The sequence below is a fragment of the Mytilus californianus genome, unplaced genomic scaffold (assembly GCF_021869535.1).
Source record: "Mytilus californianus isolate M0D057914Y unplaced genomic scaffold, xbMytCali1.0.p SCAF_9, whole genome shotgun sequence".
NCBI classification, from domain to species: Eukaryota; Metazoa; Mollusca; class Bivalvia; order Mytilida; family Mytilidae; genus Mytilus; species Mytilus californianus.
The window spans coordinates 49,873,677-49,945,765 of NW_026262745.1; the positions used below are offsets into that span (position 1 = coordinate 49,873,677).

A 72,089-nucleotide genomic window follows, 5' to 3' on the forward strand; every position below is an offset into this window, starting at 1 on the left:
ATTTTCAAAATCGCACCATATGGAAAAGATTGAATACTATAAGATCAAACTATTAAAAACAAAACAAAAAGAATTGAAATTTAATCAACATACATTCCTGCTAATGAATCATTTCCGAAATTTTGAAAATATAATATCAATAAAAATAAACATCAAGTATTTACTGATGGACATTTTATTTATTAAATCAATCTCTTCTTCAAGTCTATATATTTCCATTAAATGAATATATTGCTATACAAAATATAAGCAGATACTTATAAAACCGTACTAAAACGAAATTGAATAATTAACGAAGTATTTAAATGATTATTGTAAAATATTTACGACGTTTTTTTGTGAGATGCAAGGATTTAAAATCGTTGTGAACTATTTTTTTCATTCACTAAAATTTATATTTAACTAACTTATGTGTACGCATCCCTGATAATTTGTGCTCATATGTTGCATAGAATTTTCATAATGTATTCACTGTAACCAGACATGTCGGACATAATATTACATTATACATTATATTCTATTAATAATGACAAATTAAGTCATAGTTTAAACTTAATAATGTTAATGAATATTTTCTTGGTCTTTAAGTGTATGTATATTTAAATATTTTGACAGAAATATCGTTTTGTCTATTTATAATTATGCTTTTCGACCTAAGATAAATATTTATAACAGAAATATCGTTTTGTTAATTTTCTTCAAGCTTGCTTTTACATAATGTCACGTGGTAAACGTTTAGAAATAATCAGTTTATTCTGAGACATTAGTTTACCATTCCCAGGTTTATTGTCACAATGCTCAATACACAATAGCACGTTGTATTAAATACTACACACACAACGTGCCCAGGGACCGTCTCAAAGCATGAATTATATATCTGTGTTATCATTATACTTGATATTTAATAAACATTCTGATTATTTCGTATTATTAAAAAAGTATACGATCTGCCAAAAGGCAAATAGGTGTCAATATCTAAATGATGTTTTACTGCAATCTAGTTTTTATTTTTTTTAATATTACGATCTGCAGATGAACTTCGAATGTTGAACTTTACAATGTCACGTGGTAGCCTATCTATAGAGGGACCGTATCAAAGACATAAACAACTACCTGTATAAATGATCGAAAACTTTTCGAGACGTTCCGAGAATCTTGTTTCCGAGGATATGGAATGGCCCAAGAAGCTTCCAAAACTCGCCAATATATAGACGTGAACCCCCTCAGGGGGTTCACGCAATAACCAGATGACTGTGAAAATTTGTTGAAACTAGTTAAATCTTTATGAATGGACACCTATAAAAACAAGTTGCTTTCTTTAAAAAAAAGAAAAGCAATACGTGAACCTAAGACCGCTGACTGCCGGGTCACCAAAAGTTTGTTGCTGAATTTGTGTTTGCTTTTGAATTGAAATAATTGACTGTGATTAGAAAAAGTCAGTTGAAAGTGCATATTTACATCTACTATTTGAATATACATTTTAAAGCTGGACTATTTCATTTAGTACTTGGGAATGTACATAATTTCCCTGATGATAACCCTTTTGCAAATCCCAATTTCTACAAACCAATCGCAATATAAACTTATGCATTCAGTTTGCTTTATAATCTGGAATTCTGCATGCATTTATTTTATCTATCATATCTTTATATTTTGCTTCCTGCATGGACCTTCATGTTCTCAACTCGCTATTGAAGCTCTCTGTACTCATGGTCGACGTTAATTGTATAGATATATCTAAAGTCCAATTTCCTTGTGCAATGAAACCTGTGGCATGCAACTGATTGGGACATCTTATAAAGAGTCTATATTTGGTCTAATAAAACATCTCAAATTTTAAGGATTTCCTGATTTTACTTAAATCAATTCAAATATTCTACAGGGAAACTTGGTTTTGCCGAAGAATATATCTTATTCAGAAATTCTATGAATACCTGTACATACCCTCAAAATAACCAATTAATATAAAAAGGTATGTAGATATAAAAAGATACCAGAATTAAAATGATGTTCGCCAGACGCCAGACTACAAAAAGCATCAGTGACACTCAAACGAAAAAAGTTAAAAGGCCAAATAAATTACAAAGTTAAGGAATCTATTCCTTGGGTAGACAATCCTTAGCTTTTCAAAATGTTCAAAGTTTATTATAGGACAGTGACTCAAAAAAGAAACAAAAGAGAAACAGCTAGAGGTCAGAATACCGTAAGTAATGATGACCGTGCATGAAAGTCACATGTCAATCTCTTACAGCCGTGTCCTAAATGTAGATAAGAAAAACGAAAATGCGCATTCACGAGTGAAATTAGTATTATTTGAATTTTTGAGAACGCAAACCGATAGTGTGCGTTTGATAATGTGAATGAATCAAGACGTGTAGGATAGTTGGGCAACACAGTGAATACAATTTTCAAAACCGTACCATAGTACAAATATGTAGATGTTATAAGGTTAAACTATTAAAACAAACAAACAAAAATAGAATTGAAATTTTATAATAAACATAGTTTACGTTCCTGTTAGTAATTTTTTTCCGAAAATTTTTATATACATGTAGTATCAATAAACACAACGTCATGTCTTTACAGACGGACATTTTTTTTATCAAATGAATCTATTTTTAAATTCTACAATTCCACTATATGAATAGATTACTATACAAAATATAAGCAAAGCCATAAATCCATACTAAAACAGTACAAAACAATTAACATTATGATAGTACTTAATTAAATTGTGTTATGATTATTGTAAATTATTATTACGTTTTTTTGTGAGCTGCAAGGATTTAAAATCTTTGTAAATTGAAAACACACAAGTATTTTTATTCACGACCGTTTAAAATTTAAATATTTAATTAATTTATCTTACTTTCCGTTTTATGGATATATTACAATACAAAAAAAATAAATAACAATTACTTATAAAACCTTACTAAAACGGTAGGAAATAATTAACGTAGAAATATAATTATTATTGTTTATCAACATTTTTTTTTGTATGATGCAAGGATTTATTCAGATCTAATTATTATGCATGTTTCATTTACAAATGAATATTTGAAAATACCAAAGCAGAGTATCTTGTCATATAAATACTTATTTCTTAATTGCAACTCTGAAAATATTCTGACTTCAATTTAATATTTAGTTTCTACAGAAACATAAATACAGCAGGCATGGGGCGAATTACATTACAATGTAATGCATTATATTACAATTACTTTGACCAAACCATGCATTATATTACAATTACAATTACATGCATTTATCAAAGTAATGCATTATATTACAGTTACTTTTGCAAAGTAATGCCTTGAATTACACATTACATTTGAAAATTTTATTAGTGAATAGAAAAATTAAACATTTTGAAAAACAACTAGAAGTCACAAAAGATTCAAGCATATGCAGTAACTGTTCCATGAATTGAATATAAGTATACATATAAAAAGTCTATTTAATTTGACTTTACAATTTTTAATTATTTTAACTTAATGTTGACTTTACTTTTATAAATATATTTTTTGTTGTTTTTTTTTAATTTTAAACGAAATATTTAATTACTGTGAATTACTTCCCTAATTCTAAAATAAAATAGACCTTAATTAATGAACAATTGTCTAAATGGTGAAAATATTGATTGTTAAACAAACTAATTAGTGTTTTATAACAAAGTTTAATTATCTTTTATTTAAGCAAATCAAAGATATTCTTTGATCTTATGACAACAATACAGCTATGCTTTTCATATATATATCAATCTTTTTATGCAGGAAAATGTAAGAAATAAGATGAAATAAAGAATATATTCTAATGATTAATATATTCTTAGTTAATCAAGAAATCTTAAATTTGGTTTAGTTAAAACTCAAACAATATGTTAAAGATGTAATATGTGAAAAAAGTAATGACATGTAATGCCATGTAATGCATGAAATTACACAACTTTTTGCTAAAGTAATGCATTATATTACAATTACATGTAATGCACAAATTGCTGCATTACACATTACATGCAATTACTTGGAAAAATGTAATGTATTACCATGCATTACAATTACAAATTTGCATTACCCCATGCCTGAAATACAGTATATAATTTGTATATATTTCTTTGATTTCTATTGAATTAATTAAATTGAATACTTTTGATAATAATATTATCTTTATGTTTTCCGATCTAATATACACATTCAAACCAGAATGTTCTCTCCTTAGTCTATTATGAAAATACACACATGGTTAAATCTTCAGACATAATTAGTATACATGTTATCATGACAATGCACAATACCACGTTATAATTGACCTAGATACACACAGTGTACAGGGGTCATCTTAAAACAAATATAATTGCGTTGTCATAATACTTGTTTAGAAAATTTCACACCAAAGCGCTTAGAAACATTCACATTATTAAAAACACATAAGTTTTGTGAAAAGGCAAAAAGGTTCTTATATTTAAACGATTTATTGACTGCATCCTAGCCTTATTGTTTACTTTCCAATTTACTTTGATGGTGTAATGTCACTTAGTAGCCAAGCCATAGAGGGACCGTATCAAAGACATAGATAACTACCTGTATAAATGATCAAAAACTTTCGAGACGTTCCGAGAATTTTATTCCGACTTCCGGCCGAGAGATATCGAGTGGCGCATAGACACATCCAAAACTCGCCAATATATAAGCGTGAACCCCTCAGGGGGTTCACGCAATAATATTTAGAAAAGTTACTTCTTTAAGTAATATTTAAAATAGCCTCGTTTTCAACATTACTTGTATAGGTAATTTTAAAAGTTACTTCGATAACATTAGTGCGATATTCAGATGCAGTTCAACAAGTTCTAAAAGCATACCAAATTGGTTTAAAATCCGAAATATCATCAATTACTTAACTTCACCAGAAAGTACAAAAATTTACCTATTGGAATTTGAAACTTCCAGGTCAATTGTTAAAATAAAATTCTAAATTTTTTTACCGATGTTATGTTTTAGTTTCCCGGAAATAAATGAAATGACATTAAAAGCACTACTTCCTTGAAAAATCAAAGATCGTATTGAGGTAATTGACTGTTATAAGTGATATATATTGATGTTTCCGGAAATATGCTATTCTGTGTACTTATCTAACTGTCATAAAATTAAATGTTTTAAGTCATTCATTTATTTATTCAGGTTAAATTGAAACTACACAAGTGTTTTTCAAGTGTTTACGTGTAAACCTTTTCATAATGATTGGATTCAATTAATATTGATAAAATGCCAGTAAGTTATGAAGTGCTATCTCATTAACGTATTCCCCAAATCTAAGGTAACTGATCAAATACATGCCATTGGCATAAAACTTTTAAAAATATAAGTTATTTTGTCAGTGATCTGTTAATATTAAAATTTATATGAACAATGAAACATACATGGTCGTTTGTTTGTTTTTAGAAGGTTATAACACCATGTATAATTTTACACTCCAAAAAAATAAAATTAGCAAGGATGTCTGGAGACATATAAAGGTAAAAACGGTAAAAAAATAACTAATTAAAAATGAATTTTGGCTGAAAAAAAATAAACAGTCTCTCAGTCAAAGTTAACTTTGTAATGTGTTGGTAATTTTTTAAATTGCTTTTGGTCATATATATAATTTTTTTTTTTGCAGTACCTTGGATAACTCACGATTCAGAAATTGGTAAGTGTGTTTGCAGCCGAACCTAAGAACATATTTCTTTATTTCTTTTTAAATGTTACCTAAACAGCAAAAACAGGGGTGGTGGGGGTGGGGGGTGAAGGTTTTTTTTCAAAGCAAGATATATGAGTTTTAAAATGCTAAAGAAATCGGTATTCAATTAAAATTGCAACTTTGTGATGGACTAAGTTAATTTCTCAGCTGGCACTTGAATAGGCTAATACTAACGTTTAACAATGTTTACCAAAACAACAGTATCGATATTTTTACCCATTTAAGTTCCTCCAATACAGTAGTCGCATGCATGTAAAAATTGCAACTTTTGGTGCTGAAGAAAATTAACAAGCAGAATATAACATATCAAAAGCTGCACCAAAATGCAAGCTATTATCAGGGAAAGATCCAGATTTTTTGAAGGGGACGTAACTACATAAAATGGAAGCGATACTACTGGCCGAGTGGAGCGAGGTGAATTTGTTTTAAACGATTTAATGCTATGATAAAATGAAATATAAATGATATATATTTTCCAATCAAAGCGGGGACGTACGCCTTCTACGCCTCCTACGGGAATCCGCCGCTGAGTATTGTATCATTAAAGAGCGCCGAGATTCTGCAGCGAAATTTACAAGCCATACATCAGATATTCAACTTTTGTCCTTGTAAATTTCCCTGCGGAATCTCGGCGCTCTTTTTAAACGCTTGGGCTTGAATTTTCTGAAATTAATTTATGAGTTTTGAATGTCCCTTTGGTATTTTCCGTCTGTTTTTAAACAATCGTGTTTTATAAAGCTGAGCTATATATTGTGAATGGTTTGATAACTCTAACAAATGTGCAATAAAATAGAGACATTACGTCCAGTTAAGAATAGCTACTTTATGGTAATAAACAGTATACTTTATATAATAAACGAACTATAACTATTATCCAGACAAAAACTCAAAGGCTTTTGCAGAGCTTGATACAAATTTTACATATGTCTTTAGTTAAATTTGAATTAAGAACCACATGGTGACAGAGATTTAGGTGTGATATTTCCGGTGGCGGCGATTGCGGAAGCGTAAACAAGACTGTATTTTAGTTTGTGATAAACGGGCCACACAGGCAATACATATACCTGTTTACAGTTTATTATGTTGTATGACTTGCTGTTTCATTGACGTATACCTAACATCTCCTTTATACATGTACAGTCATCTGTCTAAATCTTATTTTTCAGGGTTTCAGAATACAGAAAGATTTATTTTTCTTTATACATGTAAAGTCATCTGTCAATATTATTTTCCAGGGTTTCAGAAAAAAGAAAGATTTATTTATATTGGAAGTACGGGTCTTCTTGTAATTGTTGTTTTCACTTTGATAACTTACATCTGTTACAAAAAGACAAGAAAAAAGACAACATTAGACAATGCAAAACCAAAAGATGGCGACAAGGACAATCTTCAGGAAAAGCATGTCGTTCACATGATAAAAGATGAAAAGAACACTGGTGAAAATGATTATGAAGAAATTGATGACAGTTTGCTATGCGATATAAAATTTCCTACAAATGAAGAAAACGATTTTGATTCTGTCGAAGATGATGACAACAGTACTTCAATCAGAGAGGATGTTAACGAAGGTTACCTGAACCCGTATCAACCAATTATATCAACGGAGGTAGATATTCATCACTATGACTCAAAGATGGACAATTCAACTATTTCAGATGAAAATAAAAGGTTTTCATGTTATCTCCATCCATACCAAGCACAGGTGACGAATCCTACTGAGACTAAACATGAGTATACTGAAATAGAAAATTTGCATACCGGAATTACTGTGATTCAGAAAAAAGGAGAACAGGAAACCCGTGATGAATAAGTTGACTAGAGTTTGAGAAATATAAATGATTGATTTTATTAACGATTACGTGTACAGAAAGTAAATTAGGAATGTTTTTGAGTCGCATGATGTTTTTATCAATACAAATAAAGTGTTTTGGTGGAAATTTGATATTATCTTTTTGTTATATATAAATCATACAGTATGTCATGTCCGACTATATCAAATCAAATCATCCATATTGATTCTCCGGTCAATGCCACACTGTACAATTTATCTGTCTGCATGTTTGTTGCCGTTGTATGGTAATGCGAGAAAGCGACAAACTGCAAACAAGCTGAGCTGTTGTGGTGACAATTGAACGCTCTATCCTGCATATTTGAGAGTAAATTATTTTTTCCAAAAGAAGGATGAAAACTTCTAGAAATAAATACAAAAATGCTAAAAAATGTCAGCATATCTTCATTTTTAGATCATATCATTATCATCTCGAAATGAATGAAGGTCTAACCTATCAAGATATTTTGCTAAAAGAAGCTTTCTGTAAATTTAAGATGTAAATGCGGGTCAAATATCTTTTTGGGTAAGGCCATGGCTCATAATTAATTTTACCAAAACAAAATGTACATATCACAGACGTTCCCGTAACATTTGGCATCAGAAAAGAAAACATCGAACGCCTCAGTGCAAAAAAAAGTAGTATGTGGTGGTCCGACAGTCCTATGGTCCGACAGACCTTTAATCCAACAACCCTATATTCCGACAGTCCTTTTATCCAACAATCCTATAGTCGGACAGTCCAAACATCCGACAGCCTGTTGATCCGACAGTCCTATAGTCCAAGTCGCGGTCACTTTCTCTCAAAAATATACCTTTTAACATTTGTATATAGCCATATATTTTTTTCTATAATTGTTTTGTACCCTGCGTTTCGTGAAAGTGGGTAATAATGAATTCGACCTCATATACCGTCTGCATGTCTGTCCATCTTCCCATCTGCCCGTCTTGATTTGATTTCTACAGCAACATTTAAGATACTGTAAAATCTCCTGTCAAGTGTAGCAGTATGACAAAAATCAATTCAAAAAGAAAAGAACTGGTATAAATCTGAATAATCGCACAGATTGATAGAATATCAAGTTGAAGCAATTTCTTGTATCAATTTTCAAATTGAACCAATCCGTATATTGCTTGTATTTTTGATTGTCAGTCAAGATATTCTTCATACATAATAAATGTCAACAGCCAGATAGGTTATGTACTCTATGCCATCTGAGATGAACATTTAATTATATTAATATTAACAGCAATTAATATTAACAGCATTTTGCAATAAATAACCTGTAGTCTCCGGTCGGCAATCAAGCAAATGCTTGAGACTTCATCTTTTAATCATAAAAACTCTGACAAAATTCTATAAAGTTTTGACAAAATAATTGATGTTTAACAAACTTTAACCCTAGACTGTATCTACTTGTTTACTGTAAAAAAAAAGTCCAATTATCAGATAATACATTTGAATAAATATTTTAAAAACATTTGCTCTTGTTACAATCTTTGGTCATAGACAAGCTTCTGTCCAAGTTTCATAAAATTTCATGAATGTTTGACAAAGTTATTGTTGACTGAAAAACTTTAACCTTAGACTGAATCTGAATGATAACTGTGAAAAAAATAAGTCCATTTATCAGTAAAATACGGAAAATGAAAATGAAAATGTTGACGACGCCCGCCGCCGCCGACTGACTTTAGGATCGCTATGTCTCGCTTTTGCGACATAAATGTCTCAGGCGCGACAAAAATCATTCGTAACACTGAGGTATTACACAAGGCATAAACAGTCTGTCAGATTTGTCATTTTTAGGAAATTTTGTTTCATCAATGTATTTCAACCAACTACATTATTGATTTTTCCTTTGAACTGGTCTGAATTGTGGCCATTTGGCGAGTCTTAAGCAGACGAATCGCGCAATTGGTTTACTGATTTAAAAGCTTGGTACATTTGTTATCTACATGGATTAACAAACATGTACAATATAAGTCAAAGTAATTCCTGTAGCACAATCAATATTGAACCTGTATGGGCGCGACCCTTTCAGTGTTCTAGTTGCTTGGCAATTTAAGATTTGCGAGTCACTTGCTACAAAGTATTATGCTAATGTGTTAAGATAAAATGAATAACATCAAGTGTTTACGTTTTGTTTGTCTATTTACTAAAGTCAATTTTAATTCAAAACGGAAACAAAAGAACTCAATTTCACCAACAAGATAAGACTAATGTACATTTTGTCTTTAATCTGTTGAACAGGATATAACATTGTATACAGAATTTAATTTCTTGTTATGCTAAAATGGAAAGTTTCGTAAATAATATTTTGTAAGTTTCAAGAGCAATTCCGTTCTTTTCAGCAGTTCTCAGTGAAAAAATCGCAGCTCTTTAAACGTTGAAAAAATGCTTAAATTCTCCCAGGTAGACAATTTTTATCTCGGTCTAATACTTTTTATGACATACTTACTACTAAATATTACTGGTTTAAAGTAAAAGAGTCTTGTTTTCTGGTAGCAAGTTTGCTATAAAAATCACTTGTTTTCCTGAACCATATACTTGAGGATATATTGCAGCTAAATATTCGAAACTGAACTTCGCAGTGAGCCATAAAACAGTAATTTTGCTGATGAAAAAACGAAAATTGACAAACGCCCTCAGTAATGATGAATTTATGACATATATATAAATGATTCATCAAATTAGACTCATTTTTGTTATTTAACACAATAAAGCCGGAACAAGCGTAGCTGTTGTTTTTCCAAAATCTAGGCATTTCTTTTGCGCCTATGTGATATTTTTTATAATTTATTATTTGAGAAAATGTTTTTAGTAGACGAAAAAGTAATGTATTTGCAAAAATCTTAGATACCCCCATTCCATGTATTCTTCGACTTTTTATTTGTTTGTTTTATAATTCATTAGTATGTATTACGAAGTAGTACTATGTACTAAAGAACGTAAATGCTCAAATATTTCTCTGTATAAATCCTTATTAGATTTTCCAGATACATGTAAAGATTGTTTATTTATTATTTATTATATATAAATTTTTTAAAAAGATATAATAAAACGATTAATATGACCTTACACAGGTTCACAAAGAAGTGACTCTTTGATAACAACAACGATGTCACGTCCACATATACAATATCCGGTACTACAACACAGTACTTGTTCGCCTAAGTGCAATGATAAGCATTTTAAACAAGTACATGCACACAATGATTGCATTGTGGAATAAAGAAAAATACTATTTGTGCGAGTTTAAAAACAACACACTGTAAAGCAACCTATCAATTTATTTCTCTGTTTCTAAGCAATAAAAATAGATACATTTTTCAATTATTGTTTTTCATCCGTATATTTAATTTTTGATTATTTTTTTTCTTTTGCAGTCTCAACTGTTGCTAGTGTGATTATAGGATTAAACACACTTTTTCTAGAGGTTATTGGTGTGTAAACTGGGGCAATTAACTCATAAACTGAATAAAAGTATGTAAAGTTTGTGAGTAAGCGGCCCAGTTTACACATCAATAACCTCTAGAAAAATTGTGTTTAATCCTTATAATTCTTAAGCCAAACGTTTTTTAATCAACAATGTTTTGTTTATTGGCTACTATTTAACATTAAATGCACAATTGAATGTCGTAACTAAGGAGTTAGCCGCCATACTGACTGTGTGACATTCATAACTGTTCGATTAATGCTATAGAATCTAAAATAAAATAACACCTACCTCAAAAACTTCATTTTAATGAGATATTATCTGAATTTGAAGTACAAGTAACGGAATAATGGCCTTCTATTACTTTAAGGGTCCCTATACTTTAGAGTTAGGGTTCATTCATGGTTATGGTTAAGTATAGGGATGTTCTAGGTTAGGGTTAGGTTTTAGGGTTAGAGCTAATATTAGGTTAAGGTATGGGTTAGGGTAAGGTTTAGGGTTAAGGATAGTTAAGTATAGCTCTATATGGGTTGGGACCCATAAAGTAAAAGAAGGCCGGAATAATCATCAATTTGAGAGTTTTCATTCGTATGACGCCATGGTTTGCTTTAAAACATAATTTCTTTTTGTTATGCGTTAAAAAAAGTCATATATTTGTTTTTTAATCTCAATTTGCTTAGAACTCCTGGATCCCATGCATGAGTATCGCGCATGAACAGATCACAGTGAAGGTTACAAAATAAGTTTCGACAACATGGTTTATCGAAGTATAAACCAAAGCAAAAGCTTCTAACGGACCAATCCGACTTGAGTATCTGTAAATATGCAAATCATATAAGAATTATATCATAATGAGTCGTAAAGTTTATAGGACAGTAAAATAAACGTGACATACATCAAAAAGGAAGTCTAGGTCGAATAATGTCACTTGTACATGCGGTATGATCCTATTACTGGTAAAATAGCAGTGCAATTTAGAATTAATTATCTCTATTGAAAACAAGATATTCTTCTTACTACAAAAAACGTATGAACTTATTAACACATTATTTAAAAAAAGTTAAGCGGTCCTCAGAATTGAAATTCAGACTTAGATATTTTAATGTTTAAGTTAATTCAATAGTGAATGAAGATTGATGAAAGACCTCATAGGTTGAATGGGTTACACAATGTCTCAATTTTCACATGCTGCAAATCGGTGTTTTGCTTGGATTTAAATACGGAAAAATGAAAATAAACTTTTTCAAAATATTGCTCTGGATACTGTGTGTTTGGTCATAAACAAACTTCTGTACAATTTTCATAAAATTCCTTAAAAAGTTTGACAAAGTTCTTGATGTCTTAAAAACTTTTATCACAGACTGAACCTGACTGTTGACGATGCTGACGTCGACGCGGCCGCTGACGGAATTCAGGATCGATATGTCTCGCTTTCGCGACATTAATGTCGCAAGCTCTACAAAAATCATTCGTACAATGAGGTTGTCGGACCCTAAGCTTAGATAGCCTTTGTCAGATTTATCATTTTTTGGAGATTTTGATTTTTTTATATATTTCAACTACTATATTGATTTTGCCTTCGAAGTGGTTTGATTTGTGGCCGCTAGCGAGTCTTAAGCAGACAAAACGCACAGGAGGCGTACTGATTTTAAAACTTGGTACCTTTTTGTAATTAAAAAGTAAGATTATACAACCAAGGGGTCATTATTATCGTTTGTTCAAAAGATACAGGCATATTGAATGCTGTGATCAGTCCTAAAACCAGACTGGCCACCTACATGTTCCTTGGTTGAGTACGAATAAATGCCCCTTTGACTCAAACCCTTTTCCCTGTTCCCCGTTCCGCGAGTTGCCGAGATTTTTGTATTACGAAAATCAAATCAACAATAAGTACCTTTTTTAGTCTTGAACTTAATGACTTGATATACTAGTAATCTTTCTGTATCTGTGGCCGCTGGCAAGTCTAAAGCAGACGAAACGCGCACGAGGCTAACTGATTCTAAAGCTTGGTAACTTTTGGTAATTAAAAGGTAAGATTATAGGACCAAGGGGGTCATCATTATCGTTTATTCAAAAGAGACAGCCAAATTAAATACTGTGGTCAGTCCTAAAATCAGACTGACCACCTACATGTATCTTGGCGAGTACACATAAATGCCCCCCTTGACTCAAACCATTCTCTCTATTCACGGTTCCGAGAGTTGCCGAGTTTTTTGTATAATCAAATTAATAATAAGAAACTTTTGTTCAGTCTTGATATAATCTTTCTGTATTTTTAAGAAAATAATTATGGAATTTTCTTGAATCATCTTCGTATTTGTTTGTTGGTTTTAAAGGTCAGTGATACTGCATTCAATACACTTGATACGCATGTCATGTGAATACTTCGTTTTTAATTGCTTTAATGGGATAACATATTAGACCACTTAATTGATAAGAATCATTCAGCTATTTTTACGACAGAAAGTTTTCGAATATGATCTTATTTAAACTTGTAGCTGAAGTACATTTTCAGACGTCGGTGCAAGAAAGATGGGCTGGATTTTATTATATATTCTCTGTTATTGTTTTACCAGACTATTAACAGGTAATGTTATGATTTAAATGTTTTATATACGAATTTAGTAAAGTATCTGTTAAACGTGTCAGTAATCAATGCGAAGGAGTAGCATTAAAGTCTATTATGGCCCAGGAAAATTAAGTTTTTAAGAACAATTCAAAACAATCTCATGATATGAAAAAATTCTAAAATCAAGAAATCCAAATGAATCAGACGAGATTTACAATGTTATAACGTCATGATTGTGTGCAAATATGCGCATTATTCACGATAAGTGATGAAAATGCTGATTATCTTTTTTTTCCATTCTAAACTACTGTAAACTCAGAAATTATTGCATGCATTTATTATTGCGATTTTGTCATTTTAGACTAAAATGCAATTTTAATTTTTGCGATATTGAGAAAAATCCTGTTTAATTCATATAAAAAATATCAAAATGCGAGTTTAAATTAATGCGATTATAACCCTGTCGCATTTTTCGCAATAATAAAAACATCGCAATTATTTCTGAATTTACAGTATTGCTAGTGTCCTGTTATTATGAGCCGTAGACTTTAAAGGACTTAGAAATAAGTATGACACACATGAAAAAGGAAGTCTAAGTCGAATATGGTCAATTTATGTGCATGCGATATGATCCTGTTACTGGTGAAATAGTAGTGTAATTCAAAAAAAAATATCTGTATTGAAAACGAGCTATTTTGCTTACTACAGGAAAGGTATGAACTAAAAAACATACTATTAAAAAAGTTATGCGGTCCTCAGAAGTGTATTTCAGACTTAACTTATTTGATATTTAAGTTCATTCAATAGTGAAAGTAGGTTGATGAAAAATCCAAGGGTTAAGTGGGATACACATCTTTTCTCAATTTTCACATGATGCAAATTGTTACTGTGCTTTTGCGCCAATTAGCATTTTATTTGCGCCAATAAAATCTTTCATTTGCGCCGCAAACCATTTTTTTTTTCATTTGCACCAAAATTATATATTTCATTTGCGCCAACAATAAAATTGAATGGTATAAATCAAAGATCCATATTGAAAAAAATACATTAAATTATAATGTTTCAAAATAGTTTTGATTGCAAAATATAACATATTCATTATAAATCACATTCATCAATAAGCCAAAATGAAAACATTAAACCCTGCAAAGTTTTTTAAATGCTGATATTGTACTTTCTGTTGGTCGAAATAGTGGTTGATTATATCATTCAATGTTTTAAAATGGTTTTGCCTGTCCACGATTCTGGCTATGCAACATTTTTGGGCACAACCATACGATTTGTATCCGTTTTTCATAAATGTAAAATTGAGAATGGAAATGGGGAATGTGTCAAAGAGGCAACAACCCGACCATAGAACAGACAACAGCAGAAGGTCACCAACAGTTCTTCAATGCAGCGAGAAATTCCCGCACCCGGAGGCGTCCTTCAGCTGGCTCCTAAACAAATATATATACTAGTTCAGTGATAATGAACGCCATACTGAACTCCAAATTGTACACAAGAAACTAAAATTAAAAATAAAACAAGACTAACAAAGGCTAGAGGCTCCTGACTTGGGACAGGCGCAAAAATGCGGCGGGGTTAAACATGTTTATGAGATCTCAACCCTCCCCCTATACCTCTAGCCAATGTATACAATGGATAAGCGTTTATCCATTGTGTCTTTTATTCAAACAATTGTTGAAACGTCTTTTCTAAATTCAGTTCTTTTAATAATTAAATGCAATATTATCATTGAGTTCAAATAATCACCTAATTATCTTGAATGATAAAAAAATCAATAAATAATTAGAAGTATATAGGTAGTAGATTTTAGTCATGAAATGATATTTGAAACAAAATCGTATGCACTTTCAGTATATTCTACTGAAAATATTTCATTTACTTATCACTAGTCTGAATATTATCTTTTATTAACAAAATATATGATACATAAACGAATTTTTGGTGTATTGAAATAGATGAAATCACCCTATATTCATAAAAAATTAACAAACTGATTACTATCATTTTCTTTTTGTATTCTTCATTTAGCCAACAATAAACAAAAAATAAACGGGGAAATCCGTTATAATTGCAAAATATTTCAACATTAACACACCAAATAAAAAAAAGAACAACAAAGAGAAAACAGAGATTCGATCCTATCTGACAAATCTCTACTTCTTACTTTGAATGAGGGTCGGTTTAATACAAAACTTTACGACAAAAGAGATGATCTCAATTTCCCAATGGCGACCTTTCCATTTCTATGTAGCAACATTCCAGCAGCGCCTGCATACAATATATATATATCTCCCAGTTGATACGATATTTCATGGCTTGTTTTTTTTCTATCATGATATAGGGTTGCTGCATACAAGGAAGCTATTAAACCAAGAGTTCAAAGTGGTGAAGTTGAAATCATCCCTTCGAAAATTTTACGGACGCCATCACGATTTGGTTTCTGTTCCAATTGTCGTGACTACAATCCATTCCCCTTTTCTCCGAATGTAAACTACCGAATTAGACTTGTCACCGGGTTTGCACTTATATGAGCAACACGACGAGTGCCAGATGTGGTACACGATCGGCTTACCCTTCTTGAGCACTCATGAACACCCCCGTTATTGGTGGGGTTCGTGTTTCTCAGTCTTCAGTTTTCTGTGTTATGTTTTGTGCACTGTTGTTTGTCTGTTTGTCTGTTTTTAGCCATGACGTTTTTAGTTTATTTTCAACTTCTGAACTTGAATGTCCCTTTGGTATCGTTCGCCTCTTCTTGACCTTACAATTCCTTCATCTTAACCTCGCGGCAACCAACTTATACAATAGGTCATCTTTTGCATCATATTTATCAGTAATCAAAGCTGGGCTTCAAAGTTATTGCGAAACTGCATAGAAGTGGCGTGAATCAGATGTGGATTCTAAAAAAATCCAAAGATCTTTTAGAGAACATACAATCTAAGACTCTTTCATCTTGCAATAGTATTAGAACATTTGACTTTTTTATACTTTACACAAGTATTCCCAATTTCAAACTAAAAGACAAATTGAAAGAGTTGGTCCTGCTTTGTTTCATAAAAAAGAATGGCCAACGTAGATACAAATATTTTGTCTTAGGGAGGGATAATTCCTACTTTGTAAAAAATCAATCTGATTCCAACAAAAAATTCTCCGAAACTGACATTATCAAGATGCTTGATTTCTTGATTGACAACATATTTGTTACGTTTGGAGGACGTATTTTTCAAAAAATAATCGGCATTCCCATGGGAAAAAACTGTGCCCCTCATCTTGCCGACTTGTTCCTTAATTCATATGAGGCTGACTTCAATCAGGAACTTCCTTTTACTTTACTTTACGCTATATAGATGATGTTCTCTCACTAAATAATTCAATTTCGCTTCTCTTTTACATATGTACATAAAGGTGCAAGTCCTGTGTGTATCATATCTTAAGATTAATGTAGTGATACCTGGATATATATATAAATTAAAACATCTTAATTACAACCCATTGGTAGCCTAGAGGTATCTTCGATGTGTTTTACATCAGTCAAAGATTAAAGACTTCAAGGAGTAGGTTGGATTCCCAGAGGAAGCAAATGAAAATTAAAAAAAAAGTAAGTGTTTAAGTGAACAGAAATCAGTAAATTAGCTAATTCAAACTTAATAAAATTAAGCACACAAAGGAAACAATTGAATATAATTTAGTGTGTTCATTTCAGCAACAGATTAAGAAATGGTTGATTTTAGGAAAATAATCCACGGTGAAAGAATAGGCTGACGTCACGGCAATGGTTTAATTACATTAAATATCTTATATGTGAGGTGTTAAATTATGACAGACGTGTAAGTCGAAAATAAACTTACAACGCAATGGCTAAAAATGAAACGTCACACACATGCTTAACCCAGTCATATTCTTTGCCAGTCCCGAATCAGGATACGGTGTGGCTTTTTCTCTTTGTCATTGTTAAAGATCGTACGGTGACCTATACTTACTTATATCCACTTATTTGAAATCAAGTCGATAGTTGTCTCATTGTCAATCATACCACATCTCCTTAATTTAATATATATAAACACTGTGCCTATAAATAATTGAAATTAGATGATGTAATTTTGACTCATCATACGTTATAAATGTGACAGACAGACAGACAGAGAATTAATAATATGGGGTACCGTCGACTAGTTGATGTGGTCTTATTAAAGAACCTGATCAAATGGCATTGAACCATCAAAGATCTCTCAATCCCCATTCCCCCACCCACATAGTAAAAAGAAAAACCCGAATAATTCATTCAAAGCCAGCCTTTTATTTTACAATTCCATATAAGTAAACATAAATCTTTACTTTTTGCTGATATAAATGGTTCGTAACTTCACTTGAAATAAGATATTTACAAGCGAAAACTTTTTTTTCAAATAGTTTCCCTTTATAATTTTGATCAATTACGATCGAATTTAAAATACATGTTCTTCCAATTTCCATGAAAAAAGCAAGATGTTTCTATCGCTTAATTAAAAAAATTATGATTTACAGATGCATCAAAAGTTAGGCTTGTGGATGGGAGATCCCTTCACGAAAATGGCGTTGATATCATTGATGGACGCTTGGAGGTGTATAACCAACACGAATGGGGCAATGTCTGCGATGATGAGTTCTCAGATTTGTCAGCTAGAGTGGTTTGTCGAATGTTGGGGTTTGAAAGGTAAATATAAATATTATCTCTATTGTATTCTTATATATATTTGAAACATAATTTGATTAATTCTGTGCAGTTCGTTGTCTAAGTGAAACATTTTTGATGTTTAAATATTTTCGAGAGCAGCAGTTAATCATAGCAAAACTGCCTCTTACAAACCAGATATAAAATATATGTAAAAACCGTCTGGAAAATTTATTCCTTTTTTAATAATAACCGGGATGCAAAATAAATTCGCTTGTTCCAATAATTCCCAATGTCCATATATGTGACCAGACATGATATTTTCAGGCTAATGGAAGTACCAGGGTCAAAATGAGTTTTTTTTGCATTTTTATGAAGTATACATACATTCAAAACACCCCAGCAAATTGTTTTGCTAGATTCTTCAAAATAACAGAATTATGGTCATTTTTGTTAGTTTTGATTTAATCAAAAATTTTGATTTATTTTTCAATTTGTTACATGTATGTTCATCTGTTTGTTGTATTTTTGTTGTATTTTTTTTCGGGGGGGTGGGATTAAGGTCTTTATTTCAGTAATCAAAATGTTATTGTAGCTTTGATAACTAAATAACCGAAGAATTTTAATTCGGTTGTCATAGCAACAATGTACTGGAATCTGCAATCAAAGTAATAATAACTTGAAACTTTCTTTCGTAAGGAAAACTACATCAATGCTAAGAAAGTGAATAACAAGATATATAATAACCCATCAAGGAGCTTTGTATTATTTAATATGTTTTCTTATTATCATCTATTGTCTTATTGGTGAATACATTTTGTATATGTATCCTGACAAAGTGATCAAATAAAAGATCTGTTAATGCAGAGTAAGTTGAAAAATCAAACAGCATGATCAACAATATTAGGACATGTAGGTGAACGGGATGTAAGAAAACTTTAAACAACACATACATGTTGTTTATGTAGTTCTTAGACAGTCACAGATAAAATTAAAAAACTAGGAATAAACATGGGGTTAGACACTATTAGGGTCCTAATTGGCAGGTATATCTTGCTTGATTTACATGTACCGGTATATGTCCATACATATGTTCATTCATATTTTCCCTTATAATGTGAAACAATGAGAATTAATCCAAAAACTTAGTGTTCATGCTGCAATCTGATTCGGGAAAGTTATAATTTTTCGGTACTTAATTTTTCTAAATAATATCCAGGAATGGTGATATAATTTAAACCATTTTGTATAATCGAAAACATGATTCAGGAGAAAGTGATTTACGCAATTAAATCTAAAAGATAAATTGTGTTAATTTAGAACGCGATTATAGATCGGACTTTTACTTAGATTATTATGTTTTTGTAAAAGATCTACTTGTTTTGTATATCTTGATATAAAATTAAAATTTTCTCAAGTCACTAAAAAAGGAAATTTTGTTACCGCATGATACAATTAGACATTCAATAACAGGTGCCCCGATTTCGTTACGTGACTTTACATCGACGTTTTCTCATTATGACGTTTACCGCCATAAGCCTGGAAATGTAATGGCGGGTCACATATAGCTGATTGTCATATATTCTATCGAGCAATGTGAATTTCTCCTCATTAAACATATACTAGACTCTTTTTGGTCAACATGTTCTCCACTTATATGAACTGTGATTAGTTCTTGTATAATCAATTTTTCTCAGGATATAAATGCAGTGTTAATTTACAACTATTGGTTTTACCGAAAAATACTCAAAAGGACTTGAAAGTAACTGCGAATGAGAGTTGGTTATTGAACTAAGACCGTACGGTTGCCTATAATTGCTTACATCCACTTCATTTGAACTTTGTTGATCTCCTTATTTTTATAACATTGGTGAATGTTGACAGAATAGAAAAGAATATTACATTCGACCATTGGACGAACTTTTGAGTGCATTTGATATTCTATTCACTCAAATCTTTGCAATATCTTTTATTGTTTGGCAAACGTTTTAAAATGAAATTTGAATTTCATGTTGAAGTTGAAATTATTACAAAATAATATTACCTACTCTCATTTGCGTTCTATTATCAATAGTTAATTGAAATACAATGATTTAGACTATTTTGCACTTTTTGCAGTACATAAGATCGTGAGTTTCTAAGACTGCTTTTAATGTTCTTATACTAAATCCATTAGAGGTGGATAGATTGATATTGATGTCTGGGAAACATGTTCTAATTATTTTCAAGTGGAATATTTATCTAGCTTTCAGTAAATGCGATAATTTTTAGATTGATACTTTTTGTCTATCAAAATTCATGGGCTTTGAAATTGTGAAGTGGTTGATTTCCAATATGATACTTATTTTTCAAAGTACGGTAACTCTTCGTTTTCTCCTCTCTCTTTTTCCTTTCTGTTTCTGTGTAAATATCAAAAAGGGTCAAGTTGGAGGGGAGAAATGTCAAGATGACAATGGGGTAATGTCAACTTGGAACTGAGAAATGTCAAGTTGGAAATAAGAAATATCAAGTTTGAAATGTTATTTTCAACAACATAATGTCCCTACCCGTCTGTCGTATAAAATCCTTTGCACGTTCCTATTTTTGTTTTTCTTTTTAAGTATCCTATTTTCCTGAATATTTCAAAAAGAATATTTTGAGCATTGGGCATTTCTATTCGACTGAACAGAAAGTAATAGCAGGACAAATAATTGAAATAGATAAATGTTTTATAATAGATAAGATTGATGTAACTACCTGCGATCTTTTTGAGACAGCCCATAACAAAAAGGTTACCTGTCGTCATAATCAGAGGTGTAACGTGTCTGTATCGATTAGTTTCTGAACATATGCTTGATATGACATATTCTTGGTCATCTGTGACAAAGACTTTACGTAACTGTCATCCAGTCATGTTGATTGATGGATTGTTTTGTGTTTAACGTCACTTTCAGCACGCTTGGCTACACCACGGCAATAAGTTTTTAACTTTCGAAGAGACTACTTCAGATTTTGTAAATAATACTTCTGAATTCAGTAGTTTTTTGTACACTGCAAACATCACAATTTACATTCTGATAGGGAAATAATGACTTAGGATAACTTTTTACTTGGGGAAAAAAATATTCCATACCCTGGCGATGCTTGAATGTTAGTACATAAAAAGGAAAATTGAAAGTAATTTCCGTTGACACTTTCTACCGACTTCATAGTAATTCTTTCGTTGCATGTACTAAGACTTTTTTGGACTATTTTCTACATTGAATTGATTCATACACCCAGTTTAGAAAAAAGTTTACAGGTCATAAGTATAGACGGTAATCAGCGTCAAAATTGTGTTAGGTAGTTCCTACTGGGAGGTATATTTGTCTTTTAAAAATTGAAATTTAGGCTAGGATGAAAAATTTTGTCCTGTATTTTTTTTTAGTTGTAATCTCTGTCCTACCTTTTTATTTTTCACTCGATTCGGTCTTGCATTTTTTAGTTTATCCTGACTTTTTTTTACATAAATTGCCATCCTGCCTTTTTTTTTTTGCAAAGTGTCTCATCCTGCCTTTTTGTTTACTCAAAACTCCTATCCTGCCTATTTGTTTCAAATTTCATCCTAGCCCCCCCCCCCCTAATAAAAATCAAATGGTAGCTCCCTAAGCATGATTTCATCAATCAATAAACTTACACATTTACTTAGCATTTGCTTTGCCAATATACAAACACCATTCAATAATCAGATTATGAAAGAATGCAAATAAACAACAATCCAGAGTACCTGACAGTATTATTTATTATTATTTCAAGTACTACTCCAGATATACAAACATAATGCATGAAGATTTTTCATCTTTTATTTGTGCTGTAAATCTTTGTTTTCCAGTAATGCGAAGATGCTATTAACTTACCGTTATGGAAATAAGCCTATAGCTCTTGACCAGGTTGAATGTATTGGATCAGAGAAGGACATACTAGATTGTCCACGTTTAAACTGGCGTGAACATGACTGCACTCACGAGCAGGACGTCGGCGTTCGATGTGGTAAATTTTATCTGCCTCTTTGTTTTGTCTTTTCGTTATAATATTGACAAATTATTAGTTCAAACAATTTCTAAATTTTTCCATTTTGTATTGAAAGGAAACGTATATTCATAGTTTTTCGTCATATCAATTCGCAATGGGGAGATTAAGTACCATAACAACTGGTAAGACGTTTTATCTTTATGGGTAATATCAGCGTCATCATAATAGTTCTGATTGAATTGATACATTAAAATTATTTGTAATCAAAAATATTTTACAGAGCAGATGTGGAGTATAAGCAGTTTTAAAGAAGATTTTGTTGTTATGTTTAACATGAGCAACTCCTACGTTCAAGTGTGCAACACACATCTTGTTGAAGAAAAAATTTGCGAAATACTTGGTTTTAAAAGGTAATAAACATTAATCAAGTTAACTGAATTTCGCTGACAAATGTGGTAGTTAATGTTTTCTGTAGACTATTTTAAAACTAATTCGGATTGTGTTCAAATTTGTCTTAAATACGATAACAGGATGGACCCATAAAAAAAATCAAAATATTACTGAAATAATGCATGCACGAAGCAGTCTTTAAATAACTCAGTTTTCAATTATTCAATAATCCCAACCCCCTTTTTTTCATCAAAGATCTTGTTCCCAATGTCATTTCTTCAACCCAGGAAGCTCGAGGCTTTGTGGATTTAAACTGTATAGGAAACAAACAGCTGTTATCATTGTGCACAAAAACGAATCATTTAGTGGGTGATTGCATGGCTAGATCGAATGCTTATAGATGTGAGATTTGTTGTTTTGTATATTCCTAATGGATTTATGAAATTTGAGTATCCGGAAACTTCTATTGCCTCAAAGTAGACATGCATATTCAAGTATACAATATGTGATCTTCCACTAATAGTGAATTCATTTAAAGTTATCTTCAACTATAAATGAAACGTAATTTATCTAGTCACTATTTGGGAAAAATAACTATACCATACAATTGCACATAACCACAGTAAAGTAAAGTAAATTATTAACCTTTATATTGTTCAGATTCATCATCTCATGTGAAGATTAATATGTTATAGATTGTCGACATTAAAAATCTGAAAAAAATGGACCACAAACGCCAAACTAAAACGGGACAGTATGATTCATGTACTAAAGTGTTGGTAATGACTTCAACCGGTTTTTCAGTAATTTATTGTGATTATATTGATTAAGTCCCCTCAGTATCTTAATCCTCTTTTGTATGTGATATCGATAGATTTCAACTCAATTTATGACCTGTATTTGCAATCTAGGAGTACAATTATTGATTAATGATGCTTATTTGTAGGTTGCTACAATGAATACCCAAACACAAATATAAATCTTTGAAACGATTCTTTAGATGCAGTATACTTGCTGGTAACAAATCCTCTTCTTTAGAAAATCTAAGCAATCTATAATTTTACTCCCGCTCCGTGAGAGCAGCGGTTCACTGTTTCACCACTGCCTGCCCGTCCGTATGTCCGACCGTCCCATGATATTTCGGTAGCATTTTTCTCAGAAACATTAAATCAAAGCTTCCTGAAATTTGTTGACTTTAAGTCAGCATGCTGTACAGTGCGATGCGGTATCAGATTAATTGTTCATCAACGTAGTGTTTAACAAATACTTCCTGAAAATTACAGGGAATCAATTCATGCTATACCGTGTGACACGTTTTCAGATTCATCGCTCATCAACATCCTATTTACTGAATGTTTATATATTCAAACATTATGGCCATTTATGTAAAGTCGTCAAATTGTTCTCTGGAACTATAAATAAGAGCTTATTTAAATATGTTACCAGGCATCATATAAGCATGCATTACCGTGTTTATTAGATTCTTTTCTTTTCAACTGAATACCAAAAACTAAAAGCGAGGATACTTATAGTGAGCAAAAGCTCACAGTTCTTCTGATTTTGTACAGTATAATGAAATAACTTTAAGAAAAATTCGTTTCATACTTAAAGATTCTTGTCCTTTTCATATGTTGTACCTTTCAGGCTTTGGCCAGAGACTGTCACACGGTAATACATCTTATAGTGGACGATTAGAACTTTATCATGGCGGACAATGGGGAACTGTTTGTGATGACGGATTTGGAGATAATGAGGCATCTATAGTTTGCAGATATTTAGAACTATCTTGGTTAGTAAGGTTCTATATTCTCATAAGAACCATTAAAATATCATAAAATTATGTCTTTTGATGAAGTTGATCTGATGATTTTATATTACCAAGATGACTTCTTTGAGCTTTTAATTACTTTTGGTCATTTTTTAAACACAGTATTGGTTGTTCTTGTTTTTTTTTATACACGAATCTTTATCAATACGGATTATTATAGTACGTTGTTCTTGCACCAATTATGTTATTTTTTCAGATTATGGACTTAAAAGTAGGTTTGAGATTCGGAAATATCATAATTATTCCAAAAAGTGAAATAATCCAAAATCTAACGATTTAGCAGCAATAACCCGACTTAGGTTAGGTGTGCAAATGGATAAGCAGTTATGCTCTCTAGCGGCAACGTTGCATTGCCTACGACAAATACAAATCATATATCAAGTCATGCCATTAACGAGAAAAAAAAATAACCCGTTTAATTGGACCTTACTGGCCAAGAACTTTAAACTCTTAATCCTTGTCATTGCAACACTTCAGGAATGGACGTTTTTCCTACGAGTTTAAAGATTGGAGTGGTTCAAACTACCTACTAGACGACATTGTCTGTACCGGACGAGAGTCAAGTATATTAAAATGCAGACACACGTCCTGGAATACTTACAACTGTGACACCACGCATAGAGAAGATGTTGGTATTCAATGTAAGCACATGCATTTGTTATAAATTTACACAAATTCTGAGAAGAAATACATGCAACAGATTGTCTTGAATAATCTAGTATCTTCATTTACATCCACGGTCGTACTTTGACAATCACAATCCATAAAATATGGTTTTGCAGCTTTTATGAGCGTTTATTTTTGTTTCACGTGATTCCTAAAAAGCTAAACACGTTTTCCTTTTAATTTATAGCATTCATAAAATCAAATATTTAAAATTGCTTAAGAGATAAATTGTTTATAATTCAGGTTAGTTTCACATTCAATCATTTGTAGATCTAAAACACGGTTTAACTTTAAGAAGACATGAACCATTTTTTGAATTTTGAGCCATAAACGACAAACGAGAAACAAAGTTGAACTGGGTTGTTTTTATTTAATGATTTTTTTTAAAAACAAATTATAGTAAGTAATTGCGAAATCTAATCATTATTGATTATGCCATAACAGACAATGGACAAAACAAACCTCTCACCTTTATTATATATATTTATTTTCGTAAAGCCAATGCATTATATCGTTACAGAGATACCAACAGCCATAACTATTATTGCTAATGTAACAATCAACATTTTCTGCATGGTCAATTACCAAGTTTTTATTACAACAAAAAGTAAAGATGAGTGGGTTATGAACATCTGTTTTTAATTTATATGAATCTAAAACTTCAAATTCCTTAAACGATTACAAAAGTCAAAGACTGCTGATAATTATCTACGACTTTAGCATTACGACAAGAAAATCTCCCAATATTGTGATCCCTCTCCACATTGTGCCATTAAATATGAGAACGCCGTTACCTTTGCAAAAATTTAACAGCATATTTCTATATATATTTTTTTTACCGGTGCATCTCATTCTCATCAAGTACCTCCAAAAAATCGAATTGATAAAGAATTGTGGACAATATTATAGAACAGAATATTAAAAAAACGAACTAATAAACACTCGTGCTACAATTATTTTCAAAGATCCAAATGTTGCAAAATACTTGTCCTACATCTATAAGAGATATGTTTATGCCACTGAAAAAGAGCGTAACAATATTCTTTTTTCTTGAAGACAATATGCTTCATGATTAAACTAATTGTTACTGAAATTATGTATTGACAATGCATATGAAAACCTACCATATACTCAAACGAAACTTAAGAAAATACCATCGGATATGTGTCTTTGAATATCAACCAAAGCACTAGCATCTGGCTACCTATATTACATACATGTTTGTACGAACGCTGTTATATTGCTAATTATATTGTTTTAGGAAGGAAAAATAAAACTTTGTCTAAGGCGGATCATCAGTATATCTTACCTCATAAAGAATTTTCTTATACTTTGACATTTTACCATGCTTTTTTTAAGAAATGATAAAAAGTAAGGGTCACCGTGTTTTTTTTAAAGCTACAAGGCATGCAAAATTGCCTTATTTTGCATAGATTTTCCATGAAAAACACTTTTTTGTAAATAAAAGGAAATCTATGAGATAGAATTTTTAAATAAAAAATGAGAAGATAGGATTTATATATGCTTCAGCTGTTCGGTGTGAGCCAAGGCTCCGTGTTGAAGACCGTACTTTGACCTATAATGGTTTACTTTTATAAATTTTGACTTGGATGGAGATTGTCTCATTGGCACTCATACCACATCTTCTTATATCCATTGAAGAAAAAATAAAAATAGTGTCACCGAACCTTTTTTCTTGCTTCAAGTAAAATAATTAAAATTGAATTATTATTCCCTTATAAAAAATTTACTAAAAGCTAAAAGAGTTACCCCCCCCCCCCCCCCCCCCCCCCCCCCCCCCGTCCCCTTATATAGCTAAGTTGAAAAATTGAATCGAACACAAACAAATATTTGGTATTTGTTAAAACGGTCTGAATAATGCAATAAATCAGTTATTTTTCTTTATTACTAAACCGATTGTGTACAGCTATTTTACAATCAAAGATGGCGATATGCAGTAAATCTATCACAGCAAGAACAATCGCTCTGATGCAATTAAAAAAGATTCACTTTCTTGTACAAACTATATTTGATACGTTTGGAGAGCTTGTTTTTCAACAGACAGCAGGCTTTCTTATTGGATTCAACTATGCTTGTCTCGTTGAATTTATACATAGGCTATTCAGAAATAATGAAAAAAAAGCTAGTATTATTTCTTAACTTAGTTTCAGCATTGTTTGTTCAGTCAAAATTTGGTAACTGTTGTGAATGCATCCATTCCAATGAACTTGAAATTAAAGTTTCCCCATAAGCAGTCAGGTTTACTTTATATCTAAACTTTAAAAAAAAGCGTAAACTATGCGACGGCCGGTTGACAAATCGGCTAACGAGAGATATAGATGATTCAAATTTTCTAATACTGAGATTCCAATTTCTATAACGCAACATTCTATACAGATGATACACGTGATAGGGGTAAGTTTTACACAATTCTTACGCTATTGTACGTCTTGCCCATCCCATCGTAGATTCCACGATAGAGGATGATTTTGAACTAAGCATCTATTAAACAAAAGATTATAAATGGATAAGTTAAAGATATATCTTTGTAAGTTTTACGGACGCTACCATAATGAAGTGACCATTTTATAATAAATCTGCTGGCTGCTTGATTGCTGGTTTTGTCTGAACCTGGATATGTATGTAATATTCGTCACTAGACGTTAGACAAGCAACAGTCTATCAATCCATATATTAAAGAGGGGATTAGAGGTCTAACAAATTGTGTAATCCTGCTACATGCGTATGTTCCTGTGACTTCTGTTGGTATTTTTCTTTTTTAGCCATGACGATGTCAATTTATTTTCGACTTATGAGTTTGAATGTCCCTTTAGTATCTTTCGCCTCTCTGTTTCCTCAGTTGTTCCTAATGTGCTTTTTTTCCTAGTAAAATTCGATTCTGTCCATCCTAATAAACCGTGTTAGTATGGATAAAGATAGAATTAGATATGGAAATATGCTGTTAAATTTTTGCATAGTTAACGGCGTTTTCATATTTAATGGAAGAAATTGGAAGGGATCACAATATTGGGAGATTTACTTGTCATAATGCCAGAGTCGTAGATTATTGTATTAGCAGTCTTGGATATTTAAAAGTCTCTTGTATATGCCTTCACAAACCTTTGTTTGGGGAAAGGGGGGGGGGTTAAGCTACACAATTATTATTGTTGTTGACCTCTTTATGTCTTGTTTTTCTGTGTCGCTTCGTTGTGTTTAATTGACGAATATACGTTAATCAATTCTTTTTATATTTCTAACTGTTAATCTATTAAAGGCTCACCAGATGAGATGGCTCTAACACTTGAAGGTGGAAATAAGCCTAATGAAGGAATCGCTCAGATTATGTTGTGGAAGCAAAGAATCAATATATGCAGCTTGGGATTCGACAAAAAAGATGCAATCGTCTTTTGTCGGGAATTAAACAGTAATTACCGGTAAGTCATTTCAGTTATTTATTAATTAGCTATTATATCATTTGTATATTGCTTGAAATCTTAAACAGGAACAAAACTTGTATTCTCCTTATACACAAAAATGGTGTAAAATATAACTGTTACAATATATGTTAAAAATCCCAGATCAATTTTACACAAGACCTCACTATTCGGTTTTTACCATTATCATTTTTTTTAAATATAATTAAAGCAAAGCGGATTAACTGCATTATGGAATTGCCTGTGGATTTGCTATTGCTTTATTCCAAACCTTTTAGGTAAAACATTATTGTGTTCAATTCAATAAGCTTCGGACAAGGGATAGGCAAGGGAACAATTGCCCAATTCTCATACAGGTAAGGAGAGCACTTTGTCTTTGAATTGATTTTCATCATGTCCTGTCAGTGACTTTTAAAGCGTATTTTACGATAAAAAGTAAAACAAAAAAACCAAACTCCAAGGTAAATTCAAAAAGGGGTAGTCCATACACACGGACAAAATCAAACGTTACACTTCATCAACCAATGGAATGATTGGAAAATAACTTATTATAATATTCTCAATTTTACCGAAAAAAATGGTGGATTAAACCAGGTTTTATAGCTAGCTAAACTTCCCAAATATATGAAAGTTGTTTATAGTATCGCAATTTTTCGGGGACGTGTAACTTAAACATTTTAAATATTTAATTTATATCGAAAATTAATATCAAATCGAATTTCTTCGAAATTGAAATTACTACCTACGTTTATTGCTTGTCGAAAGAAGCCGAGTGACAGTCCTATTTCTAGTTCATACCATGTACTTTTATCTCTTGAAGACATGTTATAGTAGTATCAAGGCATACATACAATACATCATCAGATGACATATACCAAGAAACTTTCCACTGTACTGGTAATGAAACAAAGCTTGTACACTGTCCTCGCTTCTCTGTAAGATGTCCAAGTGACTCTAAAGCAGCTATCGTCTGTGGTATAGTATATATTTTCATATATTGACATGTTTTTTTCGAGGTCAAATTAGTTCATCAACTTTATCACTAGCCTGTCAAACTGAGGTTGCGAGTTTAAAACCCGCACTTGGCAGGTGCGTTCGACTCCATTCTTACACTCGTAATTGACTATGATTGTCAGTATTTCTGCGTCTGGCTTCCTCAACCAATAAAGAATGATCGCCACGATATAGTTAATAGTGCTGAAAGTTGCATTAAACATCAACAATCAGTCACTTTATCCAACAATGTATTGATGACTACCTAGAACCAATAATTTAATCACATCAAACATTCGATTATTCCATTCATGGACTCAACTCGCTTATGACATATAGAAAATGTAGACAAACTACCTGATACATACATCTTTACAATAATAGAAAATGTATAGTACAGAATATAAATTTCTACTTGTACATTATGCAATGACTGCAATTCAACACAGTAGGGTGTTTCTATACTTTGACCCGGACCAGCACCAGTGGCTGCACTAAATGATCGCAATACTGCAAGAGACGTCAAGGAATGTTACTCAAGAAACTGTTTTTAATTTTCTATATATGTCTGATCCAGGAAAGCATGCAATGACAGAATAGACATAAAAATTAATGTCGGTGCGTTAAAAATACGTATTTTGTAAACTCATTATAGTCCTCAGTAAAAATAAGCCACCATGTAACAGTGTTTTGCAACATAAATATAGCACCCAAGTAATGTGTATTTCCATATCGTAAAAATAATTCTAGGAAATTTTTGAACCGTAAAAGATGCGAAAGATACCAAATGTATATTACAAATCATAAGACGAAAACAAACTGACAATGCCATTGCTGAAAATGAAAAACGACCAATAGACAAACAGTATACAAAACCCAACATAAAAAACTAAAGACCGAGTAACACGAAACAGATTTGAAAACCGGGGGGGGGGGGGGGGGGGGGTGATCTTAGGTACTCCGGAAGGGTAAGTAGATCATGCTCCACCTGTGGCACCAGTTGTGTTGCTCATGTAAGTACATAACCGGTGAGAAGTCTAATTTGGTAGGTCGCATTCGTAGTAAAGAGGACGGGTTGTGGTTACGACAATTGTAACATTACCGTTGTCAGTTGTGAAGCAAATATTTCATAACGGCCAACCCAAACTCGTGATGACGTCCGTAAAATTGTCGAAGGGATAATTTTAACTTCACAACTTAGAACTCTTGGTTTAGTAGCTTCCTTGTAAGCATCAACCATCTATAACCTCAGGTATACTCTGGTTCAGAATTGTGCCGAATGAAAAATAATAGAAATTTCTCTAGTCTTAAGCAATTGAATTTATTGTAACTGTGATGCCAACACTTAGTTTTAATTCATACTTCATTTGTCCCTAATTGGTCTTAACTATATTATTATTCATTTGTTTTCAATTTTAATGCATCTTTTCTTGCAATTCTAAATGGGTTTGTTGCATTTACATTTTCTACTTACATGCTTATATATTTAAAGAAAACAATCCAAAATTGTAACATATTTTGATCTATACAGCTAGGGCGTTAATTTGTCTAACCTCAGGTATACTCTGGTACAGAATTGTGCCGAATGAAAACTAAAGGAAAGTTATCTAGTCTTAAGCAATTGAATTTATTGTAACTATGATGCCAACACTTAGTTTTAATTCAAACTTCATTTGTCCCTTACTGGTCTTAACAACATTATTATTCATTTGTTTTCAATTTTGATGCATCTTTTCTTGCAATTCTAAACGGTTTTGTTGTATTTACATTTTCTACATAGATGCTTATATATTTAAAGAAAAAAAAATCCAAAATTGTAAATATAATGATATATGTGATATGACAAAAAGAATTCTCCCATTTAATTTTCATTATTTACATGTCTTATTTTTGATAAATTTCTTTTTGTTATTTTATCGAATTGAAAACCATCATATGGTTTCAGAATTTTGTTAATAGGGAAGGTTGCTTATGACATTTGCATGCATTTGTTTATGTAGATGCTGTATAAAAATCAATTGTAAAACTACTTTATATATCCCTAGATCCAACACCTTCTTCAGTGAAGTTAGAAGTACCATCTCCTATGATAGTTAATGAACCTGCGAACATAACATGCTCTGCCACCGGCGGTAGTCCAGTGCCTGATATTTGGTGGAACTGTTGTAATAATGACAACGCTACAAATGTGATATTGTCTGAGAATCAGGTCATGTCAGTTTTAGAATTTATGCCTTCAAGGGAGTGTAATGCAGAAACATGTACATGTTTTGTTCATCATAATGAGACGACGTTTCCCGAAATTCAAAAAGCAGAAAACCTTGTAGTGTATTGTAAGTTTTCAGATGACTCATACATTTAAATATCAGATGGAAAAGATGCTTTATACATGTTATATATTAAAAAAATAGGTTGTTTATACACAGGGGCGTCGATTAGTTTTCTTAGGCTGACATTTTTCTCATAAATATATGATATGAATAAACAGAGATGTAGGGTTAATGTAACCAAACACACAAAAAACCAAATGACACGTTGAGGTCAAAATAAGACCTAAATCCATAGACAGGTGTCTATGAATTATGTCACGAAATTTTGTATGTGTGATCAACTTGTACACACTGTAATAGTACATTTTAGTATCTCTATCTTGTACACATACTAAAGTTAATTTCTTGTCTATTTTTTATCATTTAAATCATGAAAAGTATTTACATGGTTGCGTACATGGTTAATTAACAAAATATATTTTAAAGATTTTACGATTCAATTTATTATGAATAAATTCTTCAAGGACTTAATACAAATTCCTTAAAGTAAAAATAAATTGCTTGAAATTGTTTGCTAATAAGCCATCATTTATAGCATAGTTGTAAAATAGCAATATATAACTCAAAAAAATAATCATTAGTTAATTTTAGTCATTACGACATTTTGTGTTATCTTGACCGGATGATCACTTTTACTGTTTCCAGTTTATGTAGTTCTCTCTATATGTATTTTTCATGCGTAGTATTGATTCTTTGATAAAAGGTTTACCCACTACAATTGGTTAACAAATGATTGTTTAAGAGCAATAACTCTTATAAGAATATAAAATTAAGAGATGTGTTATGATTGCCAATGAGATAACTAACCATCAGATACTTAAACTAAATAAAACTAAAACAAGGTACTGTAAATATATATATAAATAACTATATTTGATAAAGTTTAACATAACAACTGGTGAAAAAATGATATAAATTATAATCCGTCTAATTAAAACAATATATGTCTCGAGCTTAAACATAAACAAACATTTTTATTCCGGCTGCAAGGTCAATAGCAATTATCCGTTGTATCCTTCGTCACCAACGCGTATGCAATCACGGCTATTTCCGCATGTGTAAACATTAAGATATAGGAAAATTAACATATTTATACATTCAAAAGCTAAAGTTCAACCATTACTCCTCTTTGAAATCAATAATTTTTTTTATTATAACCAACGATTGCCTTTATATTGGTACTACATTATGCCTAACAGTTTTGAATATACTAACAAAAAGTTAACAGAATCAATATGTATTAAACCTATTTATCTTTCTTTTACTGATAGGATACCTAAATTTAAATTATCTACTACATATTTTTTTGTCTATATATTACGATAATTATAAAGATGCTAAAATGTAAGAGAAAACATATTGAAAGTTATTTGAACCTTAAAGATTCTTATCTAAAACACGTTGCTCCTTATCAGACTAATAAATGCAACCCAGGGATTCCTATCCTAAACTAGGTTACCTACCAAAATTTTGCCATTCATAAATCTTATCTATCTATTGTAAAAGCAGTTGTGTTTCCAATGAATCAGATATATCTAGTAGGATAGTGCCAACTCAGCAACACATGTGTTCTAAATGTTAAACATTTTAAAAGTTGTAGAAGACAAATACAAATCATTAAAAGTAATTAACAGTACAATCATTTCATCTTACAATATTTTCCTGTAATGTTTTGATTTTTTCATTCTCATTTGAAACAAGTTAAGATTAACATTAACTGCAATGAATTCTATCGAGAGAGACGAAAGATTACAGAGGTAAAGTCAAACTCATAGATCGAAAACAAACTGACAACGCCATGGCCAAAAATAAAAAGACAAACAGACAAATAATAGTACAGATGACACAACATAGAAAACTAAAGACTAAGCAACACGAACCCCACCAAATACTGGGGGTGATCTCAGGTGCTCCGGAAGGGTAAGCAGATCCTGCTTCACATGTGGCACCCGTCGTGTTGCTTATGTTATTACAAATCCGGTAAATAGTGTAATTCGGTAGGTCACATTCGTGAAAAGGAAAGGGTATTGTAGTTACGACATAAGGAACATATCCGATATCATCTGTGAAACGGTTATTCCATAACGGCCAACCAACTAGTGATGGCGTCCGTAAAATTTACGAAGGGATGATTTTACTTTCACAATTTGGAACTCTTGGTTAAATAGCTTCCTTGTGAGCAGCAATCATCTATCAAGGAAATCATGATAGGAAACACAAGCCCGGGAATATCGTATCAATTGGGAGATATATACTCCGTATGCAGGCGTATCGAGATGAGTAACCCTTCTGCTATGTAATATATTACACAACAGAACAAATAAAAATTACATTACAGGGCGACAGTGATTTTCTTTTGTGTGTTTACAATAAAATTAGTCGATATACACAGAAATCTTGAAGAAAACCAATTATAAGTACTAGTATTCAAAGTAAAACGCTAGCCTATTTTTTATATTTCTACAAACGCCTCGACATAAAGAAGGTTATAACACACAAGTTTTATAGAAATACGACTTTTTTTAATTTCAGATCCAGTAAGAGTTGATTTAAATGTAACAGTGCCAATTCTGATTGAACATCAACCAGACATTTTGACATGTGAGGCTTCTGACGGAAATCCTTTGCCAGATATTTGGTGGACATGTAGTGGAATACCATATGATAATGTTACATCGATTATCACACATAATTCATCTACTTCAATCTTGTATATGACGCCAACTGCCGATTACCATAATAAAACGTGTACCTGCATCGGGAAGCAAAATAACACAACATTTGAAGAAATTTCCAAAACATCAGTGTTGCATGTGTTATGTGAGTAACTTATTATTTTTTTTACATATACAGTTTTTATAATGACCTATAATTGCTTATATCCAAGTCATTTGAACCTTGATGGATAGGTTTCTCATTGGCAATCAAACCAAATCACATTTTGAAATATAAGGTAAATATAACACTTTAGGATTTATTCTCCGTCTTAAGTTGTACAGTGCCCCTCATAATGTTTAACGCTCCCTGATATAGAGACTTGCCTTTGAATCTGTTTAAAACAAGTATTTGGAGTCAATACAAATGTTAATGAAATCGAAATTGCTATTCACTAATACAGTACGGTTGCAATTATAATTTAGCATCTGATGCCAATATTTCAAGCATGCAAAAGATTTATAAAAAGATAAAATGATATCATATAGAAATTTACTTATAACGCTCATGTTCAAATACATCTTTGTCACCAGAGAATTGTAATCGATTAGTTGGTGTTTGCTCTACGTTTAGCAGAAAATATTCTTACAAATTCAGGACAAGGATACATTAAAAATAAACAAGGTAACATTGAGAGTGTTCTTAAACAAAGGGTCGAAATGTCAGGTTCCTCAGTCCATCAACTTGAAAAAAGTCAGGTTTATGATGGATGCAGCTGCGAACTATGCGTAATGGGTAAAGTGCGATCCAGAAAAACCAAAACCAATAATGATATATAAAAGCTCCTCGGTCATACCTTTAAAAGCGCATTAAAAACTACTTAATGTGTACTATGAGCATACAAGTGTCGTGTTCTTTGAAGAAACGAGAGGTTGTGTATGCCTAATCGTCTCTTCACGACCTATGAGTTGCTAGTCGAGACTATCCGTTAACATCATTGTTTTATTAGTTTATATGCATACACTATTATTTGGATATCATTAGAAATGAACATGAACTTTTGGTGTCCCATTTATATGCATTGTACCTGCATCAACACAGATATTTTAGAAAATCACCAATGAGTCTTTCATTTCTTTTTATTTATATCAACAGGACATTCGTAACTTCTCTATTTTATATTGTATATCAAAGCTTCTCAGAAACTTGAAAAAGAAGTAGTTACAAGTAGTAGCAAGTTTGTCCAGAGCTCCGATGAACATATTTTTATAATTAGGTCTTTCCACTGTTTCGTGGAAATATCTTTTGATAATGCATTAAGTTTACACATCTTATTTTTTTCTGTACTACAGATTCAGTTAATGAGATGACAGTGTCTTCCACTGACCTTTTGGCTGGACTCCGATCTTATCTCATTTGCCGGGTTGCAGGTGGTAATCCAAAACCAGATGCAAAATGGTTTTGTGATGGCGAATTGCAAAATTTTTTTTCAATAAGATCACCAGACGCCGTCTTAGCACTAATGTCATTTATTCCAACTGCAGCTCATGAAGGCAAGCGATGTACATGTGTTGTAAGCCAGCCTGGAACAAATTTCAACGAAATTTCACAGTCATTGGTTCTTCGTGTAACACGTAAGTGATTTTAAACATTCATATCTTTACATGAATATAAGTATATACTGTAAACCAACCCAGAGTTAAAACACGTATATAAATCGTTTCGAATATGTAAAACTTGCATCTTTTCTTAACGACATCAAGTTAATTGAAAATCGCGAAATTAAATTGTCGCGACGTCTGCTTAAAAGAGCTTGGTGTGACAAAAGAATCCGCGAAAATGAGTAAGCTTACAGTATTAACAATAGGCATGTCTACTAGTGTCATGTAAAAATCTCAAAGTCATCGTTTAAAGAGGGTTTCGTATATTGCGGTGCTGAAAGTGATCCATTTTTGTTCAACGTGAATTGTATTCAGGATTAGGACATGAAATCCATTTACAAAACTAATGTTTTATGTTCTCTGAATTTATGATAGATTGGCAATGTGTTGTATGACATTGGTTTATAATTATTTCTCACAATTTAAAATAGATTATTCCTTTATTTTTTGAGAAAAAAAAACGATTCTATACTCTTTATATTTATTTTCTATCTTATGCATCGTCTCTTTTGGTAAGAGAAGCCATAACATGATTTTAAAAAAGAACAAAAATCACAATAAAGTACTTTATTAACAAAAAGTTGCATCATACTTCAAACGGAATCCAAATGCTCAAATAAAGCCCTCAGTATATTATACCTATCACTGACTTTGTATGATTGCAATTCGACTATTGAAAATAGCCTTAATAATCCAATATCATTTTGAGATTTCTCCTGCGTCTTTTTGTTTCAATAATTCTTATTTTTCCAGATGATTCAACGAGCACAGGAGAATGAATCAAGGAAATGCAAGTGAATCGTGATCAAAATTTAACTACCATAGAAATTGTTATATAGAGGACAAATAGCAAAGGAACAATTAATGTGAAAAATTTTATGCATTTAATTTTTATTGTTTTTTTTTATTGTCAAACATACTATATGACAAAGGAGAAGGTTTAATAAGGCTACGTTCTCGGGTTCTTGATTACAAAAATGAAAGAAGTATTATACATATATATATCTTATTTTATCATGTTTGTCTTAGTATTTCTAATTTTGTCTTATGACAGCACATTCAGCTGTTCACAACAGACCTGGGGTCAATTACATGAAAAAGCAGTTGATTACATTTCAATTACATACTTATTTTACAATTTTGAAATGTTATTAATTATTTTGCATCTGCATGTCAATAATGTTTGTGCTGAAGACCTTATTATATCATGATATGTGATCCAACTAGTATTATAATATTTTTGCAATAAATTAGTATGTTTATAATCTTGTTTTTTTTAATGTAAAGAAAACGAAAAAAGAAAGACTATCAAACATATTATTAAACTTTGTAATATTTAGCCAAATTATGTTTTAATTGCCTTAAACAATAATTATGTCCAATTAAAATATAAAAGAAATCAAAGTATGAAGTAAATTCTGAATGAAACAAGGAAATTACAGTTTGTATAATTATGTAAGTACATAAGAGAAGCAAGTCATGCATTAAACTTCAAAGCAAATACTCCAATTTATTTGAAAGTCATAAAAAAGCAAAGCACAATTACACGAAAATATAGCTTATAACTCATTACTTTTAATTCCTTGTGATTGAAATATGACCAATTACACTTAATTTTTAATTTCTATTTTACTTGTGAATAATGACAGGAAATTAAGATTTCATTTCAATTAACCACAGGTCTGGTTCATACGGTATAAGTTTGTTATATATGATATATTTTTTTTCATAATTGTTGCTTCTTGTACATATTTGCTATTGAGCGTCGGACTTCTTGAATTTAATTAAAAACTGTATAAAAAAGCCTTATTTTGAGATTTTGTATATTATGCTTATAGAAGTCGCAAACAAGCAAGTTGGTGTAGATGAAATACCTTTGTATTTATGGCATTGGCCTATATTTGATTTTCTCATAATATAGAGTACATATTGTCATTTTAGGTACAAATGTGACTGTTATGACATTGCAATTAACATTTAAGCACTAAAAAGTCAAGAAAAGATTACATTTAATTGCATATACAACTAGCATGATTATTGAAGGAATGAAGAATTTCAATATTTTGCTATTCTAAACGTTGGTTCTGTAAACAATGAAATACAACAGCGATGACTTAGTTTACCTAGCCACATAAATCTGCTATTGAAACATTTTCTGATGCTTATCGAAATCCTTTGCAACACATGAACATCTCCGAATGGTGATATCTCATGGTCCTAAATTTAGAGAACCCCAACACATCAATTGGAACTATAAATTCAAAATAATTATGGATTCCATTGAGAACTACACCAGAGCATGGACTAAACGAGAAGAAGTTGAACTGGACACTTTGTCAGAATGGGTGTCATGTTCGACGAAAGAACTGTCCATTAGATTGACAAAAATTATGTCCGCAGTGAAATAGGGGCTTCTTAAATACAGTGAAACTGTTTACTCGCGTAGTGGTATTAACCATATGTGGATTCTAAAAAACTCTAAAGTACTTCTGGATAATTTAATTCTCAATCTTTCTCTGAAATTAGTTCTATCAAAACTTTTGATTTTTCAACCCTAAATACCACCATGTGAAATTGACAAATCGTCTAAAAGAAATAATCCACAATGCTTTTCAACATAAAAATGGTAGCATACGTTATACATTTATTACTTTAGGATACCATACGGCATATTTTGTTGATAGTGAACAGAAAGGTAAAACATGCTTTACAGAAGAACGAGTGATCAGTATGCTGGAGTTTCTTATTGACAACATATTTGTTGAATTTGGAGGTAGACTATTTCAATAAATTGTCGGCATTCCTATGGGAACGAACTGTCGACCTCTTCTTATTTTCATATGAGTCGGAGTTCCTGCAGACACTTGTCAAAAACAATAAGATTGCAGAAGCCAGATCATTTAATATCACATTCAGATATATTGATGATATTCCTTCTTTTAACAATCCAAACTTTTCTGATTAATATATCCACTAGAACTAGAAATTAAAGAAACAACAGACACGGCTTCCTCTGCCTCAAGTATAATCACAAAAATACTGAACTCCGAGGAAAATTCAAAAAGGAAATTCCCTAATCAAATGACAAAATCAAAAGCTCAAACCAATCAAACCAATTGATAACAACTGTCATATTCCTGACTTGGTACAGGCATTTTCTTGTGTAGAAAATGGTGGATTGAACCTTGTTTTATAGCTCGCTAAACCTCTCACTTGTATGACAGTCGCATCAAATTCCATTATATTGACAACGATGCGTGAACAAAACAAACAGACACATTAGATAAAAATGTCAAAAATAGGGGTACAGCAGTCAACATTTTATTATCATCTTAATCACTATTAAACAAACAAATGTAACAAAAAAGCACAAAAAGGCATACATCAAATTTAACATCCTCATTTTTCTTTTTTATTATACGATTTTATTTATCTATGTAAATTCACCCATAAAGGATGGAAGGTTTTAAGTACTGGCGTTGAATTGCGCGTTTGACGTCACACAGGAAGATATAAAATGATTTTGTCGTTCAAAGTATGACGGGATACTTAAGTACAGAGTCACGTCAAATGAATATCACAAAAACAGACTTAACAGTAAAAGTAATATTAATAAAATAAAATAATTTTGTCGTTCAAAGTATGACGGGATACATAAGTACAGAGTCACGTCAAATGAATATCACAAAAAAACAGACTTACAAGTAAAAGTAATATTAATAAAGACAAATAAAAGAATACTATAACACGTTATTAAGATGATAAACAACGTCAGCACGCAGAATCTATACCATCGTGTATTATTTGTGAAGTTGATACGGAATATTTATCAACAACGTCTTGGTACCTTCCGATGAACTTGTTTAGAAAAAGGACGAGACGTTCTTTGACATACCCCTGGTTCGTCAACTTTCTGCTCAGACACTGGTGACGTTTTACAAAGTCTGAGTAGGAGGTGCAAGCTCTTGAATACCGAATAATGTTATCCCATATGCAGGTGAAGTTGGTATATTGCTACTGATGTGGGGGAAATTGATAATTTCAAAATTAAAATCGTTTCGTTTGGCATAGAATCTGGTACTGAGATGACTGTGTATGTCGATTTCGAGGTATAAGTCTAAAAATGAGGCGGAGGAAGCCGTGTCTGTTGTTTCTTTTGTTTCTAGTTCTGGGGGATATATTAATGGAACCCAATCAGAAAAGTTGGATTGTTAATGGAAAGAACATCATCAATATATCTGAAAGTGAAATTCAACAACCTGGCTCCTTTGATCCTCTTGTTTTTGACAGGTGTCTGAAGGAACTCCGATTCATATGAAAGTAAGAAGATATAATATGTTGTCAATTAGAAACTCCAGCATACTGATCACTTGTTTCTCTGTGTAGCATGTTTTACCCTTTTGTTCACTATTAACAAAATATGCCTTATGGTATCCCAAAGTAATAAATTGTTAGCGTATGCTACCATTTTTATGTTGAAAAGCATTTTGGATTATTTCTTTTAGACGGTTTTTCAATTTCACATGGGGAATGGTGGTATACAAGGTTGAAAAATCAAAAGTTTTGATAAAACTAATTTCAGAAAAAGACCGAGATTTAAAATTATCCAGAAGTTCTTTAGAGTTTTTAAGAATCCACATATGGTTAATACCACTACGCGAGTAAACAGATTTACAATATTTCAGAAGACCCTCTTTCACTGCGGACAGAATTTTAGTCAATCTAATGGACAATTCTTTAGTGGAACATGCAGATAAGCCGGCAATGTACCGTTGTTCGTACGGAATTTAGTTTAAGTATCCAATACAAAGAAGGTAAGTCCTCCGATTTGTTGTTCATTGAAACCATGAAGGACTTATGATTCGCTAAATCTCATCCTTGTCAAATGATATGTTTTTGTATGTGGGATTACCTGAGTGCTCATTTATTCCGAATTCTTTTACAAGACAGTGGTAGTAATACGATTTACATTCAAAGACAATATTATTTGAAGCTTTGTCCGCAGGAACAACAACATACTTATCATGAAGAGATGTTAGACATTTCACAGCCTCTTTGTCTCTGAATTACTGCATCAGATTTGCATTTGGACAATCGTTGTCTCATCAATGATGCTCGAGGCCAATTATTTGAAAATCAAAACCCTTATATTGAAGAGCTGTGAAAGTCCGAAAACAATCTCAGAAAAGGAATATATACCAATGCATGAGAACTGTTTCCTTTGCTTCATAATTTGTAAACTTTAATAGAACAATATCCGTATTTTCTTGCCAGTACCGACGTACTAAGCCACTGGGTTGGTGATGCTTTTGGGGACTAAAAATCTGTCAGAAGATGTTACAACACAGTTGAAGTAACAACATAAACGTTATCAAAGTAACTGCACCAGATGCACGTTTCGACAATTAATGTCTCTTTAGAGGTGTGCGATACAAAAATATTTGAAAAATTTAAACCCTAACCCTATCATACAGCATTTTCATATCTACATTAAAACGTTACGCTTGTGCGTGATTACACTATACGACTTCATTTAAATGAGCGCTCCTTACACAAAACCTGCTCCAACAGTGTTATTAGGAAGAACGACTGAAATCGACACATTTTACGGTCACCATCATAAATTGGTAGACCAATACGATGCGTCAGTGTGTCTTTTGATCTCCTCCAAGAAAAGATACAAAATACGAACGCTTCCGCTTTTTACATCTTCAACTAACATATATGTTAATGTTCAAACATTTTTTGGTGGGAATGTCTGAAAATGCCAGCTGGATCAGGAAAGTTATCAAAAATACACTTCTGTAAACAGGAAAATTTGTCTTGAGTTTATTTTCGCTATTTTTATGCCCCCGCCGCTAGGCGATGGGGTCATTTATTGTTACCCTTCTATCCGTCTTTCCGTCCGTCCTTCCTTCCGTCCCAAAAGTATTTTCACATGTTATAAGCAAGCTTCAGCGGGGTCATTCGTGTCCTCAGACACATTCTACTTTTATGGTGATAAGAATTGAATTGCAAAAATAAAAGTACCGCGAATATTTCTATAATCTCCGATCAAAAGGAAGAAGATCATTCATGAAGTATATCAATAGATACAATAATAGGACTATGTGGAAGAGTAATTAACTTCAACTGTTTTACAGACCACAGATCTATACCACAAAATATCCCTTTATACCTAAATGAAGGGCAATTTAGAAATCAAAATGTTAGCTCTTGACAGACATTTAGGGCAAACGACATTCTTTGGTTTGTTATATAAACAACATGTGTTAATGTTAGAACATGTTCTCTGAGATTTCCCAAGTATGTTTCATAAAAAGTTTCTAGTTCTTATTGATTTGTTAACTTGAACAAAACCCGGCTGTTGAACTCAGTATGCAGAGAAAAACGGTGTTCTCCTCAGAAACGAAAACACTGAAAACTTATATAAATCAGCTCGTAAATATTTATAGCTGCCGCGATAAGTATATAACTTATAAAACAAAAATAAATGTGCATTTGTCAGATCCATTGTTAACTTTGAATTATACTGGATTTAAAACTCTAAACTCCTTAACCCCTATACTTCACCGACGGCAATTTGACGGCAAAATGAATAAATCGGCTTAAAAGAAAATCAGACTACTAGTATTTTAAAGAACAGCGGTACACACAATCTATTATTTCAGCTGCATTCCCTTAACAATAATTATTCAAATAAAATTTATACTGAATGTATAATTTTGTATCTTTAAACAGAATATATCCTTTAAGCATTAAGTCGAAATAACATTGTCGCGATATGTTTACTTCTGTTCTGCTGACAGTTACACTTACTGCCATTGGAAATCTCATTATTCAATTGCAACAAAGTCTGTCATGATACAGTTGTTAATTATTTTGGGAGTATTACAAATATTTGTATACCGAATAGAAATTAATTATTAATTCAAATTCATTTTTATATCTTCAAATAAAGTAAAATAATATCATTTTTATAATCTTCTATAAATACGTCTAATTGTCCAAATTTTTTATATGCTAATTCTGTGATAGGCAAGTTTGCGAGGCTGACTTTGTTATAGGCCAAATTTTAGTATAGTCCGGAATTGAGAAAAATCTGAACAGATTGGGAAAGACGGAAGAACATTCTGAAACAATTTTGTTGATCGAAGTATTCTCCTGTTGATAAAAAATTAAGAACTAATAGTGTAAACAATATTTTATTTTGAAATATAAAAATTACAATATATATATAAATATATCAGAAACAAGCAACAAGTGTTTATGTTAATCTGTCTCTTTTACGAACTATTCAGGAAGGTGAAAAAAATTGTATACTTCTATTAGGGTATAGACCCATTTGCATGGTTTTGATTGATGTGATCTGGAAGATAGAAATAACACACAAATAAATGTTTCTTAGTTTCTTATTATAGATATGAAACTTCATAAAACCTGATAGAATTGTTGTTTTTTATTTTTTTATTAAGCAGTAGTATTCAACAAATAGCTGTTGTATTTCTTGTAGTATTGACCTTTTTTACCCTACCACTGTCATTTGTTTTGGTTGGCGTGGTCTTAATTATATTTTTGGCATTTCTTGTCATCTATTGAGTATATTTACATGCAACAAGGCCAATTCAGAATTAGGAGTTCTGCTTTTTCAGCAACAAACAAACATATATCTGATTGTCACATTTGCATTGAGAGTAAAGGGTGACATGATTTAAGGTCAGCCAGCAGTTAAACGCTTTCAGAAACGACATGATACAGTTTCCTTTTTATTGTTTTGTACATAAGTTTTCGCTTTATTTATGTTTTACATGTTTTAATATCTTATTCTAGAAATTAATGTTTTCCTGTTCATACTGATTTTTCATTGAATGTTTTATGTACCTTTTTAATTCCCTTTCCAAGATAAAAAGAGGATTAGGTTGAAAATGACCTACGAAAAAACGTATCTTATGTCATATCAAATCTTCAAATTTTCTTATTTTGAAAATAAATTGCGGATGACAGATGTTTGAAAGTTTCAGTTTAATTTGTTCACAGCTTTTTAAACCCTGCTGATATAGAGCTTAATATATTGTAAAGAAACCTGTGTTTTGTTGCAGCTTTATGCTTACCTTCTGTTGTCATTTTATCTCACTGACTGGTACCTCATATCTCCTGTATCCATACTTTTCGAACAGATTGTAAAGCGCAAAACTTCCAATGTGCATCGAAGTCAATAATGTGTTCAGTTCAATATAAAATATCTCTTATCATTCCAAGTCGATGAGTTAATAGCAAATTGTGTACATGTTTGTGTTACATAACTCAAACAGAAACATCAGTCATTTATTATTCGAGTCATTTTGACTATCAACATGTGTTTCGTCAATGAATATAGTTGACCCTACACAATATACCGACTTGGAGAGTGTACTATATAACATAAATCACATCTTGTTTTGTTCATATATAAAAAGTTCTACGCCCGTATTTACTTGACAATGCAAGTTAGCTAACTTCATTCACGTGCTATACAAAGAAAATACCTCATTTCAGAAAAGATACCGGGACATAGACTATTCCATAGTTTGATGAACATTCCTTTTATACAATTTATCAAAGATATATTGAAATGATAAATTGATCTCTTATAGGAGTAAACGATGAAACAAAAGATCAATACGTGGAAGAAGAATTAAGCACTCTCGAGGAAACAACAATCAACAAAACTTATACTAAACATGAAGACATACAAACCAGATCTGTAACTAAAGGCTATCCAGGTGAAATTACTGAAAAAAAGATAATTTGAATAAGACTGTTTTTTCTCTCCTTTCTCTTTTCTTTTTTCGTCTTTGGTTACTACAGAACCAGCAATCAATCAGGCGATCTTTGATTTGGAGTAAAACACGTACGTTTACAATGTTATCAACAGGAAATGTTAGAACTCTTCCTTTTGACCTATATCGATCTTGGGGGCCATTTCAGAATTCTGAACTCAGCTTCTTCAATAACAACAATCGATTGTGACAACCCGTATATTTAAACAGTTAAATTCATTAAATGCTGACCTTGTTGTAGGGTATGCATGATTCGTTCATTGTTGAAGACCCTACATCAACTGTCAAGATAAAGAACAGGACTAAAAACCCTGTTCATTGACAATTTTCTATGTTTTCTATGTATTGTGTGCGATTTTGTCCCATGTACATTTACTCCATATCCTTTCATTTTCTTTTGAGCTTGAGTTTGCTTCTAGAAACGACATAATACCGTTTCCCTATGATTTTGTTTTGTTTTATGTATTGCAACCTTTTTTTAGTGTTGAGTATTTTCCTGTTATTCTTGATTTCTATTACATGTTTTATGTATATCGCTTTTAATCTTAACGCCGGGATAAAAAGGTGGACAATTTGAAAAAGTTTAACCCCCACATCTGTATAATGTTGATTAAAATTTGAGGCAACATGAGTTGAACGATGTTTAAATTTTATCAATTTATTAAAAACATACAAATCGAAGTAAAACTGGAAACTGAGTGACCGGAACGAGACGTGGTGCGTCGACATGATAGGCACATCATACTCTGCATACTTCCCCGTCATACGAAACTATACTCAGTCAAAGTGTAAAAAGCGAGAATAACATGAATAAGACATTATCGGTAATGTTACAGATCAGACAACAAAACAAAAATGGGAAGTTGACAATTGGAAAGCTGAAATCATCACCTTTGTCATAAATGCTAGTTTGAAGATGACCATATGTTTCAATTATAAAGAACAAATCAAATTATGAAGCAGGCGTATCAAGTCAAAAACGTCGGCAAAAGATGTCTGGTGTCATTTTAAATCTTCTGTTTCTTATTTTGATACTTCCCCATCAAACGAAACTATACTCAGTCAAAGTGTAAAAAGCGAGAATAACATGAATAAGACATTATCGGTAATGATACAGATCAGACAACTAAACAAAAATGGGAAGTTGACAATTGGAAAGCTGAAATCGTCACCTTTGTCATAAATGCTAGTTTGAAGATGGCCATATGTTTCAATTATAAGAAACATATCAAATTATGAAACAGTCCCAAGTCAAAAACTTCGGCAAAGGATGTCTGGTGTCATATTAAATCTTCTGTTTCAGTGTTTCTTATTTTGATAATTTCATGCGGATTGCAGATCTTTGAAAAAAAATCTTTATTCTTGCTTTTGAAGCGCTTTGATGGATTTGCCTTTATTACAGGCACGCTCAAACCAAAACATTTGAAAGCCAAGGATGTATAAGACCTAAACAGGTGGAGCGCTATATGTTAAGGTTTAAATCAAACCAGAGAATGTCACCATTTATTCCATCTTATACATAATTGTCATAGATACCCGTCCATCTGTTTCAGTAACATGAAATATATTAGATTATGAAGCAGTTCCAAATTAGAAACTTTGTCAAAGGGTGTTTGATGTAATTTCAAATCTTGGAATAATTTTTGATATTCACTTCTTTGAGTTTTTTTGTTTTCTTCAGTTTATATAAAAATATCTTACATATTTAAATACTTAATTCATATATAAAATCTTCTACACATCTATTTACTCGACCATGCAATTTGTCTAACTTCTTCACGTTTTGGACAAAGAAAAGTCGTTATTTGAGATAAATACCGATTGTCTATACTTTTAACTAATTGTGTATTTAAAGAATGAACTAAACTCTTTTAGGCTTACAAACTCTTTTAGGCTTAAACAACGAGACACAAGATCATTTTATAGAAGGTAAAGTGAGCATTGGTAAGGAAACGACAATTCACCAAACAATTACTACACATGCAGACATTAAAGCCAAACATGTGACTGATGGCTATGCAGGTGAAACAACAGAAACTAAAGGTAACTTGAAATTGGACTATCTGTACTTTTCTCTCAGATTGTTTTCTATTCTGTTGTCATTTCTTGCATCTTTGTTCAGAAAAGTACAATCAATCAATATATATATTTCATTTGCATTAAAAACATGTCCGTTTACAATGTTATCAACAATCACTTTAAGTCTGCTTTTCATGGGCTAAGTACGATCTTAACTCTGAACTCAGTTTCTTCATTCGACAAAATTATGACATTGTGTATGTCATCAGTTTAATTACTTTCAAATAGGGCTTACGCTTGTTTTCCAAAACGAATAAAAAAACCGTTTCCCTATTACTGCAACTTCATTATTATTCGTGGGATACCAATTTTCGTGAACATGTCAATATATACAAGTCAATCCCTTTCCATTAAATTGTAGGCAGATATTTGCCAAAACCATGAAATCAAATATTGACGAAAACACAATCATTCCCTCATCCACAAAAAAAAATGAATCTACAGAACTTTGTTTGTGGTTGTGTTATGTTATTGTCTATTGCAATCTTATTATAGAGTTGAGTTGTTTTTTTTGTTATTATTGATTCGTTATTGCTGTTTATGTGTATTTGTATAGTCCCATCTTCGAGATGCAAACGGCTAGAATTGACAATTTTAAAAAAGAAGATTAATAACCGCCTTCTATATTGATGTCCTTGTCAAAATGTGACAGTAGCTAAACAGTATTTAAAAATACAAATTAAAGTTGATAACAGCGTTAACATAATTCAAAAAAGAGCGAAGCCTATTGCGTTGAAGATATAAGCGACCCCTGCTGTGCATACGTCATCCGCCAAGCCGTTATACACTTCGTCAAAATGTTATAATTTGGACTGGGAAACAATCCGTAAGTTTACAGACCAGACAACTACTAATATATTGTTATCTAAAGACAAATCGTCGCAAATTATTTATGACAGAAACAATTCGTGATGGTGATCGTAACAATTGTGAAGTTTCAATTCCATTCCTTCTTCCTAATAGCTCTGTTTAAGAAATTTTTGTGATAGGAGTACATCCTTGTAAGTGCAGTCACAATAACGGAGACATGCACGAGCGTTATGTAGCAATTGCAAGATGTTCACACAATACGATCAGGTAGAGGGTACATGTATGTTTCCTCTTATAAATGGGAAGTTGGCGATTGGAAAGCCGGAATCATCACGCTGGTCATAGATTCAAAGTCATCAATCGGTGTCAATCATGTCAGATTCGAGGAAAAGATCAAAAGATGAGGCAGTCCAAAGTTACAAACATCGTAAAAGGGAATCTTATTTCATTTTAATCTGTTTACATGTCCTTGTTTGATAATTGGTTGTATATTACAGATTTAAAGAAATATATTTCAGTTGGTTACATCTTTTCAAACTCTGTCTATACAGAACTTTGTTTTTAATTTATCATATTTTATTGAAATCTGTACATTTGTTAGTTCAAAAACATCAAGTATTGGTTCTTTATCCCAGCCTCGTTTACATTAATAAATAACATATTTATGCAGTTGTTTGTATTTGTTAGTAATATACATACAATTTTACATATTAAGAAAAATTATATACCATGTCTGTAATATCAAATAAGAAGCATACAATTAAGATTATCAAACATAACTATATAATATAACAAATGCTCAGGTTATGAAAAATATAGAGTTTGTGTTGTTTTAGTGGTAAAATGTCTATATAGAACTTGATATATTGTGTACAAAACGGTGTTTTGTTGAATTGGGATGTTGCCCTTCTCTTTATCTCGTTTGTGTTATTGAGTTACTGTTTTATTGGCGTGTCCCCAACATCCAATTTTATTCACATTTTTAAAAAATATCGTAAAGCGCTAAACGACAAATCTTATAACAGTCAATTAAGGTTAAAGCCCAATTTAGTTATTTCACCAGATCATTCCATGTCGTAGACTAAAAGACGGTCAAATACTTGAATTGTTTGGTTCATCAGTTTGATGAATATTTTTTTTCTCGTACATATAAGTTTTTGCAAATTTTGCTTCATTCCAAACAACTGAACATTTCTTTCATTTTATTTATGAATTTATCTCTTTTAGGATTTAATAATGAAACTAAAGATTTAGGAGATAGTACTGTAAAAGAAACGAAAACTGTTCGATCATATACTACAAATGAAAACATAAAGACCAAATATGAGACTGAAGGCTATGCAGGTGAAATAACAGAAACAATAATTGAATTTAAATTCGAGTGTTCTGTTTTTATCTCTCAATTACTTATTATGTTTATTTCTTTTTTTCTTACATTGTTTAACAAAGAACAATCAATCAATTTATTTTGAATCTACATCAAGTGCACCTCCGTTTACAATATCATGGAATTTGATTTGGCCTTCAAAATGTTTTGATTCGAGCGCCACTGATGAGTCTTATGTAGACAAAACGCAAGCCTGTCGTATAAGAAATTATAAGACTGGTATTTTTGATACGTTTGTAGTACCAATGTTTTTTCAACTGATCGGGCGGAGCTTACGTTTTAATTTGCAAAAGGACAGTCTATTTGAAGATGTGTGTGATGGGGGTGTTTCCGTTATAATTACTATTACTGATTTGTGATCACCTATCAGTGTCACCAAACAGATATACAAAAGAATTGAATGTATGATATGGGACGAATAAAATAGTTTAAAATTTAAAAATTTACGAAAACAATAAATGAAATCAATAAGGTCGAAGTACCATTGGCAATTTCCAAAATCTGACAATTTTTACATATTCTTAAACTTCGTTTTACAAGAAAATCAACGACTGGGTCTCACTATTTAGTTTGCAAATACATATATAGTGTTTAAATACTTTAACCGGATCAATGACCATAACTGGATACTCCATTGATGAGTTTATCCCAAAACACCTGTCTTATAGATGGACTGGTCTATGATAAGCGAACCGGTTAAACCCCGCCTAGTCAAGTAAAATAAATCAAGTAATATCAACAATAAAATTAAGAACGCGTAATTTTAACCTTTTAAGATCTTGAGAATGTTTCAGAATTCTAAATTCAACTTGTTCCTCTTCAGAAAGGCACATCTGATTGTCAAAATCGGGAAATTTTATATGCGCTATGATTGTATGATTGCAAGATTTAATAACATCAGTCATATACTATGGGCTTGCTATAAGAAAAGGCATAATATTGTTTCCGTGTTATTTTGTTCGTAGTTGCTTTTGGTTGTTATTTTGGTATCTAATGCTAATTTATTCTAAAGTAAAGAATTTGTCCTGTTTGTATTTATGTAATCCACATCTCCATATATTCATACTTTCCGAACATATTGAGAAGCCACAAACGATAGATTTGTGTGACAATCAGTTATGGTGAAAGTTCAATTTCGGAATATCACTGCTTATTCAATATCGAAGTCTGAATGGCAGTCTGTGTACTTGTTTGGTTAATTAACCAGATTGTACTTTACAAAATTATGTCAGTCAGTTATTCTTCGAATTTTTGATCATTGTCCTTCATTTCATAAGAACTGAACATTTCCTTTATAGTATTAGTTAATGATATATAAAAACAATGAATTTATCTCATTAAGGATTAAACAATGAAACAAAAGATCAGTCTACAGAAGGTGGATATAGCACTGTAAAGCAAACGACAACTCTTCAATCGTATACTACAAATAAAGACACAAAAACCAAATCTGCGACTGAAGGATATGCAGGTAAAAAAACGAAAGAAAAATTAATCATGAATTTGACTGTCTGTCAGAAGATGTGTAATCTTAATTATCTTTTAATTTCTTATCTTTCATTTTTGGATAATTTGTTGCAGATGGCAGATTTTTGAAAGTTTTAGTTTAAGTTGTTTGTAGCTTTACTAGACAGGGGTTTTCTAACCCCAATCGGTATAGAAATTGGCACATTGTTTAGAAACCGGTATTTTGCTGAAGCTGGAAATTGACCTTCTGTTGACGTTTTGGTTGTCTTTATAATTTTTTTAACTGTCTCAATGAAGAATGTCCAACATCTTCTTTTATTCATTCCGTCCTATCAGATCGTAAAGTACCCATCGACAAATTTGTTTGACAGTCCAGTAGCCAGTTCTTCGGTACTGGTATGAAAATACGGATTTTGTGTTATTAAAATTTTAATAAGCTTTGGATTTTCAAATATTTTTGCCTCGAGCATCACTGAAGAGACATTGATTGTCGAAATGCGCATCTGGTGCAGAACAATTGGTACCGTTTATGCTATTATGTTATTATTACCACTGGGTCGATGCCTCTGCTGGTGGACTGTAAAAAAGGACTGATAGTCTCCGAGGGTATTACCAGCCCAATCTTTAAAATACGGATTTTGTGTTATTAAAATTTGCTGTTACAAAATTCTCAAAATTATTTAAAATTAAGAAAGAAATGTATCTCCCTCATGCAAAGCTCTGATTCCTTGCCCGGCTTTGGCTATACTTTTTTGTCCTTTTTGGTTAATAGCTCTTCATCTTTTTAATAAGCTTTGGATTTTCAAATATTTTGGCCTCGAGCATCACTGAAGAGACATTGATTGTCGAAATGCGCATCTGGTGCAGAAAAATTGGTACCGTTTATGTCATAGATAAAGTCTAAATTACAAATAACATAAGTTATTCAAAGTTGATGTCTAAATGGCAGTATGTGTCATCGGTCATATGCATACTTTAAACAATTGCGTAAGTCAGTTATTGTCGAATATTTTGTAGCTATATTTATGTGATGTATCAATGAATATGATTGGTCATTGGAATTATGTGCCCACTCGTATAATATATACCAAAATATCTCACACCTTTATTCATATATAGACAAATCTATACATTTTATTTTATAATACAATGAAATGTAGATAAACAAGAGTAAAGTTGTCATTCGGGATTAGATACCAGCACCATGACTGTGAAATGCTTCATCTATTAGAAAAATGAGCATTTCCTTTATACTATTAGTCAATGATATAAACAAAAATGAATTTATCACATTTAGGATTAAACAATGGAACACAAGACCAGCCTACAGAAGGTGAATTAAGCACTGTCAAGGGAACGACGGTTCATCAAACGCATACTACAAATGAAAACATAATCGTAGAATCTGTGACTGAAAACTATGCAACTGACATAAAAAGTAATTTAATATTGGTCAGTTCATTTTTTTATCCCAGTTACTTGTTTTTACACTTTCGCAACTTCTCTCAGCACTGGATCTAATGAAGAATCATTTACAACTGACAGTCAATACGTCAACAACACAAACGATGACACCTTCTCGACTTGTATATAGTTTTCTCTCGCCTTCACGACTAGAGGAAGCGATACTTTGGCGTGTTGATGCCGGCATGCACGTTGGTTGCGTCAAAAATTGTTTAATTGCATTCGTCAATCAGACTTTGTTGTGCTTTCTACGTTGTTGCTTATCTGTTTTGTTTTCAGCAGAGTCGTGTATTCGTGGTTGTGGAGGTCTATTGAACTGAGCAGTATCATTTTTATTCCTGCTAACCCTATTTATATTTTATTGATTGTATGAATAACATATATAAATTACGTATGTCAGATATCTAAAATTTTCTAATATGCAATCTAACTATAAAACTGATGTGATGCCGTCTTCTTTATGAACAAAATGTATTAATGTTCAGCATTCATATTCTGTTTTAGTAACAAAGGCTAATGAATCCAAGGAAGAGTTATATCTTACACAACAAAATGAAGTTACAACTGACAAGTCATATACATACAATAACACACACAGGGATATGGGTAATTATTGTAGATTCATTAGTATTCGTTGGATACTAATTTTCGTACATCTCTTAACTATAGGTGAACCACGAATTAAAATTTTCAACTGAGTAGAAATTTTCTATAGATTTGTAAGCTGACTTTGGCAAAATCACGAAATGAAAATTCTACGAAAATACAACTTTTCACAAATCCACGAAAAATGTTATCCACAAAATATCAATTGATCTACTGTACCTTAAAATAATTTTAAGCTCATGCAAATGTTAAGATCTTTTTGGTTTGTGTTCTAACAATTTTTAAATATTTGTGTTTACTTGCTCAGTCTTTAGTTTTCTATGTTGTGTTTTGTGTACTGTTGTTTGTCTGTTTACCTTTTTCTTTTTCAGCCTTGGCGTTGTCATTTTATTTTCGACTTATGAGTTTGAATGTCCCTTTTGGTATCTTTGGCCTCTCTTGACGGAATCGTGCGTTTATTAATTACACCGAGCAATAAAAAAAACCCATACAGTTTCCTCTCAAACTCGACATTTAAATTTGTAAATGAGCATAGCATATACCGCTTGCTATTTACAATAACGCGGAATAAACAAGTGGACATAATGGGCTTCATAATTCAAATAACCGGATGTTGATACATAATATATAACATTTATTGACGGATTTCTTAGGCAAACTCCAGAAACATTATACCATATGACAGTTTATGTCCTTTCAATGTGTAATGTCTTTCATTCTCTAATATTAAAAAATACTTCATGATAATGAAAATCAGAAAGGATTAAGCTGGTGTGTTTATTCTAAAAAATAAGAAAAAAATGTAATTAATTCAATGTGAGGAGCAGTATGTAATCGGTTTCCCGTATTTTCAGATGATTCGCCTGGACTGACTTCGGTACATGTATCGTCAATTGTCAGTGGAATTATCGGCCTAACAGTTATTTGTATCGTCATATTCATCGTCTTCAAATTAAAGAAAAAACGAACATTAGCAGAGAAAATCGGTTATAGTTATGTTAATGCCGCATATCAACCGACTGGAAGCCAAACGTGTGAAAACGAACCTATATTCGCAGAATAGTTGGTTTTGCCTTGAGTGCAAAACTGTAACGAAAAGTGAAGAAAATATTCAGAACACCTGCATTATATGTCTCCTTTGAACTTTTAATATGTTATATTGTAAAGATTTTTAAAATGTTTGTAATCAATGAATGCAAATATATATGATATGTATGGCAGTTTATGGACTGCGATTACACTTTATAATGTAACAGGAAATTTTTTAGGCTTTTAAATAATTTGGAATTCATGTTGAAATATCTTTACGTTTTGTTCATACCAAAGATTCAGAGTTCCACATTTATAGCTCAACTTTTAAAAAGATTTTAAAAAGGTTCAATATGAAATTATTTATCAGTATTCTTTAGTTTTTTATACATATTTTGTTTATCGCGGTCACCTGTTTTCATTTTATTATGAGTGACGTTTTAAGTCATCTTTGAAGTTAAATCTTTTTCACGTGAAACAAACGGTCACTTTTGACATGTTTAAGACGCAATACTTTACTGACATTCTTGCACTAAAGTGTCAAATTTCTAACACATTTGATATTAATTAAAATATAACAAAATTATGTCAGTCAGTTATTCTTCGAATTTTTGGTCATTGTCCTTCATTTCATAAGAACTGAACATTTCCTTTATAGTATTAGTTAATGATATATAAAAACAATGAATTTATCTCATTAAGGATTAAACAATGAAACAAAAGATCAGTCTACAGAAGGTGGATATAGCACTGTAAAGCAAACGACAACTCTTCAATCGTATACTACAAATAAAGACACAAAAACCAAATCTGCGACTGAAGGATATGCAGGTAAAAAAACGAAAGAAAAATTAATCATGAATTTGACTTTAGTTTTTTATACATATTTTGTTTATCGCGGTCACCTGTTTTCATTTTATTATGAGTGACGTTTTAAGTCATCTTTGAAGTTAAATCTTTTTCACGTGAAACAAACGGTCACTTTTGACATGTTTAAGACGCAATACTTTACTGACATTCTTGCACTAAAGTGTCAAATTTCTAACACATTTGATATTAATTAAAATATAACAAAATTATGTCAGTCAGTTATTCTTCGAATTTTTGGTCATTGTCCTTCATTTCATAAGAACTGAACATTTCCTTTATAGTATTAGTTAATGATATATAAAAACAATGAATTTATCTCATTAAGGATTAAACAATGAAACAAAAGATCAGTCTACAGAAGGTGGATATAGCACTGTAAAGCAAACGACAACTCTTCAATCGTATACTACAAATAAAGACACAAAAACCAAATCTGCGACTGAAGGATATGCAGGTAAAAAAACGAAAGAAAAATTAATCATGAATTTGACTGTCTGTCAGAAGATGTGTAATCTTAATTATCTTTTAATTTCTTATCTTTCATTTTTGGATAATTTGTTGCAGATGGCAGATTTTTGAAAGTTTTAGTTTAAGTTGTTTGTAGCTTTACTAGACAGGGGTTTTCTAACCCCAATCGGTATAGAAATTGGCACATTGTTTAGAAACCGGTATTTTGCTGAAGCTGGAAATTGACCTTCTGTTGACGTTTTGGTTGTCTTTATAATTTTTTTAACTGTCTCAATGAAGAATGTCCAACATCTTCTTTTATTCATTCCGTCCTATCAGATCGTAAAGTACCCATCGACAAATTTGTTTGACAGTCCAGTAGCCAGTTCTTCGGTACTGGTATGAAAATACGGATTTTGTGTTATTAAAATTTTAATAAGCTTTGGATTTTCAAATATTTTTGCCTCGAGCATCACTGAAGAGACATTGATTGTCGAAATGCGCATCTGGTGCAGAACAATTGGTACCGTTTATGCTATTATGTTATTATTACCACTGGGTCGATGCCTCTGCTGGTGGACTGTAAAAAAGGACTGATAGTCTCCGAGGGTATTACCAGCCCAATCTTTAAAATACGGATTTTGTGTTATTAAAATTTGCTGTTACAAAATTCTCAAAATTATTTAAAATTAAGAAAGAAATGTATCTCCCTCATGCAAAGCTCTGATTCCTTGCCCGGCTTTGGCTATACTTTTTTGTCCTTTTTGGTTAATAGCTCTTCATCTTTTTAATAAGCTTTGGATTTTCAAATATTTTGGCCTCGAGCATCACTGAAGAGACATTGATTGTCGAAATGCGCATCTGGTGCAGAAAAATTGGTACCGTTTATGTCATAGATAAAGTCTAAATTACAAATAACATAAGTTATTCAAAGTTGATGTCTAAATGGCAGTATGTGTCATCGGTCATATGCATACTTTAAACAATTGCGTAAGTCAGTTATTGTCGAATATTTTGTAGCTATATTTATGTGATGTATCAATGAATATGATTGGTCATTGGAATTATGTGCCCACTCGTATAATATATACCAAAATATCTCACACCTTTATTCATATATAGACAAATCTATACATTTTATTTTATAATACAATGAAATGTAGATAAACAAGAGTAAAGTTGTCATTCGGGATTAGATACCAGCACCATGACTGTGAAATGCTTCATCTATTAGAAAAATGAGCATTTCCTTTATACTATTAGTCAATGATATAAACAAAAATGAATTTATCACATTTAGGATTAAACAATGGAACACAAGACCAGCCTACAGAAGGTGAATTAAGCACTGTCAAGGGAACGACGGTTCATCAAACGAATACTACAAATGAAAACATAATCGTAGAATCTGTGACTGAAAACTATGCAACTGACATAAAAAGTAATTTAATATTGGTCAGTTCATTTTTTTATCCCAGTTACTTGTTTTTACACTTTCGCAACTTCTCTCAGCACTGGATCTAATGAAGAATCATTTACAACTGACAGTCAATACGTCAACAACACAAACGATGACACCTTCTCGACTTGTATATAGTTTTCTCTCGCCTTCACGACTAGAGGAAGCGATACTTTGGCGTGTTGATGCCGGCATGCACGTTGGTTGCGTCAAAAATTGTTTAATTGCATTCGTCAATCAGACTTTGTTGTGCTTTCTACGTTGTTGCTTATCTGTTTTGTTTTCAGCAGAGTCGTGTATTCGTGGTTGTGGAGGTCTATTAAACTGAGCAGTATCATTTTTATTCCTGCTAACCCTATTTATATTTTATTGATTGTATGAATAACATATATAAATTACGTATGTCAGATATCTAAAATTTTCTAATATGCAATCTAACTATAAAACTGATGTGATGCCGTCTTCTTTATGAACAAAATGTATTAATGTTCAGCATTCATATTCTGTTTTAGTAACAAAGGCTAATGAATCCAAGGAAGAGTTATATCTTACACAACAAAATGAAGTTACAACTGACAAGTCATATACATACAATAACACACACAGGGATATGGGTAATTATTGTAGATTCATTAGTATTCGTTGGATACTAATTTTCGTACATCTCTTAACTATAGGTGAACCACGAATTAAAATTTTCAACTGAGTAGAAATTTTCTATAGATTTGTAAGCTGACTTTGGCAAAATCACGAAATGAAAATTCTACGAAAATACAACTTTTCACAAATCCACGAAAAATGTTATCCACAAAATATCAATTGATCTACTGTACCTTAAAATAATTTTAAGCTCATGCAAATGTTAAGATCTTTTTGGTTTGTGTTCTAACAATTTTTAAATATTTGTGTTTACTTGCTCAGTCTTTAGTTTTCTATGTTGTGTTTTGTGTACTGTTGTTTGTCTGTTTACCTTTTTCTTTTTCAGCCTTGGCGTTGTCATTTTATTTTCGACTTATGAGTTTGAATGTCCCTTTTGGTATCTTTGGCCTCTCTTGAAGGAATCGTGCGTTTATTAATTACACCGAGCAATAAAAAAAACCCATACAGTTTCCTCTCAAACTCGACATTTAAATTTGTAAATGAGCATAGCATATACCGCTTGCTATTTACAATAACGCGGAATAAACAAGTGGACATAATGGGCTTCATAATTCAAATAACCGGATGTTGATACATAATATATAACATTTATTGACGGATTTCTTAGGCAAACTCCAGAAACATTATACCATATGACAGTTTATGTCCTTTCAATGTGTAATGTCTTTCATTCTCTAATATTAAAAAATACTTCATGATAATGAAAATCAGAAAGGATTAAGCTGGTGTGTTTATTCTAAAAAATAAGAAAAAAATGTAATTAATTCAATGTGAGGAGCAGTATGTAATCGGTTTCCCGTATTTTCAGATGATTCGCCTGGACTGACTTCGGTACATGTATCGTCAATTGTCAGTGGAATTATCGGCCTAACAGTTATTTGTATCGTCATATTCATCGTCTTCAAATTAAAGAAAAAACGAACATTAGCAGAGAAAATCGGTTATAGTTATGTTAATGCCGCATATCAACCGACTGGAAGCCAAACGTGTGAAAACGAACCTATATTCGCAGAATAGTTGGTTTTGCCTTGAGTGCAAAACTGTAACGAAAAGTGAAGAAAATATTCAGAACACCTGCATTATATGTCTCCTTTGAACTTTTAATATGTTATATTGTAAAGATTTTTAAAATGTTTGTAATCAATGAATGCAAATATATATGATATGTATGGCAGTTTATGGACTGCGATTACACTTTATAATGTAACAGGAAATTTTTTAGGCTTTTAAATAATTTGGAATTCATGTTGAAATATCTTTACGTTTTGTTCATACCAAAGATTCAGAGTTCCACATTTATAGCTCAACTTTTAAAAAGATTTTAAAAAGGTGCAATATGAAATTATTTATCAGTATTCTTTAGTTTTTTATACATATTTTGTTTATCGCGGTCACCTGTTTTCATTTTATTATGAGTGACGTTTTAAGTCATCTTTGAAGTTAAATCTTTTTCACGTGAAACAAACGGTCACTTTTGACATGTTTAAGACGCAATACTTTACTGACATTCTTGCACTAAAGTGTCAAATTTCTAACACATTTGATATTCAATAAATTTAAATATCATGATTCTTTTAAGAAAATGAAAGTGCAAAAAATGTCAGTTAAAATGTAAGTATCGTGTCTAAAACATATCAATAGTGACAGTTTTTATTTAAAATGATTTTATCAACATCTTTGTATGATACATGTCGAAGCAAAGTATATCTTAGGTAGAACTATGACTCACATTTAAATATTAATGACGCTAACTCATCTCAAAATGTGCCTAATTTCATTTTTTGACTCACAGTGGCACTTAAAACGCCGGAATAATTGGTTTTTAATACATATTATTAAAGAAAGTCTTATAGTGTATACGTAACGGACAAATAATCTAAACTTGTACTGAACAATAAGAAACGAAACTCAGCATGATTAAATCATTAATAAATAATCTTTTTACCACATAGATTTATATATTTATAACCACTATAGCTCTTTAAAAACTTATTTCAGCAACCCTTAATTGACTTTAAAATTGTGCAAAGTTGTCATTTACTTTTTACTGTAAAGGCATTGAGAATTGCATGTAGAGAAATAAAAAGAAAAATGCAAAATAACTTTTCCTTTTGCTGTATGAAAACAACCATGCATGATCGTAACAGTCGGGTTTTAAAAAAAGTCTCTCATTATCTATTCTTTATATATTAAGACCCAGTATCTTCTAATCTTCAATTAAATGCAATTTTTTTTATTTCTAAAAACAAAACCAGACCATCTGTTGATCTGATCGAATTTTAGAGTATCACTCGAGTATAATAAGTACTTTTATTTTACGAACCTATGAAATATCAATGGCGTTTACAAGTAATCTGGAAATAGTACAATTCGTATAGTATTACGCAGTTACAGTATCATTTTGTCTAAGTTACAGTGATTGGCACTTAATCTGTCATATGCATTTGATTTATGATCTTCCATAGAAATAAAACACTTGTAAAGAAGTACTCAACTTGAAACACTTGATTTTTAAGTATAAATAAGGAAATGTGGATTGATTGTTAATCAGACAATTAGCCACTATAGTGCAGTGATAAATCAATAAAAATTCGGTTGGTTTAATATTTTAATGGACCGACTTATTTCACGGTTAAAAATACACATAATAATAGAGTAAACATTATACAATCATTTTGGTTCTCTTTTAGAGTTTTCCCATGGTGTAGATAGATTTAAGACGGGTTCAAACAGAAAGATTTTGAAAGCAGAGAAAAATGGGCACCTTATACAAGTAATCAGCATGCCATTATCAAATGACAACACGAATACTAAAAATCCTGGCTAAAGATAAGGCATAGGTATTTAAATTTAGTCACGGACCGCGATGTCGTGGGTGTTTTCTAGTATATTACATAAAATAGACAATAGTATAGCATAATTTGGTAGCCGTGAAGTTTAGATGAATGAGTTGTAAACTCAAAGTTAGTAGAGTTTTCTTGGGTCAGTTTAGGTTCGAATCCCTGTTTTCCTTTTTTTTTATGTATTTGTTCCTTAATTTGTGTTTTATTGTGGATATTGTTGTAATATGAACGGATTTCACATTTATTTTTGGGTTATTATTGGTTATTTCACAAAAAGAAATTATTACGTTCAATTTGTCCATGTTTATGCATATATGGTGAATTCAACTGTTTTAATACAAATCGTAACACATGAATATTCGCAAATCGATATTCCTTATTTGTAAATTACGGATAATGATCAGTCAGGTTTATAACAATTAAATGAAAATTTGAGTACAGTATGATGAAAGTGCATGCAATTTTGTTTTCTAATATTATTTCATGATTAAAACCCACTACCTGTATACTTTTTAATTATTGATTGTTTCCTTTGAATCTTTCAACATAATAAGGTGGTTATTCAAACTCACTGATAATTGGGCCTAATGAATGATAGAACTGTAATTTTGAAGAAAAAAAAAAACTCAACAATCGTATAAATGATATACACAATGGATAAGCGTTTGATCGTAAAAAAGTGTACACTCATCCTGCGGGTTCGTGGTATCTTTTTAACGAACTAACGCGTCTCCATTGTATCTACTTTATATAAACACATCTGTCACATTTACATTATGGTATCTGATTGTCTTTTTATGTAGTTTATAAACAAATGTGTCAACCTTTATTGAAAAGCAATTATTACATTGATTCCAGTTGGACGTGGCTGAGTATATAAACATCTGAACAGCCAAACGGAAGCCCCATTTGAACAATGCTGCACTGCCGGATTTGATAGTGTTTCCGTTGATTCTAGTTTTTTCGCCTTGGCGTTGTTAGTTTATCTCGACTATTGAGTACAGAATGTACCTTTGGTATCTTCCACCTCTTTTTTTCACAGAAACAATTATAATCAAATAAGATACTAGTAATATACAGTTTCGATTTTGATTTGATTTTTGGTGTTTTAACGCCACTTTTAAGCACCGCTTTTGGGCTATTTCGTGGCGGCCAGTTTTTATTGGTGGAGGAAGCCGGAGTGCCGGAGAAAACCACCGACCTTCAATAGGAAAACTGACAATCCTAGTCAATAAAGATTGCAGTCGAGTGCACCCGCACGAGCGGGGTACGAACTCACAACCTCAGTGTTGACTTGCTAGTGATTACAGTAGTAACTACTTAGGCCATTCGGCCACCGAGGCCCCTACAGTTACGACAAGAACGCATTAACCATTATATTATTTTAGTGTTTTTCAGTTACCGTCTAGTAATAAATATAAATAAAGGCAACAGTAGTATACCACTGTTCGAAACTCATAAATCGATAGAGATAAAAACAAATCCGGGTTACAAACTAAAACTGAGGGAAACGCATCAAATATAAGAGGAGAACAACGACACAACAAAAACACAACATTAAAATGTAACACACACAGAAACGAACTATAATATAACAATGGCCATTTTCCTGACTTGGTACAGGACATTTTAAGAAAAAAATGGTGGGTTGAACCTGGTTTTGTGGCATGCCAAACCTCCCGCTTTTATGGCAACGTCAAACACAACACCAAAACGACAACATCACATGACAGGACCACAATACAAATAAATGGGAGAATATATAGGACAAAGAAACACACGAATAATAGCTAGCATAAGGTACTAGGCTTAAAATTCAATACGCCAGACGTGCGTCTCGTCCACACAAGACTAAGCAGTGACGCTCAGATAAATAAAGTTTGAAAGCCAAAACAAGTACAAAGCTGATGAGCACCGAGGACCAAAACTTCCAAAAAGTTGCGCCTAACACGGCCAGGATTTTCTGCCTGGGACAAGAACATCCTTATTATTTAGAATAATTTATAATTTTGCAAACAGTAAATATTAGAAAAAAGTACAGATAACTTTAATGTTAATGACTGTAATTCCTTCTACAAAAAGATGTACAGGATCGATAGCAAATTGAGTAAATACCTGATCAGTATACAACTTAAACCCCAAATATCAGCTAAATATCTGCAGACAAAAAGAGAAAGAAGCGGACAAAGCAATTGTAACTACATTATTTATTGATTTAATTAAAGTTTATACCACCTTGAACGCATTGCAAATGTTCCTGTACGGATAAAAATATGACAAAAAAACTTAATATATGCAGAGAAGACAAATAGACATGACTTATACAGCTTTCATTGAATTTTCAAAAAAAGCATGCAGTACGAAAACTTTAAATACACGTTACGAGTACAATCCAAAACCCCTACTCACATTTTCATTCACGATAACAAAAAGTGCACTTTTCATTCACTTTTATAGTGCGGCAACTGCTATCAATCTAAGTCAAAGGAAAGATAAGGCATATTCGAACTGTATCTGATCGTTATTCATTTATCTATTAAATATGAGCCCAATATCTGCTGGCACGAAACAATGTTGATTAAGGACATGTGGTATAATTGCCAATGATAAAACTTTTCAGCGTGAATTTAAGCAACTATAGGTCATTATACGGCCTGCAACAATACACAAAACCCATGTTGGAATGACAGAGTGGCTAAATTAAAGCCAATTTCACCTACCTAGAAAAAAATAACTGCAAAATCAAAATTTATAAAATAAAACTAAATGTCTGACAACAGAAATTCGTCAGAAGCCTATCGTATTAAAATGCTAGGAATATTTTTATTATAATTCAGCAAATAATTACTTCTCAATTAACATATGAAGGCAGATTAAAAACATTAGTTCAACTTTGTTTTAATACAAACAAATGTCTAAAGTAGTTGCAAATATCATGAATATGTTGCCTCTTGTTTTTGTTGACAGCATATGTTTAACGTTTGAAAGGCGTATTTTTCAACAAACAAGCGAGCCATCATGAATTTGTTGACCGTTATGTAATATGTGTCACTGATCATCAAATATATGTTCCAATTGTCGTAACCACTGTTCGTTCTCTTTCCTCAGAACGAACGAGTTTTATCACCGAATTTGAACTTACAAAGATCAACACAACTAGTGCCACAGATAGAGCATGATCTGGCTTCCCTTCTGGAGCATCTAAGATTATCCCTAGTTTTTGGTGAGCTCAATATTTAGTTTTGTATGTTGTGCTTTTGTATGCTGTTGGTTGTCGACTTTTCGTATGTGTTTTAATTGATTTGTCGGTTATTCATTGACTTTTTATAGTGCATGCCCCTTTGGTCTTGTTGGTATCTTTTCTCTCTTTTTTGAAGCGCTTCACACGCATGAAATTATTAACGTGTTGTGTTTATTTTTTTACAGCACTGGGTCGATACCTCTGCTGGTGATCTATCAGTACCCGAGGTTATCATCAGCTCAGTCCTCAGTACTTCGGTACTGACATGATTTATAACAATTTTTTTTCTGAAATTGTCCGTTTATAAATTTTGAAATTATAAAGAAACTATGGTTTCAACTCCCTCGGGAAAATTGACCTTAGATTGATTTGGCTATTTTTTAGGTTCTTTTGGTCATATAGCTCCTCAACTGTTATGGTTCTTATACATTCTTGACTTTCAAATATTTTGCTTTGAGCGTTCATGATGAAGATAAATCCAGAAAAGCGCTTCGGACACATGAAATTATCAACGTGTTGTTTTAATTTTTACAATAAGAAAATCACGATCTAAAAATCTATAAGAATTCATACAGTGTTGTACTTATATTTCATTTACTGGAATAGATACCGGCATGACATATTCTTCATTACTTTCTAAATGAAAGACACATTTCGCATATGTAAGAGGAAATTATGGTACTACTACTTGTTGTTATCATTTATTGCACCTATCGGGCGATTAACGAACACCATGTTATAAGTATCAGATAATGTAGTTCGCCTCGGCCCTATGTTGAGACTAATTCGGATATTTTCAAATCATTGTTTTTTCATTGTAACACAAATGCATAATGTCTTAAGGAAAATCTGAATTTTGATCTAAGAAATGATGCAACACGATATATTGCATGTTTTTTTTCATTTTTAAATTAAAGTTGTCAGTTGCTTCGACAGAGTATCATCGGTCATTTGATATCTGATGTATGAACACGCACCGCGGAATTCTTCCTTAAGGTTATCATCCTCCACTGACAAACGGTATTGTTAAACAAATAACTCTAAGATACGTGTACATGTTTTATATTTTTAACTTTGTGTTGCATGGTTTAAATCTTAACTGTGTCGTCTTACATGCCTATTTTAGAGCATTCAGGATGACAATATGATAATTGTTGCTTTTATGAGTATATGATTCAAGATTCGGAGGGATTTCTAACCAACTAATGATATAAAAACAGCAAAAGGTCAAAGACAGCGCTGTAAGATCTATGTCGTCCGATATAAGGCGGAGCATACATTCAGAGAGTGTGAACATATAAATGGAGGTGTAAATATACCCGATATGTTTGTATATGTACCCAGCACCATAATAGGAACTCACATAAAACATGCAACACTGTGGGTTCAGACATTTCTTCAAACGTTGTGTTGATTTGCCTCCCGATACAGGTACACGTTGTATTGTGGTAATCAGCAGTGGGTGTCAAATACAAGGTCGAAGTAGATGAATTGTGTGTGACATACGATGTAACATTATCATAAGGTATTCCACTGCATGTCCACCAATCGTCTGGCAAAGGATTTCCGTCAGAAACCTCACAGGTCAATATGCCAGGTTGATGTTCAATAAGAGTTGGCGCTGTTACACTTAAATCATCTCTGACAGGATCTAAATATCAATATAAATTTATTTTGTCCATCAATATGTATTCAAAATGTAATATTTATCGAGATGTTTAATTTAACAATGATACATCATTTACTGCATTGATTGAAAGACGTTTCGTCATTATATGTCACGTTAACAAGGTTAATGTAAGTACAGAAAAAGGGGGTGAGACAAGCTTAAAGATTGGCTAGTAATACACAACATATCAATGAATGCTTATAATATCGACACGATGTAGTTGCGTTTTGGTTAATAGAAATAAGATGATGTGGTATGAGTGCCAATGAGACAACTCTCCATCCAAGTCACAATGTGTAAAAATCAACCATTATAGGTCAAAGTACGGCCTTCAACACGGAGCCTTGGCTCACACCGAACAGCAAGCTATAAAGGGCCCCAAAATTACTAGTGTAAAAAAATTCAAACAGGAAAACCAATAGTCTTATCTATAAAAAAAAAAAAACGAGAAAGGCGAAACACGTCTGAACCACATCAACAAACGACAACCACTGAAAAAAGGTATCCTGACTAAGGACAGGTGCAAACAAATGCAGCGGGTTGAAACGTTTTACTGTGTTTATTCAGTTGGCTTTGGGGTATCACAACAGCAATGGCTAAAACAGTTCACCAAATTGCAGTTTGAATTCTTCACCCACAAAATGATCAACTGGTAAAACATTTTAACAAATCGCTTAAATAAAAGGTTGTTAGTATGAAGTGAGTGCTGTGAAATTAAAAGTAATACTTACCATCCAGCTTCAGTTAGTTGATGTCTTTGTCATGAATTTCAAACAAAATAATGACTTACTATAATATGAGTCACTGATTTAGAAGGTCTAACTTTGACATGTCAACTTCTATCATAAATAGATTTTATAAATAAATAGTTCAAAACATTGTTTTGTAGGTCAATATTGTATAGCTTTGTTTTCTAAGAGGAAGTTATTGTGTAATTGTGATTTCGATAATATTTTCTATAAAAATTACTGATCTGCTGGCATTAAAGGGAAATAATTTTTATTGAGTTATTGTATATTAAAAATTTAATCAAATATACCAGGCTTATGATTTTGCCTACAAAAGATTCATCAATACGACTTGAATAAAAAAAATGAAATGCCAAATTTGTACGAAGTTGAAGAGCATTGATGACTCAAAATTACGAAAGGATTTGACAAATACTGCTTATAACTTATCTTATCCTCGGTGGTAGAAAATCCACGGGGGGTGGGGTCTCAACATGGGATTTTGGGTACAGTTGTGCAGCTGGGATTTATAAAACACCCCCATTCATATTTGGAATAATTGTGAGATCCCTACCTATACCTATATTTCACAGCGAAATCATAACCCATTAAGTGAAGATCGTTGCACAACAAACTGAAAAATTATGACCCATTGATATATCACAATTGGTCAATTACTACCTATTGATATATTTCCTCGGTTAAATTGCACCCCATTGATATATTTGACGTATCAAAAAAGGGACCCATTCCAGCGGCACATATGTATATACCTTCATATAGGAAGAGACCCCCCCGTGAGAAAATCATTAGTACTTTGAACAATTCATATCAATAACAAATCATGTCAATACAGAATTGCTGATTACTGAGGTGGTGATACCTTCTTAATTAACAGAGGAATATGTATGATTTATAGAACTTTGTGTTCCATAATATGTTTTAATAGTTTTGTTTTCAAAATTTTAATCATCTTAAAAATAAATTTCAGTGTTCTTTTCAGAACAGAGGGTAATAGTTTAATAATCATGGAAATGATGTTACAAACAAATCTTAAAATGAAAGAAGTTGATATTTGTCAGACGGAACAAAATTTTGCTGATTTTACAGTAAAGTAAATTATTTCCCTTTAATAGCAACAGATTAGTAATTGCTTTAGAAAAAAAAATATCCAAATTACAATTACGCACTAACTTGCTGTTGAAAAAGAGAGCTATAAATTATAGACTTACAAACCAATGTTTTGAACTATTTATTTATAAAATCTATTTATGATAGAAGTTTTCATGTCAAAGTTGGACTTTCTAAATCAGTGACTCATATTATAGTAAGTCTTTATTTTGTTTGAAATTCATGACAAAGACATCAACTAACTGAAGCTGGATGGTAAGTATTATTTTTTATCTCACAGCACTCACTTCATACTAACAACCATTCACTTAAGGAATTTGTTAAAATATTTTACCAGTTGATCAGTTTGTGGGAGAAGAATTCAAACTACAATTTGGTAAACTGTTTTAGGCATTGCTATTGTGATACCCCAAAGCCCATTGAATAAGCAAAGTAACAGGTGCCAACCTTCACCCTAACATGTAACAGTAGTATAACATTACAACATAGAAAGACACACTATAAAATATCAATTGAAATGGCTTAACTTGATCAAAAAGGAATATTAACAAAAACAAGTAGACATACACGAAACGAATAAATTTGATCTATGGCACAATAAAAATACATTATGAAAAAACATGTCAAAAAGACAACTATAACCTAGGGCAAAATGGCGTTGAATAGAATAAAGTACACAGGTAACTTTAGATATAATAATTTTGTTGTTACGAGTATCAAAATATTTTTTACAAAATAAATTTGTTGTTCATAGTACGAGAACAGAAGTGAAAATGTATCGTAATACTTAATACTTATCAATGATGGTACATGTTAAAAATAGTGAGACGAGATATAACACAAAATAAGTAAACATTAAACTACAATACTGCATTAGAAATTGTGTAAATAGGTCAAATTAAAAGAAAGTACCATTTGTGAGTACTCGTAGTTACTGAAAGGTAGTTAAAAACCAAAAACAATTAATAATAAAAAATCTTGTACCAGAGACAAAAAATCAATCAGAAAACATCCTAGGGATTTAGTGTTTTAACGCCATGGACAGTAGAAGAAGACCATTCAAGATGTTCATGCATATGTTTGCTTTGTACAAAGTCTCTGTTACAGTGTAATCAGCAAGAAATGTCAGGAAAATTATTTTATGAATTATCAATGGTTTTTCAAACAAGTGGGTGTTTCTCGTCAAAAAATCTGTTAACTGATGTGGCCGAGAAACATCCTCAAATTTGAAAGACCATTGATAATCTGTTGATCGTTATTTTTCCTATGACGTCGTTAATGTTTACATTGACAACGACATGTGTGTCCTTAGTTTCTAGCAATAATTTCTATCTCAAGTCAGTAACATTATATGAAAAATTATCACAAAAAAAAAAGATTTAAGGAAAAATGCTCAAATAAGCAATCTAGTAGTTCATAGTAGGATGTAAAACCTAGTTTTAACTATGTTTTTAAAATTATAGTATACATCGTGGACTTTTGAGTGTTTTAGGGTTTGTGTGTTCCCTTTGAAGGTAAATCGAAAAAACGCTTTGGACCCACAAAGGTCTAGTGTCCCGCCCGAATTAATATCTTCCTGAGATAACGTATGCATTCACGTGGTCCTATTCTTTTTCTATTATAATGTATTTACTTTTTGAAGGAGATGGAAACAATCTTCAATAATCATCTGAAACTTTCTACTCAGCCCTTCCACAAAATAGTCGGCCTTCCTTTACTTTCGGGGTTCCAAACCTCATATAGCTATACTAAACCATCCCTTACCCAAACACTATCACTAACCCTTTGAACTTTAACCTAACTTAGAAAACCCCCTAAACTAAAAACCTAATTATAAATAAATCCAAACCTAAAGTAAATGGACCCCTAATGCAAAAGAAGGCCAAATATTCAAATAAATTTTTTCAGTGTTTAATTGAACTTTTAAAAATTCCACATGATAACCAATCAGACGATACTTTTAAGTTGATAAAAAGCCTTTAAAAACCGTGAATGTATTTCAATATCTTGTAAATACATTTGTCTTTTGCAATAGAACTTTCAAGTAATGATCGTAATGATGACATGCGAATAGTTATAGTTTTTCAAGAGCTCAATGACAGCTGATCTCCCCTTCCATGGCTTCCATTTTCATGATTGAAATAAATAAGTGGTATATTGGGGAGATAATTTTTGACAAAGTAGCATTTTGACTGTACACTTGATTTACCTATTATGTTGATTGTGCTTTGACCCAAAAAATATTTAAAAGTTGAATTACACAATATCAATTTTTATGTATATTCTTGAGTAAAGCCGCTCCTCACTCCTAGGGCCTTGACTTCCTAATGCTTTAAGCGATATACACAAGCATAAATATTAATAAAAGGAGACGATTTGTATAACAGTTAAGGTTTATAAATATTGTTTGCTTTAAAAGGAATGATGCAATACGCGTAAAAAAAAGCTTTAGTTTGTTTTTGATATCAAAAAGTGCATATATTTATATTTTATAACTACACTTACAGTATACTACAAGTTTTTCTGCTTTTTGAATTTCCGGAAATGAAGTCTCTGTGTCATGAACAAAACACGTACATGTTGCTCCATTACATCTCCGCGAGGGAATAATTTCTAAAACTGATTTGATCTGATTCTCAGATAAAATTACATGTGTTTGGTTATTATCATTACAACAGCTCCACCAAATATTTGGATATGGACTTCCGCCAGTGGCAGTGCATGTCAAGTTCACAGGTTCGTTAACTATCAAAGGAGATGGAACTTCTAACGTCACCGAAGGAAGTGTTGGATCTATGATAAAAAGAAATGCATTTATTAAATATATTCTTTGTTTTCCCAACAAAATCTGAGCTATACTTTCATTTGCGTTGTTTCATGCATCAATTCATTCATTCATTATCAAGATAAATTGTTCTGTTTAATCTTTATAAAAAATAACATCAATTAATTTTCATTGAAGACACAAGGTTAATAATAATAATAATAAAAAATATTGATATAAATAATTTTTAACAATCAACTGTCAGTGTTTGTATGCCAGCAGTATCATTTAACATATTTTGTTTTCTATAATTTTGTAAAGGACTTGATGTTTTATATGACATGTATATGATATGCCAGCTGAAGCCCGCCTCTGGGTGCGGGATTTTATCGCTGTTTTGAAGACCCATTGGTGGCCTTCAGCTTTTTTCTGCTCTTTGGTCGGGTTGTTGCCTCTTTGACACATTCCCAATTTCCATTCTCAATTGTATGTCTTTATTCAATTTTCAGGGGAACATTCTTGTTGGTGTAAGATCGTTACAAAAATAAGCTCCACTTGACCTAATTATGCTTCTACAGACATGTAGGTCTTTGCTGTTTTAAAAGTAAAAAATGTAAGCACAAATTAAATTTCATTAAATTGTGCAAGATATCCTTCCTGGAACTCCTGTTTACGCTTTAGTTTGATGAATGCTTTATACACACATGGCAAACGATCAAGGAAATCATAGTAAGGCTATTGTACATTGTTGTGAATGAGAATAAATATTCATGTATTAGAAGATTTACCAATTGCAAGTAAATTTTTAGTCCTGGTAGATAGGTAGAATGTGATTTATATGTATATAATATATAACCCCAAAGGGATGATTGAGGTTTAGAAATATGGTATTCTCTGGCATGCACCTATAATATTGTAAATTCCGTATTAAAGGAAGGCGTTATGTGGGATGAAAAAATAAGCACACACCACACTGACCGGAACGTGGACCTAAAATCCGTTGACTCAGATTATATTCAATCTGATTAATCATTTAAAAAACATGTAAAACATATATAATATACCACAGACAACCGCTACTTTAGAACCACTTGGGCATTTAATGGAGTAGCGAGGACAGTTTATAAGCTTTGCTTCACTACCATTCCAGTGGAAAGCCTCCTGGTAAATGTATTCTGTTGATGATCTGTATTTATTCCCTGATACTACTATAACATTTCTAAAACATATAATGTAAACTATGCATAATTGGTAAATTATTTTTTGATAAGGATTCCGTTATCACAAATTACCTTTACTAGTATCTTTTCATTGATATTGTTAAGGTAATCTGTTATGGAAATTAAGCGGTACCTGCATAATTCTGATTAAAACAAGATAGCACATCCTATTTTCTTATATATGATGCGTGTATTCATAAATATGACGATAAACGGTGAACTGTACGTTGCAGTTACTGTTATCACCTTGATCAACTGACAGCTTAATAATTTCTTGATATTGTATAACAGAGTCACAAACTTTAAACTGCCAAAAAGATTTCACGTGCATATTACCCATATATATTAAAAAAACAACAAGAACCAGTTTCAAAACTGTTCTAACCTGTTTTGAACATATAAATACATTGCAGTATAACTACATTTTACGCATGGAAACCTAAGTGTCGACGGAAAAAAATAGAAGTTATATAAAAGTTTAGTTCAACAAAATCCTAACTGCAATCGCCGTTTAATTCTCGACAAAAGACAAATGGTCCTCATGGTCAAAACTCAAACAACATATATTTGTTCTTTGTTTTCCCAACAAAATCTGAGCTATACCTTCATTTGCGTTGTTTCCACCTACCAATGTAAGATCCATTTCATCTGAAAGCCTACGATAAATGTACTGATTGAAATATTTTTTTAAGAAATCTTGGAAAATGTATCCATGAAATATCATATTTTAACTGTATTCATGAACTGAATAAATTGTATATTAATTTCGATATAACATACCGTCATGTAATGAATTACTCCTTTCCGGTGCAGTCAATGTCGTCCAATAGATAATTTGAACCTTCGTACCAATCCTTAAACTCATAGGAAAAACGTCCATTCCTAAAATTTTTAAAGAACAATAAGAAGTATGAAGTAGATTTTAACTCGTAAAAGACTCATAATTGACGGTACGTTTTGTCGTACATGACACTATCGAATACGAGATATAGCCATAGTTAAACTTGTTAATATCAATCAAACAGATGCTACTAGCGAAACAGAAGTGCTCGCCCTTTCGATTACCAAAGTTGAATTCCGTATTTTTTTGGTGTTCGGAATCCATATTCAATACACGTGTATCTATACAGTACGTCAATCCTTATCATGACCATGAACATGTTTACAGTTTAGACTAAACTAGTCTTATGAGTTCATTACCCTCCAACTTCTAATATTGATC

At 31.8% G+C, this 72,089-nt stretch overlaps 1 protein-coding gene and 1 long non-coding RNA gene across 2 annotated transcripts; both read left to right on the top strand.

Moving 5' to 3' along the window:
• Positions 1–18,114: 18,114 nt before the first annotated feature.
• Positions 18,115–22,621, top strand: LOC127716067 (uncharacterized). Its single transcript, XR_007988745.1, has 3 exons — positions 18,115–18,269; positions 22,078–22,235; positions 22,498–22,621. It is a non-coding gene; the product is annotated as an uncharacterized LOC127716067 (long non-coding RNA).
• Positions 22,622–24,257: 1,636 nt separating this feature from the next.
• LOC127714249 (synaptogenesis protein syg-2-like) lies at positions 24,258–37,439 on the top strand. The gene is made up of 8 exons (XM_052220302.1): positions 24,258–24,396; positions 24,913–25,076; positions 28,376–28,535; positions 29,356–29,510; positions 31,574–31,861; positions 34,391–34,678; positions 35,866–36,147; positions 36,928–37,439. The coding sequence occupies exons 3-8, from the start codon at positions 28,390–28,392 to the stop codon at positions 36,951–36,953; spliced, it is 1,185 nt and encodes a 394-aa protein (XP_052076262.1). The 5' UTR covers positions 24,258–24,396; positions 24,913–25,076; positions 28,376–28,389; the 3' UTR covers positions 36,954–37,439.
• The last annotated feature ends 34,650 nt before the right edge of the window (positions 37,440–72,089 follow it).

Coding starts and splice junctions, on each gene's coding strand:
- LOC127714249 (XM_052220302.1), top strand. CDS start 28,390: ATGGCTCTAACACTTGAAGGTGGAAATAAGCCTAATGAAGGAATCGCT. Junction 31,862..34,390: donor AGAAAACCTTGTAGTGTATT/GTAAGTTTTCAG, acceptor TTTTAATTTCAG/ATCCAGTAAGAGTTGATTTA. Junction 34,679..35,865: donor ATCAGTGTTGCATGTGTTAT/GTGAGTAACTTA, acceptor TCTGTACTACAG/ATTCAGTTAATGAGATGACA.